This window comes from Hordeum vulgare, chromosome 3H (genome assembly GCF_904849725.1).
Source record: "Hordeum vulgare subsp. vulgare chromosome 3H, MorexV3_pseudomolecules_assembly, whole genome shotgun sequence".
In the NCBI taxonomy this organism is placed as follows: domain Eukaryota; kingdom Viridiplantae; phylum Streptophyta; class Magnoliopsida; order Poales; family Poaceae; genus Hordeum; species Hordeum vulgare.
Genome location: NC_058520.1, coordinates 55,542,097 through 55,614,185, shown reverse-complemented (window position 1 = coordinate 55,614,185; position 72,089 = coordinate 55,542,097). Strand labels below are relative to the sequence as shown.

At 42.8% G+C, this 72,089-nt stretch overlaps 1 non-coding gene across 1 annotated transcript; it reads right to left on the bottom strand.

The window, feature by feature from the left end:
• Nucleotides 1-47,308: 47,308 nt before the first annotated feature.
• TRNAG-GCC lies at nucleotides 47,309-47,379 on the bottom strand. Its single transcript has one exon. It is a non-coding gene; the product is annotated as a tRNA-Gly (tRNA).
• Between the last annotated feature and the right edge of the window lie 24,710 nt (nucleotides 47,380-72,089).

The following is a 72,089-nucleotide window of genomic DNA, read 5'->3' as shown; positions in this document are numbered from 1 at the left end:
GAATTTCTTCTTTTGCTGGTATGTGAAACTAGCTGGTATATATGTGGCAACAATATAGTTTGCATAATCAACATACCATGGTGCACTACGTGAAGCATTGATGACATTCAGTTTCTCATCAGGAAAGCTATCATCAATAGGTTGTGGGTCATCAAGAACGTTCTCCAACCTAGACAAGTTATCTGCTACGGGGTTATCAGCACCCTTCCTGTCGACAACGTGCAAATCAAATTCTTGTAGCAAGAGAACCCATCTGATAAGTCTAGGTTTAGCGTCTTTCTTCTCCATGAGGTACTTAATAGAAGCATGATCAGTGTGAATAGTGACTTTGGAATCAACTATGTAAGACTTGAACTTTTCACATGCAAACACGACTGCTAAAAATTCTTTTTCCGTAGTAGCATAGTTTCTTTGGGCACTGTCTAGAATTTTACTAGCATAGTGAATAACATTCAACTTCTTATAAACTCTTTTCCCTAGGACAGCACCAACAGCATAATCACTAGCATCACACATGATTTCAAAAGGTAAATTCCAATCAGGTGGTTGAACAATAGGTGAAGTTATCTAAGCCTTCTTAAGTATTTCAAAGGCTTCCTCACAATCATCATCAAAAACAAAAGGAATATCCTTTTGCAAGAGATTGGTAAGGGGCTAGAAATCTTAGAGAAGTCTTTAATAAACCTTCTATGGAAACCAGCATGACCAAGGAAACTTCTTATACCTTTGATATCTGTGGGGTATGGCATTTTCTCGATTGCATCAACCTTAGCCTTATCGACTTCAATACCTCTTTCAGAAATTTTATGTCCTAAGACGATGCCTTCATTAACCATAAAGTGGCACTTTTCCCAATTCAAGACAAGATTGGTGTCTTTACATCTCTACAAGACCTGATCAAGGTTGCTGAGGCAATCATCACAAGAAGACCCATAAACGGAAAAGTCATCCATGAAAACCTCGACAATCTTTTCACAAAAGTCAGAGAATATAGCCATCATACATCTTTGAAAGGTGGCAGGTGCATTACATAAGCCAAAAGGCATACTTCTATAAGCAAAGGTACCGAAAGGGCATGTGAAAGTGGTTTTCACATGATCAGATTGTGCGACTGGTATTTGGGAGAAACCAGAATAACCGTCTAGAAAGCAGAAGTGTGTGTGTTTAGACAGTTTTTCTAGCATTTGGTCGATAAAAGGCAGCGGGTAATGATCTTTCCTAGTGGCTTTATTCAATTTCCTAAAATCGATCACCATCCTATAGCCAGTAATAATCCTCTATGGGATCAATTCATCCTTATCATTAGGGACAACGGTAATACCTCCCTTCTTAGGGAAGCAATGCACTGGACTCACCCAATCACTATGAGAAACAGGATAGATAATACCTGCTTCCAGGAGCTTTATTATTTCTTTTATTACTACCTCTTTCATCTTAGGATTTAATCTCCTTTGATGATCAGCAACTGGTTTGGAATCATGATCAGTTTTAATCTTGTGCTGGCATAGAGTGGGACTAATGCCCTTAAGATCATAAAGAGTATATCCAATAGCAGCACGGTCCTTCCTCAGAGTTTTTAGTAATTTCTTTTCTTCATGATCTGAGAGGCTAGCACTAATTATGACAGGGTATATCTCTTTTTCATCAAGATAAGCATACTTAAGAGTATGAGGCAACTGTTTAAGCTCGAACACAGGATCACCCTTTGGTGGGGGTGGATCCCCAAGCAGTTCAACACGCGGATTATTCTTAAGGATAGGATATTGTTCTAAGACAACTCTATCTATCTCATCCCTTTCATCCATATGCATATCATTTTCATGCTCAAGCAAGTATTTCTCTAACGTATCAGTGGGAGGCACGGCAATAGAAGCTAACACAATAGTGTCATCCTTACTAGGCAACTCCTTTTCATCAGGTTGTCTACCAAACTTGGAGAAATTTAACTGATGTGATTGCTGCGGTAGCAGACAACAGTGCCAGAGATTGACACGTTGACGGAGACTGGGCTTGCGTTGGTTTTTCCCTTGAAGAGGAAAGGGTGATGCAGCACAGGAGCAGTAAGTATTTCCCTCAGCTTGAGAACCAAGGTATCAATCTAGTAGGAGAATCTCGTCAAGTCCAGAGTACCTGCGCAAACACAAAAGAGCTTGCACCCAACGCTTTAAAGGGGTTGTCAATCCCTTCAAGATTGTTTGCAAAGTGAGATCTGAAGGCAGAAAGTGCAACGAAGAAAAAGAGCGAGGCTGAAAATATGGTGTGGAGTAGACCCGGGGGCCATAGTGTTCACTATAGGCTTCTCTCCAAATAGCAAGTAATACGGTGGGTGAACAAATTACTGTCGAGCAATTGATAGAACCACGCAAAGTCATGACGATATCTAAGGCAACGATCATACATATAGGCATCACGTCCAAGACAAGTAGACCGATACTTTCTGCATCTACTACTATTACTCCACACATCGACCGCTATCCAACATGCATCTAGTGTATTGAGTTCATGACGAACAGAGTAACGCCTTATGCAAGATGACATGATGTAGAGGGATAATCTCAAACCAATGATGAAAACCCCATCTTTTTACCCTTGATGGCAACTAGCTACTAGCTATGGACCCGTAGGTCTATGGTGAACTACTCATGCATCATCGGAGAGATCATGGTGTTGATGAAGAAGCCCTCCGTATCCGAATCCCCCTCCGGTAGGGCACCAGAATGTGCGCCAGATGGGATCTTGCGGAGAGAGAAGCCTATGGCGGTGGAAAAGTACTTTCGTTGATCTCCTGATTTTTTCTGGGATTTTAGGGAATATATAGGCGCAAAACCTAGGGTAGAGGTGGCCTAGGGAGCCCACAAGACAGCGAGGCGCGGGCCCCCCTGGCCGCGCCATGAGGGCTTGTGGGGTCCCTGCACGCCCCCTCCCTGATTCTCTGGCTTCCCGATCTTTTTCTGTTTCGGAAAAAAATCTTTTTAGTAGTTTCATTCCGTTTGGACTCTGTTCAAAATCCTCCTCTGAAAGGGGTCAAAAACATGGAAAAAACAGGAACTCGCGCTTGGCACTGAATTAATAAGTTAGTCCCAAAAAATATATAAAAGACATACAAAACATCCAAAGTTTGACAAGATAATAGCATGAAACCATCAAAAATTATAGATACGTTGGAGACGTATCAAGCATCCCCAAGCTAACTCCTGCTCGTCCTCGAGTAGGGAAGTGATAAAGACTGAACTTTTGATGTGGAATTCTACCTAGCATAGTTGTCCTTTGCAACTTATTTCACGTGACATGAATGTTCAGATCCGTAAGATTCAAAACAATAGTTTGTTATTGACATGAAAACAATAATAATTCAAACAAACTAGCAAGGTAATCATGACCTTTCAAAATAACAAGGCCAAGGAAAGTTATCCCTACAAAATCATATAGTCTGGCTATGCTCCATCATACTCACACAACTAATGTAAATCATGCACAACCCTGGTATTGGCCAAGTAATTGTTTTCACACTCTTACTTTCTCAAACCTTTTATAAATATCACACAATACATGAGCGTGAGCCATGGATATAGCACTATAGGTGGAACAGAGTGTGGTGGTGGTTGTGAGACAAAAAGGAGGAGATGGTCACATTGACTCGGCGTATCAAAGGGCTATGGATATGCCCATTAATATATATCAATGTGAATGAGTAGGGATTGCCATACAAGGGATGCACTAGAGATATAAGTATGTGAAAGCTCAAAAGGAGGACTAGTGGGTGTGCATCCAACTTGCTTGCTCACGAAGACCTAGGGCATTTTGAGAAAGCCCATCATTGGAATATACAAGCCAAGTTATATAATGAAGATTCCCACTAGCATATGGTAGTGACAAAGCAAGAAGCTCTCAATCATGAAGAACATGGTGCTATTATGACGCACAAGTGTGGAAGTAGCATTGTCCCTTCTCTCTTTTTCTCTCCTTTTTTTATGTGGCCTCTTGGGCCTCTTTTCTTTCTCTCCCTTTTTTTGTTTGGGGTATTTGTCCTCTTTTTTTATTTCCTCACATGGGACAATGCTCTAATGATGATCATCACACTTTTATTTACTCACAGCTCAAAGCTATGACTCTAAAGGAAATGCCTCCGGCACTGTACCGGGATGTGCAACGATCTAGCTTGGCGTATGACGTTGAAACATCTCGCTAGCTATCTTACAATCATGCAATGGCAATATGAGAGTGACGGCACAAGTCATGAGACGGAACGGTGGGAGTTGCATGGCAATATATCTCGGAATGGCTATGAAAATGCCATAGTAGGTAGGTACGGTGGCTGTTTTGAGGAAGGCATATGGTGGGTTTGTGTACCGGCGAGAATTGCGCGACACTAGAGAGCCTAGCAATGGTGGAAGCTGAAAGTGCATCTATACCATGGACTCACATTAGTCATGAAGAACTCACATCTCCTAGGGGAAGGGTTGGTAGGTGTTAACCATCGCGTGATCCCGACCTCAACACAAAGGATGACAATCAATAGATCAATTATTCTCTGGCTTCCTAACATAGAGGTTCACCATACGTGCATGCTACGGGAATCACTAACTTCAACACAAGTATTTCTAGATTCACAACACCCTACTAACATAGCTCTTAATATTACCAAATCCACGCCTCAAAACTAATTGAGAGGAATCAAGACTTCTCTTTCTACTCAATGCACATGAAGATGGAGGTTTTTGTATCCTCTTTGGGTACCTATCACCCTTGGGACTACTTTAATAGCATAAGCCAACTACCAAGTCACGCATCACCATGCTCTAAAAGATATAAGTGAAGCACATAGAGCAAAATTATCTAGCTCAAAAGATATAAGTGAAGCACTATGAGCATTCTAGCAGAATCACGATGAGTGCATGTCTCTCTCTCTCAAAAAGGTGTGCAGCAAGGATGATTGTGACACAACAAAAATAAAAGACTCCTATGATACAAGACGCTCCAAGCAAAACACATATCATGTGGTGAATAAAAATATAGCTCCAAGTAATGTTACCGATGGATTGAAGACGAAAGAGGGGATGCATTCCCGGGGCATCCCTAAGCTTAGGATTTTTGGTGTCCTTGAATTTGGCTTGGGATGCCTTGGGCATCCCCAAGCTTGAGCTCTTTCCACTCCTTATCTCTTTGTCCATGAGAACATCACCCAAAACTTGGAAACTTCACAACACAAAACTTAAACAGAAACTCGTGATAACATTAGCACAAGAAAACAAACTACCACCTCTTTTGGTACTGTAGCAAACTTGAATTCTATCTATATTGGTGTTGGGCTAATGTATTATCACTTTTACATGGCTAGTACCCCCCGATACTAACCATAATTTCATCAAAACAAGCAACCAACTCAACAAAACCAGAATATGTCAAAAACAGACCAGTCTGTAGCAGTCTGTATACTTCGTATACTTCTGGTACCTCAAAAATTCTGAAAAATTACGACTGCGTGGGAAAAAGGCATATCAACCAGAAGCAAAAAGAATCAACTCAAAATCTCTATCTGAATAAAAATGAAAAATCATCTCGTGAGCGAAAAGTTTCTTTCTTTTTCCAGCAGGATCAAACAACCATTACCAAGACTAGTCATAAAGGTTTTGCTTGGCTCAAACACAAAAAACACAATCACAATAGAATTATGATGGCGTGGACGCAAAAAAACAGAAAGAAAAAAGATAAATTCATTGGGCTGCCTCCCTCAAGCGCTATTGTTTAACGCCCTTAGCTAGGCATAAAAGCGATAGAATCACGTATTGTCGTCTTTGGTGCTCAAACCATAAGTGGCCCTCATCATGGATTCATAAGGCAATCTTATTTTCTTTCTAGGAAAGTGTTCCATGTCCTTCTTTAAAGGAAATTGAAATCTAATATTCCCTTCCTTCATATCGATGATAGCACCGATAGTCCTTAGGAAAGGTGTACCAAGAATAATAGGGCATGTAGGATTGCAATAAATGTCAAGCACAATGAAATCCACGGGTACATAGTTCCTATTTGCAATAATAAGAACAACATTGATCCTTCCCATGGGTTTCTTGACAATAGAATCCGCAAGATGCAAATTAAGAGAACACTCTTCGATCTCATTAAAACCCAGAACATCACATAAAGACTTTGGAATCGCGGAAACACTAGCACCCAAATCACACAAAGCTATGCATTCATAGTTTTTGATTTTGATTTTGATGGTAGGTTCCCACTCATCATGAAGCTTTCTAGGGATAGAGACTTCCAATTCAAGTTTCTCTTCAAGAGATTTTATCATAGCTTCGACGATATGATCGGTAAAGGCCTTGTTTTGGCTATAGGCGTGTGGAGAGTTTAACATGGATTGCATCAAGGAAATGCATTCAATCAAGGAGCAACTATCATAATTGAATTCCTCGAAATACATAGTAGTAATTTCATTACTACTCAAAGCTTTAATATCTTCTACTCCACTTTCAAGGCTTTTAGCATCAAGATAGATGGACAACGAATCATTGGGGCGCTTTTCAACCAAATTGGATTCATATCCAGCCCATAATCATTAGGTTTGACACAAGAAAACAAAGATTCAATGGTAGTCACACCAAGCACTTTAAGATCTTCGTGATTCTTATCACGAGAACACGCCTTTTTAAGCCATTCATGTCTAGCATGAATTTGGGCGGTTCTTTCTTGGCTCTCAATCATGGAAACACGCATAGCTTTCAAAGTTTCATCCATATTTATCTTGGGAGGAGCACATCTAACTTTCAAAGCATCAACATCACTAGACATTCTATCAACGCTCTTAGCCAAATCGTCAATTTTGAGTAGTAATCTTTTGTGAGTTGGTAAACTCTTTGATGTTACTCTCTAGATCAGAGGGTAATATATTGTAATTTCCATGAGTATTGTTGTAGGAGTTGCCAAAGTTATTAGAGGAGTTACTAGGAAAAGGCCTAGGACCATAGTTTCCTCTAAAAGCATTGTTGTTGCCAAAATTATTCCTACCAACGAAATTAATGTCCAAGCTAGCGTTGCTACTCTCAATCAAAGAAGAAAAGGGCATATCATTAGGATCTAAAGGAGCACTTATACTAGCAACCAAATTCACTAACTCATCCATCTTTGCACTCAATGAGTTAATTTCTTCTATAGCATGTACCTTCTTACTAGTAGGTGACCTTTCAGTGTGCCACTGAGAGTAGTTCGTCATGATATTGTCTAGGAGTTTTGTGGCTTCTCCTAACATGATTTCCATGAACGTTCCACCTGAGGCGGAGTCCAAGAAATTGCTAGAAGAAAAATTCAAGCCAGCGTAGAAGATTTGTATAATCATCCAAAGACTCAAGCCATGAGCGGGACAATTTCTAATCATCAATTTCATTCTCTCCCAAGATTGTGCAACATGTTCATGATCAAGTTGCTTGAAATTCATGATATCATTACGGAGAGAGATAATCTTAGCCGGCGGAAAATACTTGGATATATAAGCATCTTTCCACTTATCCCAAGAATCGATACTATTTTTGGGCAAAGACGAAAACCAAGTTTTTGCGCGATCTCGCAACGAGAAAGGAAAAAAGCTTCAATTTAATCACATCCTTATCCACATCTTTATTCTATTTCATATCGCAAAGCTCAATGAAGGTATTGAGATGGGATGCGGCATCTTCAGTAGGAAGGCCGGAGAATTGCTCTTTCATAACAAGATTCAGCAATGCGGCATTGATTTCGTATGACTCCGCACTAGTGGCGGGAGCAATCAGAGTACTAATAAAATCATTATTATTAGTATTAGAGAAGTCACAATGTTTGGTGTTTTCATTCATGGTGACTTCAGCAAGCAAGCAAGCACACAAGCGAACAAAGAGCAAGTGAGAAAAAGGGCGAACGAAAAGGCAAACGGAAAAGGCAAACGAAAAAGGCAAATTGTGAAGTGGGGGAGAGGAAAACGAGAGGCAAGTGGCAAACAAAGTAAATGCAAGAGATGAGTCTGCGACACTTACTTGGATGAGTTCTTGACTTGATCCTCCCCGACAACGGAGCCAGAAATTCTTCTGCTGCGGCAACACACAATAGTGCCAGAGATTGACACGTTGACGGAGACTGGGCTTGCGTTGGTTTTTCCCTTGAAGAGGAAAGGTTGATGCAGCACAGGAGCAGTAAGTATTTCCCTCGGTTTGAGAACCAAGGTATCAATCCAGTAGGAGAATCTCGTCAAGTCCAGAGTACCTGCGCAAACACAAAAGAGCTTGCACCCAACGCTTTAAAGGAGTTGTCAATCCCTTCAAGATTGATTGCAAAGTGAGACCTGAAGGCGGAAAGTGCAACGAAGAAAAAGAGTAAGGCTGAAAATATGGTGTGGAGTAGACCCGGGGGCCATAGTGTTCACTAGAGGCTTCTCTCAAAATAGCAAGTAATACAGTGGGTGATCAAATTACTGTCGAGCAATTGATAGAACCGCGCAAAGTCATGACGATATCTAAGGCAATGATCATACATATAGTCATCACGTCCGAGACAAGTAGACCGATACTTTCTGCATCTACTACTATTACTCCACACATCGACCGCTATCCAACATGCATCTAGTGTATTGAGTTCATGACGAACAGAGTAACGCCTTAACCAAGATGACATGATGTAGAGGGATAATCTCAAACCAATGATGAAAACCCCATCTTTTTACCCTTGATGGCAACAACATGATGCGTGCCCCGCTACCCCTTCTGTCACTGGGTGAGGTCACCGCACGGTATGAACCCAAAACCAAGCACTTCTCCCATTGCAAGAATCATAGATCTAGTTGTCCAAACAAAACCCACAACTCAAAGAGAATCACAAGGATATGAAATAATGCATAAGAGAGATCAGAAGAAACTCAAATAAGATTCATAGATAATTTGATCATAAATCCACAATTCATCGAATCTCGACAAACACACCGCAAAAGAAGATTACATCGGATAGATCTCCATGAAGATCATGGAGAACTTTGTATTGAAGATCCAAGAGAGAGAAGAAGTCATCTAGCTACTAGCTATGGACCCGTAGGTCTATGGTGAACTACTCACGCATCATCGGAGAGGTCATGGTGTTGATGAAGAAGCCCTCCATATCTGAATCCCCCCTCCCGCAGGGCACCAGAACGTGCCCCAGATGGGATCTTGCGGAGACAGAAGCTTACGGCAGTGGAATAGTACTTTCGATGATCTCCTGATTTTTTCTGGGATTTTAAGGAATATATAGGCGCAAAACCTAGGGCAGAGGTGGCCTAGGGAGCCCACAAGCCTGGGAGGCGTGGCCCCCCTGGCCGCGCCATGAGGGCTTGTGGGGTCCCTCCAGCCCCTCTGCCGTGATTCTCCGGCTTCCCGATCTTTTTCTGTTTCGGAAAAAATCTTTTTGGCAGGTTCATTCCGTTTGGACTCCGTTCAAAATCCTCCTCTGAAAGGGGTCAAAACATGAAAAAAAACAGGAACTCGCGCTTGGCACTGAGTTAACAAGTTAGTCCCAAAAAATATATAAAAGGCATACAAAACATCCAAAGTTTGACAAGATAATAGCATGAAACCATCAAAAATTATAGATACGTTGGAGACGTATCAGTGACACACCTTCAAAACTAACAGTGACAGTTTGCTTCTCACAGTCAATGTGAGCATTGACGGTATTGAGGAAGGGTCTGCCAAATATGATGGGACAAAAGCTATCTTGGGTGGTAGCAAGAACGAGGAAATCAGCAGGATACTTCGTTTTACCACACAAGACTTCAACATCCCTAACAATTCCCACAGGGCAGATAGTATCTCTATTGGCAAGCTCAATAGTGACATCAATAGGCTCTATCTCAATAGGTGCAATCTCATCTTTGATTTCATCATATAAGGATTGAGGTATTGCACTAACACTAGCACCCACGTCACATAAACCATGATAGCAATGATCTCCTATCTTAACAGAAACAACAGGCGTGCCAACAACAGGCCTATGTTTGTCTCTAGCGTGAGGTTTAGCAATTCTAGCAGCATCTTCACAGAAGTGAATATTATGTCCCTCAACATCGTCGGACAGAAGATCTTTGATAATAGCAATGCTAGGTTCAACTCTAATTTTCTCAGGGGGTGTAGGTGTTCTAATGTAGCCTCTACGTATCACAGTTGAAGCTTTAGAATGATCCTTTATCCTAATAGGGAAAGGTGGTTTCTCAATGTAAGCACTGGGAACAACAGGATCATTATAGCAATGACTCTCTCTTCAACTGGATTGGGTTTAACTACATTGACTTCTAAAGGAGGAGGATATTTAAACCACTTCTCTTTGAGGAGATCAATATGAGCAGCAAATGATTCACACAATGAAGCTACTATCTCAGAGTCAAGTCCATACTTAGCGCTAAAGTCACAAAAAGTATTTGTTGTAACAAAGGATTTAACGCAATCAAACTCGAAATTCATACCTGACTCCTTACCTTCTTCAAGCTCCCAATCTTCAAAGTTGCGTTTAATTCTCTCCAATAAATTCCATTTGAAGTCAATATCTCTCTTCATAAAAGAACTGGTACAAGAAGTGTCAAGCATGGTGCGATCATCATGAGAAAGCCGAGCATAGAAGTTCTGAATGATAATTTCTCTCGAGAGCTCATGGTTGGGGCATGAATATAACATTGATTTAAGCCTCCCCCAAGCTTGAGCGATGCTTTCTCTTTCACGAGGCCAAAAATTATAAATATAATTCCAATCATGATGTACTAAATGCATAGGATAAAACTTTTGATGAAATTCCAATTTCAACCGATTGTAGTTCCATGATCCAGTATCATCACATAGCCTATACCATGTCAACGCCTTATCCATCAAAGATAAAGGAAAGACCTTCTTCTTGACCTCATCCTCGGGCAAACCTGCAATCTTAAATAAACCACAAACTTCATCTACATAGATTAGATGCAAGTCTGGATGTGATGTTCCATCTCCTGTAAAAGGATTAGCGAGTAGTTTCTCAAGCATACCCGAAGGAAATTCGAAGCAAATATTTTCAGTAGGTGCAGCAGGTTGAGGTGCAACTCTTTGTGCTTCCGTTCGAGGTGAAGATACCCCAAACAAGCCCCTCAAATGATTAGTTTCCATAGTGACAAGTGACAATAAATTTGAGCACACTATATGAATGTTTCCTTACCAAGTCCCACTTACCAAAGGCGCTTCACTCCCCGACAACGGCGCTAGAAAAGATTCTTGATGACCCACAAGTATAGGGGGTCTATCGTAGTCCTTTCGATAAGTAAGAGTGTCGAACCCAACGAGGAGCTGAAGGATCTGACAAGTGGTTTTCAGCAAGGTAATATCTGCAAGCATTCAAATTATCGGTAACAAGTGGATTTGTGGTGAGATGATTCGTAGCAAGTAGCAAGTAAAAAAAGTAAACACGGTGCAGCAAAGTGGCCCAATCTCTTTTGTAGCAAGGGACAAACCTGGACAAAGTCTTATAGGAGGAAAAACGCTCCCGAGGACACACGGGAATTTCTGTCATGCTAGTTTTCATCATGTTCGTATGATTCACGTTCGTTACTTTGATAGTTTGATATGTGAGTGGACCGGTGCTTGGGTACTGCCCTTACTTGGACAAGCATCCCACTTATGATTAACCCCTCTCGCAAGCATCCGCAACTACGAAAGAAGAATTAAGACAAAGTCTAACCATAGCATTAAACTAGTAGATCCAAATCAGCCCCTTACGAAGCAACGCATAAACTAGGGTTTAAGCTTTTGTCACTCTAGCAACCCATCATCTACTTACTACTTCCCAATGCCTTCCTCTAGGCCCAAATACTGGTGAAGTGTTCTGTAGTCGACGTTCACATAATACCACTAGAGGAAAAACAACATACAACACATCAAAATATCAAACGAATACCAAATTCACATGACTACTTATAGCAAGACTTATCCCATGTCCTCAGGAACTAAAGTAACTACTCACAAAGCATAATCATATTCATGACCAGAGAGGTAATGAGTAGCATCAAGGATCTGAACATATAATCTTCCCCCGAGTAATCTAACTAGCATCAACTACAAAGAGTAATTAACACTACTAGCAACCTTACAGGTACCAATCGGAGTCGCGAGACGGAGATTGGTTACAAGAGATGAACTAGGGTTTGGAGATGAGATGGTGCTGATAAAGATGTTGATGGTGATGAGTCCCCTTCGATGAGAGGAGTGTTGGTGATGACGATGGCGACGATTTCCCCCTCTGGGAGGGAAGTTTCCCCGACAGGATCGTTGTGCCGGAGCTCTAGATTGTTTCTGCTCAAGTTCCGCCTCGTGGCGGCGGCGGCTCCTCCCGAAAGCCTCCCCTTGATTTTTTCTGGAACGAAACCCTTCATATAGCAAAAGATGAGCGCCGAAGGGGCAACATGGGGCCCACAAGCCACCCAGGCCCGGCCAGGGGGTAGGCCGGGCCTGGCAGGCTTGTGGCCTCCTGGTGGTGCCTCTCTGGTACTTCTTCCGCCCAGTATTTTTCATAAAATCCAAAATAATTCCCCGTTGATTTTAGCGGCTTTTGGAGTTGCGCAGAATAGGTATCTCAAACTTGCTCCTTTTTCAGGCCAGAATTCCAGCTGCTGGCATTCTCCCTCTTCATGTAAACCTTGCAAAATAAGAGAGGAAAGGCACAAGTATTGTACCGTGAAGTGAAATAACAGCCCAAAAAGCAATAAATGTCAACATGAAAACATGATGCTAAATGGACGTATCAATGTGCTTTGTGAAAGACCTATGAGGCGTCTTGATCTATCTCTATAGATCTTGATGCCTAATATGTAAGCATCTTCTCCAAGGTCCTTCATTCAAAACCTCTTATTCAAATAGGCCTTTATGCTTTCCAAACGTTCTATACCATTTCCCATCAGCAACATGTCATCCACATATAATATGAGAAATGCTACTGAGCTCCCACTCACTTTATTGTAAATATAAGTTTCTCCATAAGTCTGTACAAACCCAAACGCTTTGATCACCTCATCAAAGTGAATGTTCTAACTCTGAGATGCTTGCACCAGCCCATAGATGGAGCGCTGGAGCTTGCATACCATGTTAGCATTGCTAGGATCGACAAAACCTTCCCACTGTATCATATACAATTCTTCTTTAAGAAGTCGTTCAAGAATGCCGTTTTGACGTCCATTTGCCAGATTTCATAATCATAAAATGCGGCAATTGCTAACATGATTTGGACCGACTTCAGCATCGCTACGGGTGAGAAGGTCTCATCATAGTCAATCCCTTGAACATGTCGATAACCCTTAGCGACAAGTCGAGCCTTATAGATGGTCACATTACCATCCGCGTCAGTCTTCTTCTTAAAGATCCATTTATTTTCTATGGCTCGCCGATCATCGGGCAAGTCCACCAAAGTCCATACTTTGTTCTCATACATGGATCCTATCTCGGATTTCATGGCCTCAAGCCATTTGTTGGAATCCGGGCCCGCCATAGCTTCTTCATAGTTCGAAGGTTCATTGTTGTCTAACAACATGATTTCCATGACAGGGTTGCCAAACCACTCTGGTGCGGAACGTGTCCTTGTGGACCTTGGAGGTCCAAAAGCAACTTGATCTCAAGTTTCATGATCATCATCATTAACTTCTTCTCTAGTCGGTGCAGGTGTTGGGGAACGTCGCATGGGAAGCAAAAAAATTCCTACGCACACGCAATACCTATCATGGTGATGTTCATCTACCACAGGAGATTTCTGATCTACGTACCCTTGTAGATCGCACAGCAGAAGCGTTAAGAAACGCGGTTGATGTAGTGGAACGTCCTAACGTCCCTCGATCCGCCCTGCGAACCGTCCCAAGAACCATCTCGTGATCCGTCCCACGATCCACTCCGATCTAGTGCCGAACGGACGGCACCTCCGTGTTCAGCACACGCACAGCTCGACGATAATCTCGGCCTTCTTGATCCAACAAGAGATACGGAGAGGTAGATGAGTTCTCTGGCAGCATGATGGCGCTCCGGAGGTTGGTGGTGATCTTATATCAGTAGGGCTCCGCCCGAGCTCCGCAGAAACGCGATCTAGAGGAAAAACCGTGGAGGTATGTGGTCGGGCTGCCGTGGCAAAGTTGTCTCAAATCAGCCCTAATACCTCTGTATATATATGTGGGAGGGGAGGGGCCTTTCCTTGAGGCTCAAGGAGCCCCAAGGGGGTCGGCCGAAGGGGGGGAGGAGGATTCCTCCTCCAATCCTAGTCCAACTAGGATTGGAGGTGGAGTCCTTCCCTTCCTTCCCACTTCCCCTCTTTTTCTATTTGATTTTCTTTTATTCCTGCGCAGGGGCCTTCTTGGGCTTGCCCACTAGCCCACTAAGGGCTGGTGCGGCACACCTAAGGCCTATGGCCTTCCCCGGGGTGGGCTGCCCCCCCCCCCCCCCCCGGTGAACATCTGAAACCCATTCGTCACTCCCGGTACGTTCCCGGTAATGCCAAAAACTTTCCGATAATCAAATGAGGTCATCCTATATATAAATCTTTGTTTACGGACCATTCCGGAAACCCTCGTGATGTCCGTGATCTCCTCCGGGACTCCGAAAAACATTCGGTAACCAACCATATAACTCAAATACGCATAAAACAACGTCGAACCTTAAGTGTGCACACCCTGGGGGTTCGAGAACTATGTAGACATGACCCGAGAGACTCCTCGGTCAATATCCAATAGCGGGACCTAGATGCCCATATTGGATCCTACATATTCTCTGAAGATCTTATCGGTTGAACCTCAGCGCCAAGGATTCATATAATCCCGTATGTCATTCCCTTTGTCCTTCGGTATGTTACTTGCCCGAGATTCGATCATTGGTATCCGCATACCTATTTCAATCTCGTTTACCGGCATGTCTCTTTACTCGTTCCGTAATACAAGATCCTGTGACATACACTAAGTTACATTGCTTGCAAGGCTTGTGTGTGATGTTGTATTACCGAGTGGGCCCCGAGATACCTCTCCGTCACACGGAGTGACAAATCCCAGTCTTGATCCATACTAACTCAACGGACACCTTTGGAGATACCTGTAGAGCATCTTTATAGTCACCTAGTTATGTTGCGACGTTTGATACACACAAGGTATTCCTCCGGTGCCAGTGAGTTATATGATCTCATGGTCATAGGAATAAATATTTGACACGCAGAAAAATAGTAGCAACAAAATGACACGATCAACATGCTACGTTCATTAGTTTGGGTCTAGTACATCAGATGATTCTCCTAATGATGTGATCCTGTTATCAAGTGACAACACTTGTCTATGGTCAGGAAACCTTGACCATCTTTGATCAACGAGCTAGTCAACTAGAGGCTTACTAGGGACAGTGTTTTGTCTATGTACCCACACAAGTATTGTGTTTCCAATCAATACAATTATAGCATGGATAATAAACGATTATCATGAACAAAAAATATAATAATAACTAATTTATTATTGCCTCTAGGGCATATTTCCAACAGTCTCCCACTTGCACTAGAGTCAATAATCTAGTTCACATCACCATGTGATTCCGACGAATCCAACACCCATATAGTTCTGGGGTGTGATCACGTCTTGCTTGTAAGAGAGGTTTTAGTCAACGGTTCTGAAACTTTCAGATCCATGTGTTCTTTACAAATCTTTATGTCATCTTATATATGCTGCTACTACATGCTATTCGGAAATACTCCACATATCTACTCTACTATATGAATCCGTTTCACTACTCATAGTTATTCGGATTAGTGTCAAAGCTTGTATCGACGTAACCCTTTACAACGAACTCTTTAAGCACCTCCATGATCGAGAAAACTTCCTTAGTCCATTAGTTACTAAGGATAACTTTGACCGCTGCCAGTGATTCAATCATGGATCACTTTCTGTACCTCTCAAGAGACTTGAGGCAAGGCACACATCAGGTGCGGTACTCACCATGGCATACTTAAGATTCTACGGCTAAGGCATAGAAGACGACCTTCGTCTATTCTCTTTATTCTGCCGGGGTCGGGTTTCGAGTCTTACTCAAATTCACACCTTACAACACAACCAAGAACTCCTTCTTTGCTGATCCGTTTTGAACTCCTTCAAAAACTTGTCAAGGCATGCATCTTCTTGAAACTTCTATTAAGCGTTTCGATCTATCTCCATAGATCTTGATGCTCAACGTTCAAGTAGCGTAATACATGTATTCCTTTGAAAAACTCCTTTCAAACAACCTTTCATGCTTTACAAAAATTCTACATTACTTCTGATCCACAATATGTCAACCACATATACTTATCAGAAGTTCTATAGTGCTCCCACTCACTTCTTTGGAAATACAAGTTTCTCACAAACCTTGTACAAACCCAAAATCTTTGATCATCTCATCAAAGTGTATATTCCAACTCCGAGATGCTTGCACCAGTCCATTGAAGGATCGATGGAGCTTGCATACTTGTTAGTATCTTTAGGATCGACAAAACCTTCTGGTTGTATCACATACAATTTTTCCTCAAGGAAAACCGCGAGGAAAAAATGTTTTGACATCCTATGTGCAATTTTTTGTAAACAACACAGCAACTACTAACATAATTCTAACAGACTTTTAGCATCGCTACGAGTGAGAAAGTCTCATCATAGTCAACTATTCGATCTTGTCGGAAACATATTTGCGACAAGTCGAGCTTTTCTTAATAGTGACTTATCACCATCATCGTGTGTCTTTCTTTTAAAGATCCATATTTACTCAATAGTCCTACGAACATTAAGTAGTTCTTCCAAAGTCTACACTTTGTTTTCATACATGGATCTCTCTCGGATTTCATGACCTCCAGCCATTTGTCGGAATCTGGGCCCACCATTGCTTCTCCATAACTCGTAGGTTCATTGTTGCTCAACAACATGACCTCCAAGACAGGATTACCATACCACTCTGTAGTAGTACGCGACCTTTGTCAACCTACGAGGTTTGTAGTAACTTGATCCGAAGCTCTAATGATCACTATCATCAGCTTCCACTTCAATTGGTGTAGGCGCCACAGGAACAACTTCCTGCGCCGTGCTACACTCTGGTTGAAGTGATGGTTTAATAACCTCATCAAGTTCCACCACCCTCCCACTCAATTCTTTCGAGACAAACCTTTCCTCGAGAAAGGATCCGTTTCTATAAACAAACACTTTTGCTTCCGGATCTGAGATAGGAGATGTATCCAACTGGTTTGGACATCCTATGAAGATGCTTTTATCTGCTTTGGGTTCGAGCTTTATCAGACAGAAACTTTTCCACATAAGCATCGCAGCCCCAAACTTTCAAGAAACGACAGCTTAGATTTCTCTAAACCTCATTCTATACTGTGTCATCTCAACGGAAATACATGGTGCCCTATTTAAGGTGAATACGGTTGTCTCTAATGCATAAGCCATAAACGATAGTGGTAATTCGATAAGAGACATCATAGTATGCACCATACCAAATATGGCGTGGCTATGACGTTCACACACATCATCACACTATGGTGTCCCAGGTGGCATGAACTGCGAAACAATTTCCACATTGTCTTAATTGCGTACTAAATTTTCTCTAGGAACATATAAAAACAGTAAAGCTATAGCGCAAGCTACATCGTAATTCGCAAAGATCATTAGACTATGTTCATGACAATTAGTTCAATTAATCATATTACTTAAGAACTCCCACTCAAAAAGTACATCTCTCTAGTCATTTGAGTGGTACATGATCCAAATCCACTATCTCAAGTCCGATCATCACGTGAGTCGAGAATAGTTTCAGTGGTAAGCATCTCTATGCTAATCATATCAACTATACGATTCATGCTCGACCTTTCGGTCTCATGTGTTCCGAGGCCATGTCTGCACATGCTAGGCTCGTCAAGTTTAACCCAAGTGTTCCGCGCGTGCAACTGTTTTGCACCCATTGTTTGTTAACGTTGAGTCTATCACACCCGATCATCACCTGGTGTCTCGAAACGAAGAACTGTCGCAACGATGCACAGTCGGGGAGAACACAATTTGAGCTTGAAATTTTAGTGAGAGATCACCTCATAATGCTACCGTCGTTCTAAGCATAATAAGGTGCATAAAGGATTAACATCACATGCAATTCATAAGTGACATGATATGGCCATCATCATGTGCTTCTTGATCTCCATCACCAAAGCACCGGCACGATCTTCTTGTCACCGGCGTCACACCATGATCTCCATCAACGTGTCGCCATCGCGGTTGTCGTGCTACTCATGCTATTACTACTAAAACTACATCCTAGCAATATAGTAAACGCATCTGCAAGCACAAACGTTAGTTTAAAGACAACCCTATGGCTCCTACCAGTTGCCGTACCATCGACGTGCAAGTAGATATTAACTATTACAACATGATCATCTAATGCATCCAATATATCACACCACATTGTTGGCATATCACATAACAAGCATACCCTGCAAAAACAAGTTAGACGTCCTCTAATTGTTGTTGCATGTTTTACGTGGTGACCATGGGTATCTAGTAGGATCGCATCTTACTTACGCAAACACCACAACGAAGATATATGAATTGCTATTTAACCTCATCCAAGGACCTCCTCGGTCAAATCCGATTCAACTAAAGTTGGAGAAACCGACACTCGCCAGTCATCATTGAGCAACAGAGTTGCTCATAGCGATGAAACCAGTCTCTCGTAAGCGTATGAGTAATGTCGGTCCGAGCCGCTTCGATTCAACAATACCGCGGAATCAAGAAAAGACTAAGGAGGGCAGAAAATCGCACATCACCGCCCACAAAAACTTTTGTGTTCTACTCGAGATGACATCTACGCATGAACCTAGCTCATGATGCCACGGTTGGGGAACGTCGCATGGGAAACAAAAATTTTCCTACGCACACGTGATACGTCTCAAACTTATCTATAATTTGTGATGGTTTCATGTTGATATCTTGTCATCTTTGGATGTTTTATGTACCTTTTATATCTTTTTTGGGACTAACTTATTAATTCAGTCCCAAGTGCCAGTTCCTGTTTTTCTGTGTTTTTGGCTCTTTTCAGATCTGATTTTGGAACGGAGTCCAAACGGAATAAAATCCCCGAAATGATTTGTTCCCGAACGGAAGAAGATCAGGGGGCTTGATGGCCAAGCCAGGAGGGCTACAGGGGGCCCACAAGCACCCTATCTGCCACCTGGGGGTGGTGGCCAGTAGGCTTGTGGCCTCCCTAGCGCCCCCCTGACCTAGCTCCTTCGCCTATATATTCCCTAAAATATAGAAAAAAATCAAGGGATCCACGAAAATACTTTTTCGTCGCCGCAAGCTTCCGTTTCCGCGAGATCTCATCTGGAGACCCTTCCCGGTGCCCTGCCGGAGGGGACTTTGGAGTTGTAGGGCTTCTACATCATCATCATCGCCCCTCCAATGACTCGTGAGTAGTTCACTTCAGACCTACGGGTCCGTAGTTAGTAGCTAGATGGCTTCTTCTCTCTCTTGGATCTTTAATACAAAGTTCTGCATGATCTTCATGGAGATCTATCCGATGTAATCTTCTTTGGCGGTGTGTTTGTAGAGATCCGACGAATTGTGGATTTGTGATCAGATTATCTATGATATATATTTGAGTCTTTGCGGATTTCTTATTTGCATGATTTTATATCCTTGTAAGTCTCTCCGAGTGTTGGGTTTTGTTTGGCCAACTAGATCTATGATTCTTTCAATGGGAGAAGTGCTTGGTTTTGGGTTCTTACCGTCTGGTGACCTTTCCCAGTGACAGTAGGGGCAGCAAGTCACACATTGTGTAGTTGCCATCAGTGGTAACAAGATGGGCTTTGTCGTTGATATGAGATTGTCCATCTACATCATGTCATCTTGCTTAAGGCGTTACTCTGTTCTTTTGGACTTCATACACTAGATGCATGCTGGATAGCGGTCGACGTGTGGAGTAATAGTAGTAGATGCAGAAAGTATCGGTCTACTTGTTTTGGACGTGATGCCTATAGATATAAACATTGCCATAGATGACGTCACGACTTTGCGCGGTTCTATCAATTGCTCGACAGTAATTTGTTCACCCACCGTCTACTTGCTTTCATGAGAGAAGCCACTAGTAAACACTACGGCCCCCGGGTCTATTCACATCTATCGTTTCCACCTCTGCTTTTACTTTGCTTTGTTACCTTGTTGCTTTCAGTTCTCACTTGGCAAACAATCTATAAGGGATTGACAACCACTTCATAGCGTTGGGAGCAGGTTCTTTGTGTTTGTGCAGGCACTTGTGATACTCCTTCACTGGATCGATACCTTGGTTCTCAAAACTCACAGAAATACTTACCACCGCTACGCTACATCACCCTTTCCGCTTCGAGGGAACACCAACGCAAGGTTCCAAGGCCACAGGGGAAATCCTTTGCATATTTTCCTAGGAAGTCCCTTAAGGCGTAGCCGTAGCAGAAGGATTCCTGGTGCCGTAGCACGTTTCTGGCGTCGTTGGAAGGTCTTTTGTTGCAGTAGCAGAAGTATTTCTGGCGCCATTGCCGGGGAAGGAGAGATCTATCCAAGTAGGTCTCATAAACTCATCTCCTGCATTTACTTTTTTGCGAGTTGCCTCTCGTTTTCCTCTCCCCCACTTCACATTTGTCGTTTTCATTTGCTTTACTCCTTTGCCGTTTTCTTTTGCGTGTTTCACTCTCTCTTCCTGCTCGTTTGTGTGTGAGATAGTCCATCAATGGCTAGACCCACCACTCCAAACGATACCCCTGAGAATGAAGTTCTCAATTTCAGGCAGAATGAGGAAGAAAATTTGAAGGACGCTTGGTACACGATTTGCAATGCTCAAAGTAGATCTACTCGTAAGCAATCCACTACCGTCCTTCTTCAAAGTTTCTATGTTGGAATTTCTCCTTGGAATAGGTATATCCTTGATACCATTGTAGGCGGGAACTTTTTGGGGAGCCATACTATTGATTCCTATAGAGCTATCATGAATTTGGTAGGCTCACCCCCGCTCATGGTTAATGGAACTACCTTAACCTTGGAACACGTGATGCAAAGGCTTGACGATATTGAAAACAAAATTGCCACAGTTGAACTTATTGAGGGTTTGGATAGAAAGATCCACAATCAAATTACTCAGTACGGATCCAAAGTGGGAAATTTTTTGAAAATTTTAAGGGAGAAGGAACTTATAGTTAATGATTCTTCTAGAATTGGCAAACTGGAAGATGTCATAACCAACTTGGGTTCCGCTTTTGCCGCTGTGCAAAATACTCCAAATCTCACTCTCAAAAAGACCATCAAGCATTTTTTTGTTCCTAAAGCTAGTGGTGAGTCATCCAATAAAGATGAAGATCTTAAGATGATAAATGATCACACTACTTATGGTTTGAGCACCAAAGATGACTATACGTAATTCCATCACTTTTGCCTAGCTAAGGCGTTAAACAAAAGCGCTTGTTGGGAGGCAACCCAACGAATTTATCCTTTTTCTTTCTGTTTTGTGTTTTCCACACTTCCATAATTCTGTTATGATTGTGTTTTTTGTGTTTCTTTTTGCGTTTGTGCCAAGCAAAACCGTTATGATTAGTCTTGGGGATGATCGTTTGGTCATGCTGGAAAAGACAGAAACTTTCTGCTCACGTAAAGAATTTTCAATTTTTTTCTGTAAGAGATTTTGAGTTGATTCTTTTTTCTACTGGTTTCTACGCAAATTCTTCAGACTGTCGTAATTTTTAAGAATTTTTGAAGTACCAGAAGTATACGAAATATACATATTGCTACAAACTGGTCTGCTGTTAACAGATTCTGTTTTTGTTGTGTTGGTTGCTTATTTTGATGAAACTATGGATAGTATCGGGGGGTATTAGCCATGGAAGATTGAAAATACAGTAAACCAACATCAGCATAAGTAGAATTTAAGTTTGCTACAGTACCTAAGGAAGTGGTGGTTTGCTTTCTTATACTAATGTTATCATGAGTTTCCGTTTAAGTTTCGTGTTGTGAAGTTTTCAAGTTTTGGGTGAAGTTCTTATGGACAAAGAGATAAAGAGTGGCAAGAGCTCAAGCTTGGGGATGCCCAAGGCACCCCAAGTGATTAAAGGATGCCGTAAAAGCCTAACCTTGGGGATGCCCCGGGAAGGCATCCCCTCTCTCATCTTCAATCCATCGGTAACGTTACTTGGGGCTATATTTTTATTCACCACATGTTATGTGTTTTTGCTTGGAGCGTCTTGTATCGTAGGAGTCTTTTTTTTTGTGTCACAATCATCCTTGCTGCACACCTAGAGAGATACATGCACTCACCGTGATTTTGTCGAGCTTCACTTATATCCTTTGGTAGACAATTCATCTCACATGTGCTTCACTTAGATCTTTTGAGCTAGATACTTTTGCTCTATGTGCTTCACTTATATCTTTTAGAGCACAGCGGTGCGTGGCTTGGTAGTTGATCTATGCTTTGAAAGTAGTCTCAAAAGGGGTAGTTATCCAAAGGGATACGAAAACTTCCACCTTCATGTGCATTGAATAGTTAGAGAAGTTTGATTCATCTCAATTAGTTTTGAGTTGTGGTTTTGATAATATTGAAGTTATGCTAGTAAGGTGTTGTGGATCTAGAAATACTTGTGTTGAAGTTAGTGATTCACGTAGCATGAACGTATGGTGAACCGCTATGTGATGAAATCTGAGCATTATTAGTCTATTGGTTTTCATCCTTTGCGTGGCGGTCGGGATCGCGCGATGGTTTATACCTACCAACCCTTCCCCTAGGAGTATGTGTTGAATGCTTTGTTTCGATTACTAATAGAACTTTTGCAACAAGTATATGAGTTCTTCATGACTAATGTTGAGTCCATGGTTTAGATGCACTTTCACCTTCCACCATCACTATCTTCTTAGTGTCATGCAACTTTCGCGGGTGCACAAAACCCACCATTAGCCTCCCTCAAAACAGCCACCATACCCACCTACTATGGCTTTTTTCAAAGTCATTCCGAGATATATTGCCATGCAACTACCACCATGACATGTGCCACCACGTCTACATTGCCATTGCATGATCGTAAGATAGCTAGCATGATGTTTCCATTAATGTCTATGCCATGCTAGATCATTGTCATGGTACACTACCGAAGGCATTCCATATGGAGTCATCATTGCTCTAAGTTTTGAGTTGAAAGTGTGATGATCATCATTGATGGAGCATTGTCCCAAGTGAGGAAATAAAAGAGGCCAAAGATGCCCACCAATATATATATATGTATATATATATATATATGTATATATATATATGTATATATATATATGTATATATATATATGTATATATATATAAAGAGGCCAAAGATCCCATTAAAAAAATGAGAGAAAAAGAGAGAAGGGACAAAGCTACCACCTTTCCACACTTGTGCATATTAAGCACCATGATTTTCATGATTTGTTTTTGACCGGCATGATTTTCATGATTGAGAGTCTCTCGTTTTGTCACCACCATATAGCTAGTGGGAAATTTTCATTATATAACTTCGCTTGTATATTCCAATGATAGGCTTCCTCAAAATTGCCTTAGGTCTTCGTGAGCAAGGAAGTTGGATGCACACCCACTAGTTTTCTTTAAGAGCTTTCACATACTCTTAGCTCTAGTGCATCATTTGTATGGCAATCCCTACTCATTCACATTGATATCTATTGATGAGCATCTCCACAGCTCATTGATATGCCTAATTAATGTGATCATCTTCTCCTTATTTTGTCTTGCAACCTCCACCACACTCCACACCACTTATAGTGCTAAAACCATGGCTCACGCTCATGTATTGCGTGAGAGTTGAAAAGGTTTGAGAAAGTAAAGGTGTGAAACAATTACTTGGCCAATACCGGGGTTGTGCATGATTTAAATTCGTTGTGCAATGATGATAGAGCATAGCCAGACTATATGCTTTTGTAGGGATAACTTTCTTTTGGCCTTGTTATTTTGAAAGTTCATGATTACCTTGCTAGTTTGCTCGAATTATTATTGTTTCCACGTCAATACCAAACTATTGTTTTGAATCTAATGGATCTGAACATTCACGTCACATAAGAGGAGCTAGAAAGGACATCTATGCTAGGTAGCATGAAAGCATCAAAAATTCATTCTTCATCACTTCCCTACTCGAGGACAAGCAGGAGTTAAGCTTGGGGATGCTTGATACGTCTCAAACGTATCTATAATTTTTGATGGTTTCATGCTGATATCTTGTCATCTTTGGATGTTTTATGTACCTTTTATATCTTTTTTGGGACTAACTTATTAATTCAGTGCCAAGTGCCAGTTCCTGTTTTTTCTGTGTTTTTGGCTCTTTTCAGATCTGATTTTGGAATGGAGTCCAAACGGAATAAAATCCCTGAAATGATTTTTCCCGAACGGAAGAAGATCAGGGGGCTTGAGGGCCAAGCCAGGAGGGCTACAGGGGGCCCACAAGCCCCCTATCCGCCACCAGGGGGCGGCTGCCAACAGGCTTGTGGCCTCCCCGGTGCCCCCTAACCTAGCTCCTTCGCCTATATATTCCCTAAAATATATTGAAAAAATCAAGGGATCCACGAAATACTTTTCCGCCGCCGCAAGCTTCCGTTTCCACAAGATCTCATCTGGAGACCCTTCCCGGTGCCTTGACGGAGGGGACTTTGGAGTTGGAGGGCTTCTACATCATCATCATCGCCCCTCCAATGACTCGTGAGTAGTTCACTTCAGACCTACGGGTCCGTAGTTAGTAGCTAGATGGCTTCTTCTCTCTCTTGGAACTTCAATACAAAGTTCTCCATGATCTTCATGGAGAGCTATTCGATGTAATCTTCTTTGGCGGTGTGTTTGTCGAGATCCGATGAATTGTGGATTTGTGATCAGATTATCTATGATATATATTTGAGTCTTTGCTGATTTCTTATTTTCATGATTTTATATCCTTGTAATGTTGGAATTATGCCCTAGAGGCAATAATAAATGTATGGTTATTATTATAATTCCTGTATCAAGATAATAGTTTATTATCCATGCTATAATTGTATTGAATGAAGACTCATTTACATGTGTGGATACATAGACAAAACACCGTCCCTAGCATGCCTCTAGTTGGCTAGCCAGTTGATCGATGATAGTCAGTGTCTTCTGATTATGAACAAGGTGTTGTTGCTTGATAACTGGATCACGTCATTGGGAGAATCACGTGATGGACTAGACCCAAACTAATAGACGTAGCATGTTGATCGTGTCATTTTGTTGCTACTGTTTTCTGCGTGTCAAGTATTTATTCCTATGACCATGAGATCATATAACTCACTGACACCGGAGGAATGCTTTGTGTGTATCAAACGTCGCAACGTAACTGGGTGACTATAAAGATGCTCTACAGGTATCTCCGAAGGTGTTAGTTGAGTTAGTATGGATCAAGACTGGGATTTGTCACTCCGTGTGACGGAGAGGTATCTCGGGGCCCACTCGGTAATACAACATCACACACAAGCCTTGCAAGCAATGTAACTTAGTGTAAGTTGCGGGATCTTGTATTACGGAACGAGTAAAGAGACTTGCTGGTAAACGAGATTGAAATAGGTATGCGGATACTGACGATCGAATCTCGGGCAAGTAACATACCGAAGGACAAAGGGAATGACATACGGGATTATACGAATCCTTGGCACTGAGGTTCAAACGATAATATCTTCGTAGAATATGTAGGATCCAATATGGGCATCCAGGTCCCGCTATTGGATATTGACCGAGGAGTCTCTCGGGTCATGTCTACATAGTTCTCGAACCCGCAGGGTCTGCACACTTAAGGTTCGACGTTGTTTTATGCATATTTGAGTTATATGGTTGGTTACCGAATGTTGTTCGGAGTCCCGGATGAGATCACGGACGTCACGAGGGTTTCCGGAATGGTCCGGAAACGAAGATTGATATATAGGATGACATCATTTGATTACCAGAAGGTTTTCGGAGTTACCGGGAATGTACCGGGAATGACGAATGGGTTCCGGGGGTTCACCGGAGGGGGGCAACCCACTCCGGGGAAGCCCATAGGTATTTGGGGGGGTCACACCAGCCCTTAGTGGGCTGGTGGGACAGCCCACCAAATCCTATGCGCCAAGGAAGAGAAAATATCAAAGGAAAGAAAAAAAAAAGGGAAAGCTGGGAAGGGGGAAGGACTCCCTCCCACCAAACCAAGTAGGACTCGGTTTGGGGGGGAGAGTCCTCCCCCCTGGCTCGGCCGACCCCTTGGGGTTCCCTTGGACCCCAAGGCAAGGTCTCCCTCCCTCCTCCTATATATATGGGGCTTTTAGGGCAGATTTGAGACGACTTTCTCACGGCTGCCCGACCACATACCTCCATAGTTTTTCCTCTAGATCGTGTTTCTGCGGAGCTCGGGCGGAGCCCTGCTGAGACAAGATCATCACCAACCTCCGGAGCGCCGTCACGCTGCCGGAGAACTCTTCTACCTCTCCGTCTCTCTTGCTGGATCAAGAAGGCCGAGATCATCGTCGAGCTGTACGTGTGCTGAACGCGGAGGTGCCGTCCGTTCGGTACTAGATCGTGGGACTGATCGCGGGATTGTTCGCGGGGCGGATTGAGGGACGTGAGGACGTTCCACTACATCAACCGCGATCTCTAATCGCTTCTGCTATACGATCTACAAGGGTACGTAGATCACTCATCCCCTCTCGTAGATGGACATCACCATGATAGGTCTTCGTGCGCGTAGGAAAATTTTTGTTTCCCATGCGACGTTCCCCAACAGTGGCATCATGAGCTAGGTTCATGCGTAGATGTCTTCTCGAGTAGAACACAAAAGGTTTTGTGGGCGGTGATGTGCGTTTTGCTGCCCTCCTTAGTCTTTTCTTGATTCCGCGGTATTGTTGGATTGAAGCGGCTTGGACCGACATTACTCGTACGCTTACGAGAGACTGGTTTCATCGTTACGAGTAACCCCCTTTGCTCAAAGATGACTGGCAAGTGACGGTTTCTCCAACTTTAGTTGAATCGGATTTGACCGAGGAGGTCCTTGGATGAGGTTAAATAGCAACTCATATATCTCCGTTGTGGTGTTTGCGTAAGTAAGATGCGATCCTACTAGATACCCTTGGTCACCACGTAAAACATGCAACAACAAAATTAGAGGACGTCTAACTTGTTTTTGCAGGGTATGATTGTGATGTGATATGGCCAATGATGTGATGTGATATATTGGATGTATGAGATGATCATGTTGTGATAGAAATATCGACTTGCACGTCGATGGTACGGCAACCGGCAGGAGCCATAGGGCTGTCTTTATACTAACATATGTGCTTGCAGATGCGTTTACTATTTTGCTAGGATGTAGCTTTAGTAGTGATAGCATAAGTAGCACGACAACCCCGATGGCGACACGTTGATGGAGATCATGATGATGGAGATCATGGTGTGGCGCCGGTGACAAGAAGATCGTGCCGGTGCTTTGGTGATGGAGATCAAGAAGCACGTGATGATGGCCATATGATGTCACTTATGAATTGCATGTGATGTTAATCCTTTTATGCACCTTATTTTGCTTAGAATGACGGTAGCATTATGAGGTGATCTCTCACTAAAATTTCAAGACGAAATTGTGTTCTCCCCGACTGTGCACCGTTGCTACAGTTCGTCGTTTCGAGACACCACGTGATGATCGGGTGTGATAGACTCAACGTTCACATACAACGGGTGCAAAACAGTTGCGCACGCAGAACACTCGGGTTAAGCTTGACGAGCCTAGCATGTGCAGACATGGCCTCGGAACACATGAGACCGAAAGGTCGATCATGAATCATATAGATGATATGATTAGCATAGGGATGCTTACCACTGAAACTACTCCCGACTCACGTGATGATCGGACTTGGGATAGTGTAAGTGGATCATGAACCACTCAAATGACTAGAGAGATGTACCTTTTGAGTGGGAGTTTAGCATATAATTTGATTAAGTTGAACTCTAATTATCTTGAACATAGTCTAAGTCCACTTTGAATATATTTGTGTTGTAGATCATGGCTCACGCAAGTGTCATCCTCAATTTTAATACGTTCCTAGAGAAAGCTAAGTTGAAAGATGATGGAAGCAACTTTGTAGACTGGGCTCGTAATCTTAAGCTAATCTTACAAGCTGGAAAGAAGGATTATGTCCTTAATGCTGCGCTAGGAGATGAACCACCCGCTACGGCTGATCAGGATGTTAAGAACGCTTGGCTAGCACGTGAGGAGGACTACTCAATAGTTCAATGTGCAGTCTTGTATGGCTTAGAGCCGGGACTTCAACGTCGCTTTGAGCGTCATGGAGCATTTGAGATGTTCCAGGAGTTGAAGTTTATCTTTCAAAAGAACGCCCGGATCGAGAGGTATGAGACCTCCGATAAATTCTATGCTTGCAAGATGGAGGAAAACTCGTCTGTCAGTGAGCATGTGCTCAAGATGTCTGGGTACTCAAACCGTCTAGCTGAACTAGGGATTGAACTCCCACAAGAAGCTATCACTGACAGAATCCTCCAATCACTGCCGCCAAGCTATAAAGGCTTTGTGTTGAACTACAACATGCAAGGGATGAACAAGTCTCCCGGCGAGTTGTTTGCGATGCTGAAAGTCGCAGAGTCTGAACTCCGTAAAGAGCATCAAGTGTTGATGGTGAGCAAGACCACTAGTTTCAAGAGAAACGGCAAAGGCAAGAAGGGCAATTCGAAGAAGAGCGGCAAGCCTGTTGCCAATCCGCCGAAGAAACCCAAGGCTGGACCTAAGCCTGAAACAGAGTGCTTCTATTGCAAGGGTATGGGTCACTGGAAGCGCAATTGCCCCAAGTATCTGGCAGATAAGAAGGCGGGCAAAGAAAAATCAGGTATATTTGATATACATGTTATTGATGTGTACTTAACCGGCTCTCGTAGTAGTGCCTGGGTATTCGATACCGGTTCTGTTGCTCACATTTGCAACTCGAAACAGGAACTGCGGAATAGACGGAGGCTGGCGAAAGACGAAGTGACGATGCGCGTAGGAAACGGTTCCAAGGTTGATGCAATCGCCGTCGGCACCGTGTCACTTCAACTACCATCGGGATTAGTGATGAACTTAAATCATTGTTATTTAGTGCCTGCATTGAGCATGAACATTATATCTGGATCTTGTTTATTGCGAGACGGTTACTCTTTTAAGTCTGAGAATAATGGTTGTTCTATTTCTATGAGTAACATCTTTTATGGTCATGCACCGAATGTGAGAGGATTGTTCATATTGAATCTTGATAGAGATACGCATATACATAACATTGAGACCAAAAGAGTTAGAGTAAACAATGATAGCACCATATTTTTGTGGCACTGCCGCTTGGGTCATATTGGTGTAAAGCGCATGAAGAAACTCCATGCTGATGGACTTTTGGAGTCACTTGACTTTGATTCACTTGACACGTGCGAACCATGCCTCATGGGCAAGATGACTAAGACTCCGTTCTCCGGAACAATGGAGCGTGCAAGTGACTTGTTGGAAATCGTACATACCGATGTGTGTGGTCCAATGAGCGTGGAGGCACGCGGCGGATATCGTTATTTTCTCACCTTCACTGACGATCTAAGTAGATATGGTTATGTCTACTTGATGAAGCACAAGTCTGAAACATTTGAAAAGTTCAAGCAATTTCACAGTGAAGTGGAAAATCATCGTAACAAGAAGATCAAGTTCCTACGGTCTGATCGTGGGGGTGAGTATCTGAGTTTCGAGTTTGGTACTCACTTAAGACAATGTGGAATTGTTTCGCAGTTAACACCGCCTGGAACACCACAGCGTAATGGTGTGTCCGAACGTCGTAATCGTACTTTGTTAGAGATGGTGCGATCTATGATGTCTCTTACTGATTTGCCATTATCTTTCTGGGGTTATGCATTAGAAACAGCTGCATTCACTTTAAATAGGGCACCATCAAAATCCGTTGAGACGACACCATACGAACTGTGGTATGGCAAAAGACCAAAGTTGTCGTTTCTTAAAGTTTGGGGATGTGATGCTTATGTCAAAAAGCTTCAGCCTGAAAAGCTGGAACCCAAAGCGGAAAGGTGCGTCTTCATAGGTTACCCAAAAGAGACAGTTGGGTACACCTTCTATCTCAAGTCCGAGGGCAAAGTGTTTGTTGCTAAAAACGGAACTTTTCTCGAGAAGGAGTTTCTCTCGAGAGAATTGAGTGGGAGGAAGATAGAACTTGACGAGGTTGTCGAACCTCTCATCCCTCTGGATGGTGGCGCAGGGCAGGGGGAAACCTCTGTCATTGCGACGCCGGTTGAGGAGGAAGTTAATGATGATGATCATGAAACTCCAGTTCAAGTTTCTGTTGAACCACGTAGGTCGACGAGATCACGCGCTGCTCCAGAGTGGTACGGTAATCCCGTCTTGTCAATCATGTTGTTAGACAACAATGAACCTGCAAATTATGAAGAAGCAATGGTGGGGCTAGATTCCAACAAATGGCTAGAAGCCATGAAATCCGAGATAGGATCCATGTATGAGAACAAAGTGTGGACTTTGGAGATACTACCTGAGGGCCGCAAGGCTATTCGGAACAAATGGATCTTTAAGAAGAAGACGGACGCTGACGGTAATGTGACCGTTTATAAAGCTCGACTTGTGGCAAAGGGTTTTTCACAAGTTCCAGGAATTGACTACGATGAGACTTTCTCTCCCGTAGCGATGCTTAAGTCCGTCAGAATCATGTTAGCAATAGCTGCATTTTTCGATTATGAAATTTGGCAGATGGATGTCAAAACGGCGTTCCTTAACGGTTTTCTTAAGGAAGAGTTGTATATGATGCAACCCGAAGGTTTTGTCGATCCTGAAAATGCTGACAAGGTGTGCAAGCTCCAGCGATCCATTTATGGACTGGTGCAAGCATCTCGGAGTTGGAACAAACGCTTTGATGAGGTGATCAAAGCATTTGGGTTTATACAAGTGGTTGGAGAATCTTGTATTTACAAGAAAGTGAGTGGGAGCTCTGTGGCGTTTCTAATATTGTATGTGGATGACATATTACTGATTGGAAACAACGTAGAGCTTTTGGAGAGCATAAAAGGTTACTTGAATAAAAGTTTCTCTATGAAGGACCTAGGAGAAGCTGCTTACATTCTAGGCATTAAGATCTATAGGGATAGATCAAAACGCCTGATAGGGCTTTCACAAAGCACATACCTTGATAAAGTTTTGAAGAGGTTCAAAATGGAACAGTCCAAGAAAGGGTTCTTGCCAGTGTTACAAGGTACGAGATTGAGTAAGACTCAGTGCCCAGCAACTGATGAAGATAGAGAGCATATGCGCTCCGTCCCCTATGCTTCAGCCATAGGCTCTATCATGTATGCAATGTTGTGCACTAGACCGGATGTTAGCCTGGCCATAAGTATGGCAGGTAGGTTCCAGAGTAATCCAGGAGTGGATCACTGGACAGCGGTCAAGAATATCCTGAAGTACCTGAAAAGGACTAAGGAGATGTTTCTCGTGTATGGAGGTGACGAAGAGCTCGCCGTAAAAGGTTACGTCGATGCAAGCTTTGACACAGATCCGGACGACTCTAAGTCGCAAACCGGATACGTATTTATTCTTAATGGGGGTGCAGTAAGCTGGTGCAGTTCCTAGCAAAGCGTCGTAGCAGATTCTACATGTGAAGCGGAGTACATGGCTGCCTCGGAGGCGGCCAAGGAAGGTGTCTGGATGAAGCAGTTCATGACGGATCTTGGAGTGGTGCCAAGTGCACTGGATCCAATAACCTTGTTCTGTGACAACACTGGTGCCATTGCCTTAGCAAAGGAACCAAGGTTTCACAAGAAGACCAGACACATCAAACGACGCTTCAACCTCATCCGCGACTACGTCGAGGAGGAGGACGTAAATATATGCAAAGTGCACACGGATCTGAATGTAGCAGACCCGCTGACTAAGCCTCTTCCACGGCCAAAACATGATCGACACCAGAACTGTATGGGTGTTAGATTTATTACAATGTAGTTCACATGGTGATGTGAGGTCTAGATTATTGACTCTAGTGCAAGTGGGAGACTGTTGGAATTATGCCCTAGAGGCAATAATAAATGTATGGTTATTATTATAATTCCTGTATCAAGATAATAGTTTATTATCCATGCTATAATTGTATTGAATGAAGACTCATTTACATGTGTGGATACATAGACAAAACACCGTCCCTAGCATGCCTCTAGTTGGCTAGCCAGTTGATCGATGATAGTCAGTGTCTTCTGATTATGAACAAGGTGTTGTTGCTTGATAACTGGATCACGTCATTGGGAGAATCACGTGATGGACTAGACCCAAACTAATAGACGTAGCATGTTGATCGTGTCATTTTGTTGCTACTGTTTTCTGCGTGTCAAGTATTTATTCCTATGACCATGAGATCATATAACTCACTGACACCGGAGGAATGCTTTGTGTGTATCAAACGTTGCAACGTAACTGGGTGACTATAAAGATGCTCTACAGGTATCTCCGAAGGTGTTAGTTGAGTTAGTATGGATCAAGACTGGGATTTGTCACTCCGTGTGACGGAGAGGTATCTCGGGGCCCACTCGGTAATACAACATCACACACAAGCCTTGCAAGCAATGTAACTTAGTGTAAGTTGCGGGATCTTGTATTACGGAACGAGTAAAGAGACTTGCTGGTAAACGAGATTGAAATAGGTATGCGGATACTGACGATCGAATCTCGGGCAAGTAACATACCGAAGGACAAAGGGAATGACATACGGGATTATACGAATCCTTGGCACTGAGGTTCAAACGATAATATCTTCATAGAATATGTAGGATCCAATATGGGCATCCAGGTCCCGCTATTGGATATTGACCGAGGAGTCTCTCGGGTCATGTCTACATAGTTCTCGAACCCGCAGGGTCTGCACACTTAAGGTTCGACGTTGTTTTATGCATATTTGAGTTATATGGTTGGTTACCGAATGTTGTTCGGAGTCCCGGATGAGATCACGGACGTCACGAGGGTTTCCGGAATGGTCCGGAAACGAAGATTGATATATAGGATGACATCATTTGATTACCAGAAGGTTTTCGGAGTTACCGGGAATGTACCGGGAATGACGAATGGGTTCCGGGGGTTCACCGGAGGGGGGCAACCCACTCCGGGGAAGCCCATAGGTATTTGGGGGGGTCACACCAGCCCTTAGTGGGCTGGTGGGACAGCCCACCAAATCCTATGCGCCAAGGAAGAGAAAATATCAAAGGAAAGAAAAAAAAAAAAGGGAAAGCTGGGAAGGGGGAAGGACTCCCTCCCACCAAACCAAGTAGGACTCGGTTTGGGGGGGGAGAGTCCTCCCCCCTGGCTCGGCCGACCCCTTGGGGTTCCCTTGGACCCCAAGGCAAGGTCTCCCTCCCTCCTCCTATATATATGGGGCTTTTAGGGCAGATTTGAGACGACTTTCTCACGGCTGCCCGACCACATACCTCCATAGTTTTTCCTCTAGATCGTGTTTCTGCGGAGCTCGGGCGGAGCCCTGCTGAGACAAGATCATCACCAACCTCCGGAGCGCCGTCACGCTGCCGGAGAACTCTTCTACCTCTCCGTCTCTCTTGCTGGATCAAGAAGGCCGAGATCATCGTCGAGCTGTACGTGTGCTGAACGCGGAGGTGCCGTCCGTTCGGTACTAGATCGTGGGACTGATCGCGGGATTGTTCGCGGGGCGGATCGAGGGACGTGAGGACGTTCCACTACATCAACCGCGATCTCTAATCGCTTCTGCTGTACGATCTACAAGGGTACGTAGATCACTCATCCCCTCTCGTAGATGGACATCACCATGATAGGTCTTCGTGCGCGTAGGAAATTTTTTGTTTCCCATGCGACGTTCCCCAACATGTAAGTCTCTCTGAGTCTTGGGTTTTGTTTGGCCAACTAGATCTATGATTCTTGCAATGGGAGAAGTGCTTGGTTTTGGGTTCTTACCGTGTGGTGACCTTTCCCAGTGACAGTAGGGGCAGCAAGGCACACATTGTGTAGTTGCCATCAAGGGTAACAAGATGGGATTTGTCGTTGATATGAGATTGTCCATCTACATCATGTCATATTGCTTATGGCGTTACTCTGTTCTTTTCGACTTAATACACTAAATGCATGCTGGATAGCGGTCGACGTGTGGAGTAATAGTAGTAGATGCGGAAAGTATCGGTCTACTTGTTTTGGACGTGATGCCTATAGATATAATCATTGCCATAGATGACGTCACGACTTTGCGCGGTTCCATCAATTGCTCGACAGTAATTTGTTCACCCACCGTCTACTTGCTTTCATGAGAGAAGCCACTAGTAAACACTACGGCCCCCGGGTCTATTCATATCTATTGTTTACACCTCCGCTTTTACTTTGCTTTGTTACTTTGTTGCTTTCAGTTCTCACTTGGCAAACAATATATAAGGGGTTGACAACCCCTTCATAGCGTTGGGAGCAGGTTCTTTGTGTTTGTGCAGGCACTTGTGATACTCCTTCACTGGATCGATACCTTGGTTCTCAAAACTCAGGGAAATACTTACCACCGCTGCGCTACATCACCCTTTCCACTTCGAGGGAACACCAACGCAAGGCTCCAAGGCCACGGGGGAAATCCTTTGCATATTTGCCTAGGAAGTCCCTTAAGGCATAGCCGTAGCAGAAGGATTCCTGGTGCCGTAGCACGTTTCTGGCGCCGTTGGAAGGTCTTTTGTTGCAGTAGCAACACGCAATACCTATCATGGTGGTGTTCATCTACGAGAGGAGATTTCCGATCTACGTACCTTTGTAGATCGCACAGCAGAAGTGTTAAGAAACGCAGTTGATGTAGTGGAATGTCCTCACGTCCCTCGATTCGCCCCGCGAACCGTCCCATGAACCGTCCCGCGATCCGTCCCACGATCCGCTCCGATCTAGTGCCGAACGGACGGCACCTCCGCGTTCAGCACACGTACAGCTCGACGATGATCTCGGCATTCTTGATCCAGCAAGAGAGACGGAGAGGTAGATGAGTTCTCCGGCAGCGTGACGGCGCTCCAGAGGTTGGTGGTGATCTTATCTTAGTAGGGCTTCGCTCGAGCTCCGCAGAAACGCGATCTAGAGGAAAAACTGTGGGGGTATGTGGTCGGGCTGCCGTGGCAAAGTTGTCTCAAATCAGCCCTAATACCTCTGTATATATAGGTGGGAGGGGAGGGGACTTTCCTTGAGGCTGAAGGAGCCCCAAGGGGGTCGACCGAAGGGGGGAGGAGGATTCCTCCTCCAATCCTAGTCCAACTAGGATTGGAAGGTGGAGTCCTTCCCTTCCTTCCCACTTCCCCTTTTTTTCTCTTTGATTTTCGTTTATTCCTACGCAGGGGCCTTCTTGGGCTTGCCCACCAGCCCACGAAGGGCTGGTGCGTCACCCCTAAGGTCTATGGGCTTCCCCGAGGTGGGATGCCCCCCCCCCCGGTGAACATCCGGAACCCATTCGTCACTCCCGGTACATTCCCGGTAATGCCGAAAACTTTCCGGTAATCAAATGAGGTCATCCTATATATCAATCTTCGTTTCTGGACCATTCCGGAAACCCTCGTGACGTCCGTGATCTCATCCGGGACTACGAACAACATTCGGTAACCAACCATATAACTCAAATACACATAAAACAACGTCGAACCTTAAGTGTGTAGACCCTGCGGGTTCGAGAACTATGTAGACATGACCCGAGAGACTCCTCGGTCAATGTACAATAGCGGGACCTGGATGCCCATATTGGATCCTAGATATTCTTCGAAGATCTTATCGGTTGAACCTCAGTGCCAAGGATTCATATAATCCCGTATGTCATTCCCTTTGTCCTTTGGTATGTTACTTGCCCGATATTCGATCGTCGGTATCCGCATACCTATTTCAATCTCGTTTATCGGCAAGTCTCTTTACTCGTTCCATAATACAAGATCCCGTGACATACACTAAGTCACATTGCTTGCAAGGCTTGTGTGTGATGTTGTATTACCGAGTGGGCCCCGAGATACCTCTCCGTCACACGGAGTGACAAATCCCAGTCTTGAGCCATACTAACTCAACGCACACCTTTGGAGATACCTGTAGAGCATCTTTATAGTCACCCAGTTACGTTGCGACGTTTGATACACACAAGGTATTCCTCCGGTGCCAGTGAGTTATATCATCTCATGGTCATAGGAATAAATACTTGACACGCAGAAAAATAGTAGCAACAAAATGACACGATCAACATGCTACGTTTATTAGTTTGGGTCTAGTTTATCACATGATTCTCCTAATGATGTGATCCCGTTATCAAGTGACAACACTTGCCTATGGTCAGGAAACCTTGACCATCTTTGATCAACGAGCTAGTCAACTAGAGGCTTACTAGGGACAATGTTTTGTCTATGTATCCACACAAGTATTGTGTTCCCAATCAATACAATTATAGCATGGATAATAAACGATTATCATGAACAAAGAAATATAATAATAACTAATTTATTATTGCCTCTAGATCATATTTCCAACAGCAGGCACCTCAGAAATATTTTCTTGTGCTGCGCTACTCTCCGGTTCGAGAGGAGGTACAGTTACCTCATCAAGTTCTTTTTTCCTCCTTCTTACTTCTTCGAGAGAAACTCTTTCTCTAGAAAGGATCCATTCTTGGAAACAAAGAGTTTTCCCTCGGATCTAAGATAGAAGGTATACCCAATAGTTTCCTAAGGGTAACCTATGAAGACGCATTTTTTCGCTTTGGGTTCGAGCTTCTCTGGTTGAAGTTTCTTCACATAAGCATCGCAGACCCAAACTTTAAGAAACGACACCTTAGGTTTCTTGCCAAACCATAATTCCTACAGTGTCGTCTCAAAGGATTTAGACGGTGCCCTATTTAAAGTGAATGCGGCAGTTTTCAATGCATATCCCCAGAATGATAGCGGTAACTCAGTAAGAGACATCATAGATCGCAGCATATCCAATAAAGTGCGATTACGATGTTCATATACACCGTTACGCTGCGGTGTGCCATGCGGCGTGAGTTGTGAAACAATTCCACATTTCCTTAGGTGCGTGCCAAACTCGTGGCTCAAATATTCTCCTCCACGATCAGATCATAGAAACTTTATTTTCTTGTCACGTTGATTCTCCACCTCACTCTGAAATTCCTTGAACCTTTCAAAGGTTTCAGACTTGTGCTTCATCAACTAGACATACTCATATCTACTTAAGTCATTAGTGAGGGTGAGAACATAACGATAGCCACCGCGAGCCTCAACACTCATTGGACCGCATACATCGGTATGTATTATTTCCAATAAGTTGGTTGCTCGCTCCATTGTTCTGGAGAACAGAGTCTTGGTCATTTTGCCCATGAGGCACGGTTCGCATGTGTCAAATGATTCAAAATCAAGAGACTCCAAAAGTCCATCTGTATGGAGTTTCTTCATGCGCTTGACGCCGATATGACCAAGGCGGCAGTGCCACAAGTATGTGGGACTATCATTATGAACCTTACATCTTTTGGTACTCACACTGTGAATATGTGTAACATCACGTTCGAGATTCATCAGGAATAAACTATTGACCAGCGGGGCATGACCATAAAACATACCACTCCTATAAATAGAACAACCATTATTCTCACATTTAAATGAGTAGCCATCTTGCATCAAGCGAGATCTTGATACAATGTTCATGCTCAAAGCTGGTACTAAATAACAATTATTAAGGTTTAAAACTAATCCCGAAGGTAGATGTAGAGGTAGCGTGCCGACGACGATCATATCAACGTTGGAACCATTCCCTACGCGCATCGTCACCTCGTTCTTTGCCAGCCTACGCTTGTTCTACAGTTCCCGTTTTGAGTTGCAAATGTGAGCAATAGCACTGCTATCAAATACCCAAGAGCTACTACGAGCACTGGTAAGGTACACATCAATAACATGTATATCATATATACCTTTAACATCATCGGCCTTCTTGTTCGCTAAGTACTTAGGGCAATTCCGCTTCCATTGACCGGTTCCCTTGCACTAATAACACTCTGTCTCAGGCTTGGGTCATTTCTTTGGCTTCTTCCCGGTAACTGGTTTACCAGGCGCGGCAACTGCTTTGCCGTCTTTCTTGAAGTTCTTCTTACCCTTGACCTTCTTGAAACCGGTGGTCTTATTGACCATCAACACTTGATGTTCTTTCTTGATTTCTACCTCCGCAGACTTCAGCATTGAATACATCTCCGGAATGGTTTTCTCCATCCCTTGCATGTTGTAGTTCATCACAAAGCCTTTATAGCTAGGTGGAAGTGACTCGAAGATTTTGTCAATGACCGCATCATCCAGAAGTTCAACTCCCAGCTGAGTCAAGCGGTTGTGCAACCCAGACATTCTGAGTATGTGCTCACTGCCAGAACTATTCTCCTCCATCTTACAGCTAAAGAACTTGTCAGAGACTTCATATCTCTCAACCTGGGCATGAGCTTGAAAAACAAGTTTCAGCTCCTCGAACATCTCATATGCTACGTGTTGCTCAAAACGCCTTTGGAGCCCCGGTTCTAAACTGTAAAGCATGCCACACTGAACTAGAGAGTAGTTATCACTCCGCGACTGTGAGGCGTTCCTAATGTCCTGGGTTGCCGTGGGAACGGGAGGATCACCTAGCGGTGCATTTAGGACATATGCCTTCTTGGAAGCAGTGAGGATGAGCTTTAAGTTACGAGCCCAATCCGCATAGTTGCTCCCATCATCTTTCAGCTTGGTTTTCTCTTCGAACACGTTGAAGTTGAATGAGACATTTGCGTTGGCCATTGGATCTACAATATTTGTCAAGACACTTTTAGACTAATTTCATGATAATTACGTTCATCTAATCAAATTGCTAATGAACTCCCACTTAGATCGGCATCCCCCTAGTCATCCAAGTGTTACATCATCCACGTCGACTAGCCCATGTCCGATCATCACGTGAGACGAACTAGTCATCAATGGTGAGCATCTCCATGCTGATCATATCAACCATATGACTCATGTTCGACCTTTCGGTCTCCCATATTTGAGGCCATGTTTGTACATGCTAGGCTCGTCGAGTCAACCTAAGTGTTTTGCGTGTGTAAACTGACTTACACTCGTTGTATGCGAACGTTAGAATCTATCACACCTGATCATCACGTGGTGCTTCGAGACAACGATCCTTCGCAACGGTGCACACTTAGGGGAATACATATCTCAAAATTTTAATGAGGATCATCTTATCTTTGATACCGTCGTTCTAAGCAATAAGATGAAAAACATGATAAACATCACACGCAATCATATAGTGACATGATATGGCCAATATTATCTTGCTCCTTTGATCTCCATCTTCGGGGCACCATGATGATCATTGTCACCGGCATGACACCATGATCTCCATAATCATGATCTCCATCATTGTGTCTCTGTGAAGTCGTCACGCCAACTATTACTTCTACTACTATAGCTAACATTTAGCAATAAAGTAAAGTAATCACATGGTGTTGCATCTCATACAATAAATTAAGACAACTCATGTGGCTCCTGTCGGTTGTCATACTCATCGACATGCAAGTCGTGAATCCTATTACAAGAACATGATCAATCTCATACATCACATCCTTTTGTCCATATCACATCACATAGTATACCGTGCAAAAACAAGTTAGACGTCCTCTAATTGTTGTTGCAAGTTTTACGTGGCTGGTTAGGGTTTCTAACAAGAACGTTTCTTACCTACGTGACAGCCACAACGTTGATATGCCAATGCTATTGACCCTTCATAAGGACCCTCTTCATCGAATCCGATCTGACTAAAGTGGGCAAGACAGACACCCGCTAGCCACCTTATGCAACAAGTGCATGTCGGCCGGTGGAACCAGTCTCACGTAAGAGTATGTGTAAACTCGGTTTGGGCCGCTTCATCCCACAATGCCGCCGAATCAAGATAATACTAGTAACGGCAAGCAATTGAAAAATCAGTGCCCACAACTTTTGTGTTCTACTCGTGCATAGAATCTACGAATATAACGTTGGCTCGGATGCCACTGTTGGGGAATGTAGTAATTTCAAAAAAATTCCTACGTCACACAAGGATCTATCTATGGAGAAACCAGCAACGGGCAAAGGAGGAGAGCATCTTCATACCTTTGAAGATCGCTAAGAGGAAGCGTTGCTAGAATGCGGTTGATGGAGTCGTACTCGCAGCGATTCAGATCGCGGTGGATTCTGATTTATGCACCGAACAACGGTGCCCCCGCGTTCAACACACGTGCAGCTCGGTGACATCTCCAACGCCTTGATCCAGCAAGGAGGGAGGAGAGGTTGAGGGAGAGCTCCGCAGCACAATGGTGTGGTGACGGTGGAGCTGCATGGTATTCCAACAGGGCTTCGCCAAGCACTAAGGAGGACGAGGAGGAGGAGTAGGGCTGCGTCGAGAGAGAGAGAGAGAGAGAGAGAGAGAGAGAGAGAGAGAGAGAGATTGTGTCTCAAAACAGCCCCAAACCCTCCACTATATAGGAGGAGACGGAGGAGGCTTCCCACCCTATGGGTTTCCACCCTAAGGGGTGCGGCAGCCCTAGATGGGCAGGGGCCGGCGGCCAAGGGGTGGAGGAGGTGGCGCCCTAGGGTGGGCAAGCCCACCATGCCTAGGGTTAGCCCACCACCCCTCTCTTGCGCCTTGGGCTGATGGTGGTGGCGCACCAGCCCACTTATGGGCTAGTTCCCATCCACTTTTGGCCCATGTACCCCTTCAGGGCTGGTGGCCCTTCCCGGTGGACCCACGGAACCCTTCTGACGGTCCCGGTAAATTACCGGTGAGGCCCGAAACACATCCGGCGATCAAATCCTCATTTCCTATATATGAATCTTTACCTCCGGACCATTCTGGAGCTCCTCGTGACATTCGGGATCTCATCCAGGACTCCAAACAACCTTCGGTAACCACGTACACCAGTCCCTATAACCCTAGCATCATCGAACCTTAAGTGTGTAGACCCTATGGGTCCGGGAAGCATGCAGACATGACGAGACACCTCTCTAGTCAATAACCAACAGCGGGGTCTAGATATCCATGTTGGTTCCCGCATGTTCCACGATGATCTCATTGAATGAACCACGATGTCGGGGATTCAATCAATCCCGTATGCAATTCCCTTTGTCTACCGGTACGATACTTGCCTGAGATTCAATCGTCAGTATCCCTATACCTTGTTCAATCTCGTTGCCGGCAAGTCTCTTTACTTGTTCTGTAACACATCATCCCGTGGCTAACTCCTTAGTCACATTGAGCTCAGTACGATGATGCATTACCGAGTGCGCCCAGAGATACCTCTCCGTCACACGGAGTGACAAATCTCAGTCTCGATTCGTACAACCCAACAGATACTTTTGGAGATACCTGTAGTGCACCTTTATAATCACCCAGTTATGTTGTGACGTTTGATACACCCAAAGCACTTCTACGGTATCCGGGAGTTGCACAATCTCATGGTCTAAGGAAATGATACTTAACATTATAAAAACTTTAGGAGACGAACAACACGATCTAGTGCTACGCTTAGGATTGGGTCTTGTCCATCACATCATTCCCCAATGATGTGATCCCGTCATCAATGACATCCAATGTCCATGATCTGGAAACCATGATCATCTATTGATCAACGAGCTAGCCAACTAGAGGCTCACTAGGGACACATTGTGATCTATATATTCACACATGTATTACGGTTTCCGGTTAATACAATCATAGCATGAATAATAGACAATTATCATGAACCAGAAAATGTAATAATAACCACTTTATTATTGCCTCTAGGGCATATTTCCAATAAAGACATGATCGAACCCTAGAACTGTATGGGTGTTAGATTTATTACAATCACATAGTGATGTGAACTAGATTATTAACTCTAGGGCATGTGGGAGACTGTTGGAAATATGCCCTAGAGGAAATAATAATTTTTTTATTATTATATTTCCTTGTTCATGATAACCGTTTATTATCCATGCTAGAATCGTATTGATTGGAAACTCAAATACATGTGTGGATACATAGACAACACACTGTCCCTAGTGAGCCTCTGAAGGACTAGCTCGTTGATCAAAGATGGTTAAGGTTTCCTAACCATAGACATGAGATGTCATTTGATAACGGTATCACATCATTAGGAGAATGATGTGATGGACAAGACCCAAACTATGAACGTAGCATGTGATCATCTCAGTTTATTGCTAGTGCTTTCTGCATGTCAAGTATTTGTTCCTATGATCATGAGATCATGCAACTCCCTGACACCGTAGGAATGCCTTGTGTGTATCAAACATCACAATGTAACTAGGTGACTATAAAGGTGCTCTCTGGGTATCTCCGAGGGTGTCTGTTGGGTTGGCGTGAATCGAGACTGGGATTTGTCACTCTGTATGATGGAGAGGTATCTCTAGGGACCACTCGGTAATACAACATCACAAGAAGCTTGCAAGCAACGCGACTAAGGAGTTAGTCACGAGATCTTGTACTACGGAATGAGTAAAGAGGCTTGCCGGTAATGAGATTGAACTAGGTATAGTGATACCAACGATCGAATCTCGGGCAAGTAACACACCGATAGACAAAGGGAATAGTATACGGGACTGATTTAATCCTTGACATCGTGGTTCGACCGATAAATATCTTTGTAGAATATGTAGGAGCCAATATGGACATCCAGGTCCCGCTATTGGTTATTGGCCGGAGATTGTCTCGGTCATGTCTGCATTGTTCTCGAACCCGCAGGGTCTGCACACTTAAGGTTTGGTGACGATTTGGTATTAATGAGTTATGTGTGGTAGTAACCAAAAGTTGTTCAGAGTCCCGGATGAGATCCCAGACTCCACGAGGAGCTCCAAAATGGTCCGGAGGTAAAGATTTATTTATGGGAAGTCATTTTTGGCTACTAGAAAAGTTTCAGATTTTTCCGGTATTGTATCAGGAAGTTTCTAGAAGGTTATGGAAACTTCTAGAGGAGTTTGGAAGTCCACCAAGGGTTCCACCACGTCCCAAGGGTTTGCATGGGATCAGAGGAGACGTTGTGGCCTTATTGGGCCAAGCGCACAAGTCCCTCAAGGCCATGCAGTTGGGAAAGGTGGAAAGTCCACCTTTGTATGAAAGGGAAGGAAGAGCACTACGATTCCACCTTCTCCCCCTTGGCTGCACCCTAGGGTTTGGAGGGGCTGTTCCCCACGCCCCGCGAGCTATATATAGAGAGGAGGGGGCGCCCAAAGAGCACACACGAAGCCCTCGGCGCCTCTCTCTCTCTCTCCCTAGATCATTTTCTCCTCCGTTCGCGGTTTTGGTAGCGCTAGGCGTAGCCCTGCCGGGATAGCACCACCACCACCGCCACCACACCGTCGTGTTGCTGGAGAACTCTACTACCCAGCCCTTGCTCAAGGGATCGAGGAGGTGGAGACGTCATCGAGTTGTACGTGTGCCGTACTCGAAGGTGCCGTCCGTTCGGCGCTCGATCGGGAGTTCGTGGGACGGATAGTGATTGCATCGCGAAGAAGTACCACTACATCAATCACGTTCTTTAACGCTTCCTCTTAGCGATCTACAAGGGTATGTAGATACAATCTCTCCTTTCGTAGATGGTCATCATCATGGATAGATCTTGTGTGCGCATATGGATTTTTTTGTTTCTATTGCGACGTTCCCCAACAATATAAAGCTTGTAGTTCAATGCATAGTCCACTGTTCAAGTTGTGATCTAGTGTAGCATAAAATTCTAAATGGAAGTTCAACTTAACAGTCTCCATTAAGAACCAGTATATAAACAATGGTTTGGAACAAATGATGAGATGTGCCAATGAGACTTTATGGGGGATTGTTGGATTTTTGCTAGTCGGCTTTTGGCCCAAAGTCCAACTGAAATCGTAAATTCTCATGGCCCATGTGTGTTGCCTATTTGTGTGGTGTGAGTGGGGCTAAAGTTTAGTCCCATACCGCTAGGTGGGAGAGAGCTACATCTCCTTACAAGGTGAGGTCTTCTAGCACTTGTAAGAGAGTGAGAAGAGAAGACGCCCTCGCGCACTCCTCCTCCCCGCTCGCCTCGCCACGCCACGTCTCGTCACGATGCGCCACGGGTTGCAGTATTGAGCGGAGCCGAGCTCATACCTATGCATTTATTTTTGCCGGTCACGAACCGTGAACCCTAGCTGTGAACAAAACATATGGTTTCACACCGTTCTAGATCATTGCGCCGCCGTCCAAGTCTTCTCCATCCCTCCTCCCGGCGTGCACCGCGAGAAGGGACAACATGCCTCCGAAACCACGCCTCTCATGATCCTGTATGGGAGAGGGGCGATCAGGTTTTTGGGGAGCGCACTCGCGTGACTACTGGCACTGACAGCTTCCCGGACGACGACTTCTCCCCCGACCTAGGCAAACTCTTCATCAACGACATGGGCGACTACATCAACATCGACGGTTCAACTCCAGTTGCACCATATGCGATCTTGTCCTCTATGTTTGAGATCATGCTAGAATTCCTATGTCTAGTTTATGCCATAGATTCGATCTACTCGTTTACTACGCTAGTCTGCATTGTTGTTGTACTTTATGATATTGCTGTCATGATCTATTTACAGTTTATTTGGATTAAATCTTATAGTAATTTACTCATATATTTAATAATTGCATATTTAGAAGAGCACATAATATTTTTTTTGAATTATCAACTTCTAGTTACCACTACTTATTGATATGAGCACATAACTAGCAAAAGGGTCCGTGCGTTGCAACGGAAGAAATGAATACCATACGTTCTTAATTTACAAAAAGTTGGTCTATAATCTGAGTTAAATAACATTATATTTAGATTTTACATATTTTTCTAATCAAATTCCATATATAAAATGTTAAATTTCGAGTTACGGTTTAGAAGATATGGGTATTTAAAAAAAATATTGATATGTATTATGGGTTTAATGTCAGAAACATTAAGAGATTTTCTATAAAATAATATGACAGACTAAGAATACCTATTTTTTTTATTAGTAGGTATAGATACCACTTTAGTGGTTCTAGGAACAAGGACATTTTGTTTTCCTGTTTATTTTTCTCTATCTAATTGCACTCTTTTTTTTAAACGGAGGCAAAAACTTTATCTCATGTCATTAATTAAGAAAAAGAGAATCGTTTCGTTGATTAACGACAAACCGGACGAAAACCGTTACAATACGTCCACACAGGACACACATGACGACGTGGCAACCCAGTAAAAACGCACACACGCCGCTGAGGAGAGAACACCGTGGAGGCTGCAACCTGGTGTCATCGCCATCATGCCTACACAAGGACGACTCCGACTCCACCATCGACAACCATCAATATAGCCCTCACCGCAAGCAAACGCCGAGGCCCACGCCGGTGACTGCCAAACAGTCAACCGTACACGCCAACTACGAGGCAGTTCCGACTTTGTCGACGAGCACTAAACCTGAGCCGAGCCAGCGCCACAACCGACCACCCGCCTCGCGTCATCGTCGCCGCAAAGCCCCGCCACAGCAGCTCCAACTCTAAGAAGGCAAAGTGAGGCACGACAACCTCTCGAACACCTCGGATGAGATCGACTACCAAAACTCAACAGCAAACCAACTCTACTCGAAGCTGCCATCGTTACCCCACAAGAAGTCACGCAAACTATCCACATCGCCGGTCGGGCACCTGCCGACCACGATGTTGTGCGTGTCTAGCTACGGGAAAGCATGAGGGAGACCGGTGACCCTCAAGGTAACGCCCCCAAGGGGGTAGCGACGTGGGAGAACGACGCCGTCACCCGACTCACTATGAAGTCTTAGGCTTTCGCCCGATGGCCATGGTCCGAAGGTGCTGGGCGAGGAGAGGCTCCACAACGACCCCAATGAAGAAAACGACGTCCACGGGGCCACCTTGCTGAGCACCCCACGTAACCAGCGGTGCAGCACCACCGATCCGCAAGCCCGCTGTCCCACACACATCCTACGAGACGACAACGCCACCGCCATGCAGAGCCACCAACCTCACCGCCAGCAAACACCGACGAGTGAAGACGCGGCCGGACCTTCACCATGGCACACCCCACACCAGCCACTACAATCAGCACCACATCTGGGGCCACCGCCCGGGCAACCGCAGGCCTCCGCTCGCCAGATCCGCCTCACAGGAGCCAGCCACCAACAGGGCCCAGACGAGCCCCTCCCACCGCCCCGCCCTACCTGGGACGCCGCTACCTGCGGGCGTCCCGACAACAGATACGGCCGGATCTGGCCGGAGCCGAGCAGGCCCGCCGCCACCTGCTTTCCGCCTCCTCAGATCCGGACGCCACCACGAGGGCGCCCCGCGCGCAGCCCTCCACGCCTTGGTGAGCTCCGGCAGTGGCAGCACTCTGACGAGCCAACGCCACCAGCCAGCAACCACCGCGCCCCGTCGCCAACGCGTCACCGTCCCTCGACATAGCCGCCCCGTGCAGCTGCCAACTCGCGAGGGGAGATGGAGCCCCGCAGCCGCCGAAAGCCCGGTCGGCGCACCCGAGCGGCGTCGAGGAGGGGCCCGAGGCCGGCTTTGCTAGGGTTGGCCCTCCGGGTCGCCACACAGGAGCGGCGCGGGAGGGAGGGGCGGGTCGACCAGATTCATTTGATTCTAATTGCACTCTTATTGATCTCTTTTACCCTCTAGGACTATGAGTACGCAAGTTTTAACCCTGTTGCGTTCGACATTGCCAATCATTTCTGTGAGATGGCTGCTGATTATCATAGTGATACACCGCACGTGATGGATTTGACAAACACTACTTTAATATGTGATCCTAAATGCTTCCTTCCGATTGGTTTAATAGGTGAAGAACCATCCGATGCAGAAGTCGAAACATTACTTGGCCTGATTGCAAAATACAGTCTCGCAAGCCATCTCTTCTGGGGTCTCTGAGGAATAGTCTCGGTAAGCTCTATCAGAGCTGATTGGTTTCTTATTCCTCCTCTTGTGTCCGCAGGAGCATGTGAACAAGAACATCGACTTCGAGTACAAGGAGTACGCGAGGCACCGGTTCGACCAGTACTGGGACACGAAGCTTAGAATGCTGCAAGCCTGCAATCCAAATAGCTGGTCATGCGCATGGCATGTTCTTTTCTTCTAGCGTCGTAGCCTGTTAAGAGACCTGTGAATCTTGTTTATGACCAGGCTTCTTTCCGTGTCAACTGTTACATGGTTCATGTCTGTTGGATTGCTCATGAAGATATTCTGTTGTGGAGTAAAAAAAATGCACCAGCCGGGAATCGAACCCGGGTCTGTACCGTGGCAGGGTACTATTCTACCACTAGACCACTGGTGCTTAGGATGGAACGAAATTGTTAAGAAAACCCATATTGCGTACGCACAGGTCGTTCACGGACAGGATCGGCTTGCCTGGCCGGAGCAGCCGCTGGACCTGATGGCCACCGCGCCCATGTCATCGGCGTCGTTCAAGTCGCCGAGATCGTTCAGCGTGGACAGATCAGGTCGTTTATAAAGTCCAAGGTCGCCGCCGCCGACTGCCCGGGCATGGTCCCTGACCTAGACCTCGACCTCGACGACGAGGCCCCGCGTAGAGGCAAGAAGAAGGGCAGCGTCAGGTCACCCTTTGTGGGGATCGTGAGCAAGCAGATGGTGAGCATCTTCCTGACCATCTGGGTACAGCGCGGCCTGCGGAGGTGCGTCCAGAACATCAAAGTGTCCACCGTGGGCGTGGGCGGCATGGGCTACATCGGTAACAAGGGGATCCGTATCGGCGAGCATGTCCATCTACCACACCATGTTATGCTTCGTGTGCACCCACCTTTCCGCCGGCGAGCGGTCCGGCAACCTCCTCAAGCGGAATGCCAACGCACAGGAGATCCACCGGCGGACGCGCTTCGCCGGCCCCGGCGGCCTCGAGCTACCCAGAGACATCTACGACCACAAGGCAGTGATAAACTGATCATGCATGCACAGATCATACTACTGAATTGCATCCACACCAATGCCTCAGCCAGTGATGTGACTGATGAACATGTTCATTTGTAGGAGGATATTCTGGTTGGGCGATCTGAAGTACCAGATCGACGACAGAGCGCACGGCCTCGTCTCCGCTACTATGAACCATGTTGAAAGACAGAGCGCACGCGGTGGAGGTGGAGGTGGAGGTGTTGTGTCGACATGAAGCTGCAGAGGAGGTTGGAGATGATCTTGAGTGGGAAGTTGAGGGCGTCGGCGGCAGAGGAGGGAGAGAAGAGAAACAGAGGAGGTTGGACTCGAGCAGCAGCAAGTAAGAGAGAGGAACGACAGCGGCAGAGAAGGTTGGAGATGAGCAGCAGCAGAGAGGCGTCCAAAGGAAGAAGAGCAACAGCCTTGGCAAGGAATCAAACACAAGCCGCCGCAGCGTCTGCTGGGTCGCGCCACCAAGACCAGACCAAGAGGGAGGCTCGCGCGGGGGATCAGACAGACATCCTCCCTTGTGCGTTGCTGGGTCGCACCGCTGGTGGTGAAGCTTACGGTTTACACAAGCTTCTTACCGTGTGACCTGTTAGTTATTACATAGTTCATGTCTCCAAGAATCCCTTGGATTGCTCATGAAGATGAAGATGCTGTGTTGTGAATCCTGAAACCATGCAAGGACCAGACCAGATTGTCCAAAGGATGCATGTGTTTGCCGTGCTGCACACTGTCATTGGTGGTGCCGTGCGTGAAGCTGCTGCAGGCAGAAAACTTCCATGTCTTGCTTCACCGTTGGCCTTTTCTTTTCTCCTGACGTGTCGCACTTGCCGGCCGACCTAGGAAAACTCATTTAGGCTCAGTTCTTTTGTCAGAATTTGACCCCTTCCCAGCTTCCTTCAGAATCTTGAAGCCTCATTTAGTTTACAATCCTATCTAGTTAGGATCTAATTAGCTAGGAATGTAAAACAAATGAGGGTCAAAGATTCTGAAAAAAGCTGGGGAGGGGTCGGATTCTGGAGAATCCCAGATTCTGGTAAAAGAACTAAGCCTTAGAGTTCTCTCTGACTACTAGAGGTTGTAACAAAGATGATACAACTTCACCTAGAATTTTCTAATGTAAAAAAAAGAATGGTGTTAAAAATAATCAACTGCACCTAGCGCATACATAGGCTAAGGATCACATACTACGGTGACAAAATATACCTAGGGAAGTCTTTGTGTTTTTTACATACATATAGTAATATGCATCAGCAAGAGGCGATGTTTCTCTGATGATAGTTGCTACCCAGAGTGGTTGTTAGAATAAGTCTGAGACATACCGTTGATCATCTGAGGACCAAGCAATCACACGAGCAAGACATCAAAATATTTTAACGAGATTCATCGATGTGGCTACATCCCTGGGGCATGACTACGGGCATTCCTCCCCGTGATACCGTCACAATACCGCACCCTGGCCGTCCTGGGCGCCGACACACGCCGCTGGCTCCCCCCTACGCGTCTGTGCTATTATGTTGCCATAGGATACATCGTTGTCTACTCCGGTTATATATGAGAGACCTAGGATACAAGTGTCTTATTAGGACACGACTCCATACCTTATATAAACACAATATAACTCAAAGTCCAACTGTAACCTACCTTGTACACAATATTCGATACAACTCTAACAGTGATTGTTGGCTGGATTCCGTGGATCAACTAGTTTGAGTGTAGCAGCTTCTTGATCCTGAGATGCCATGGAATGTTTCCTAATTTAGGTGTACCAAACGGAGCATATATATGTGTATGTATGCTGTGTTTATAGAGGCTCTGAGCATTGTCAACAATTGTGATGTGTGCCCTCAATGGGCTGAATAAGCTGAAAATGCACTCGACTACTTCCGACATGTATAAATATGGGACATTTGGCCGCGACAGTAATATCACCATGTGAGAAAATTTGTGGATGACAACCAGATCCAAAATCATTCTGCTAGTGCTCCATGTTGTTGTTATCCGTATAGTTTTGTTGTTTAATTTGACTGTACAGCCACTTAAAAATGCAATATATTTAGTCAAATCCTACATCTTTACCCCCAATTACGTCAACATGGGGTTTATGCTTTGTTGGCCACATGCTATGCACGTACAAGTTGAGAGATCAACTATTGAATTCATGTCATTAGGGACATGATCAAGCACACAAACACAGTAGTGTTTCAACATTAGTTCCACCTGCTGCGCATACAAGTTGAGAGATCAAGCACCAGACATAGTTCAATACAAGCAAAGTCCAGAGAGAAATCTCTGCTGGACTTGCTGCACATCCACATGCACTCCTATAGCATGCAACGACTCATCATAAAATAAAATGCTACAAGGTCATGAGTCTATTCCAGGTCAAACTACCCTCTGAACCTAACCCATCTAAACACTACAACAACAACCATGCGCTTCGCATCCATCATCACCATCAGACTCCACTTCTCTCCGTCATCACTCATCATCCTTGTCTTTCAACAGATGGTAGTGTTTCATGATCGGACCAAGGCTCTCGGACAAAAAGAAAAACAAGAGTTAACAAGTGATGCAGCACACTAGTTATTTATAAATGTCAACTAATACTACTTTGCTCCCATGATACGAGGAACCAATGGCACAACACAGGCAGAATAGGTGCAAAACAAATATTATTTATACTAAACATTTATATTTATTTAAACTAATTGTACCATATTATTTTTAATTGGTATAAGTGTCTATTAATTAGTCATCATAATCTCTTTGTTATAAATTTGTAACCGCATAAAAATGTTTCGAAGAATGTTTACAGTACTATTTTGTTATGCCTTTGTAATGTATATAATTAAAAATAAATTCTTTGACATTTTAACTATATGATATAACAAAAAAAAAATTGTTGTTAAAATTTGTTGATTTTTAAAATATTGCATAGGCTATATAGTGTATATACATATGTGTGTGTTTCTTTTAATTCTATATTATTTAATATCATGGTAGATATTTTAAATCATACAGGTTAAAAATATCTTAATAGTGGTTTCTAGTGTATATTTATTATTAGGAAAACATATTAATAGAAACTTCTAAGGCATGACAATTGTATTTATATTATAATCCTCAAATAACATAAAAGGCCAACGAGCATACTGTAGCATATGGAATCTCTTTACCCATTTTTCAAATAAACTATTTTGCATTGGTTTAAACACAGGAATCTAGTTATCATAAGTTTAATGATGTTATAAGACGTTCATCGTCAAGAGAGAATAGCAATGTAAATTAACTCAATTTTGCGGGTTGGGTTGGTTTGTCCCATCTAATATGAACTATTAGTGTGTTTTGTGAACTTTTGCGCTCCTCCAAATTAAGGATCTTTTGTATGTGCTTGATAATCTTTAGTTGTAATGTATATTTTTTTAATGTTTACTAGTATAATTTTTATTTGTGGCCCTCCCCGTCGGGGGCCTAGGGCGAGGGCACCTTTTGCCTAGGCTATGTGTCGGCCCTGAGGAGAGGGCGTTCTTGAAGATGATGAGCAAGATGAATAGGACCGGGCTCGCCCCAGGATGGGAATGGACCGGGTCGGCTCGTCGGGTTGCTGACCCGATCCAAAAAATCAAGGCCAATGGGTCATGTGGGTCGGTCTCAAAAGAGATTTGAATCAACAAAGTTGGCACTGCGTGACCCGTTGGGTTAGTCGAGTCGATCCACCATATAGTATTATATCTAATAGTAGTTGCAATATATGTCCCGCCGGCGTTATCGTATGACCCGATCTTACGACGCAGTGTGTCGTATAATTTCGGACAAATGCTAATGGATATGAACAACAAAATAGTCTTAATATGTTTCAGCAAGATGTGCACTTATAATTAGTCACGTATTAGAAATCTTATTAATTCTTACACTAGTCAAATTCCATCCATGCATAATATAGTATCTCGTTTGTCCACAAAAAATGAAAGTAAGAATTTAGATCGACCCAAAATACCCATAAGGCCAACAAGACCATCCACTATTATTTATACTAGTGGCAGGGCGCGTCCTAGGTGCGCCTCCTGTGCGATCCTTTGCGTAGAAGTCTTGCTTGTGTTATTATGAACGTGATTTTGCAACCAAGATGATCACGTTAAAAAGAAAATTGTGGCCAACACACTTGTTAACATGTGCATGCAGTCCAAATGAGCGCTAATATTATTTTTTACAAAATAAGCAGACACAAAGGTGATAATTTGCCTACTCTGTTGCTCCAAAATACTTGAATCTGTTCAATTCAACCACTAACAGTCATACATACCATGGGAAACAAAAAAAAAACATAATAGCAGTACCAGTCCTAGAATAAATCCCGACCCTTAAGAATAAAGGTGTGTTGTTGCTTCTCTTCACATAACTCTCCTTACATTTTGAGTGCCTTTTGGCACTGTCAGTCACCAAAGTAAAGTCACATTACAATTCAAAAGAGACACCTAATGCTCTAGTGCAGAAACACCAACGACTACCTTTTCCATGGATCTTCTATTTGAGTAAGGTGACATCACATCGACAAACATCACCTGAATCCACAAACCATGACCATTGCCTATAATAATTTATGTGAAAATACGAGAAATCTTCCATGAAAATTGGAGCTATTTCATAACCTTAACAGAGTTAATACAAAAGAATCACCTGTGTTAAAATCAAACCTCTGGGTTAACAAAAACCGAGAACAAAAAATAATGCACCGTAATTGTTCGCCTATCAACATGAAAGAAATGATGTGCTTTATAGAGAAAGGAATGATGTGCTTTATAAAAGTGAGCACACTACAAGGATGCAATGTTCCTGCGGTGATAATCTATATCGAGATTGGTCATTCATATTTCATCTATGAACTGTAAAGAGACAAAAATAATTTCAACTTAAAGATGAAAACACAATATCATGGGTCTCGAATTGTACATGCCTTGTGTCAACACTATATCACATCCCAATGATTATGCTGCTTTCCTTCTATTGTGAAGGTCCTAAGAAATACCCTGGCCATGTTTACGACAATAGAGTCATCAAGAATATTTCATAGAATTCCATCGCAAGAAAACTGCAAAAATCTAAAACCTACAGAAAGACGAAAGAGAATTAGTTCGAAGAACACTGTCAAATTTGCACCACCTTAGATGCACACAATAGTCGTGATCTAGCTCTCATTTTTTGCGGTTGTATGATCTATTTACTTGAAAATTAAAATATATGCTTCATAATATTTATTTATGTTTAGTAGAGAACCTTGGACCATGAAACATGATCACAAATACATATTTTGTATACTGCAAGTTCATGGTAGAACCAGGTATTCACTTGTGATATATGGATCAAGCAATACAGAGAGAGAGAGAGAGAGAGAGAGAGGGGATTGGGAACTTACTGACTGAGAATGTGATTGGACGAAAGGGACATTGATTCATCGGTCATCCAGAGCCGCCACGAAAAAAGGGGTAGAGATGGTGGGGTTGACCTGCTACATAAGGCCAGAAGTGGTTGTGTTACCGAGTTATAAGCAAAGATGAGATGAACACTCAAATCTCCCTATCATCTAGGAGGCGCATTTTTATCACCGCCTACCATAGCAAGATAAGGAAAGATGAGATGAACATTCAAAGTCACCTATCATGTAGGAGGTGCATTAGTATTACAGCTTACCGTAACAACTGGCATGCACGACAAAACTTGCTAGTTCATAACAGAAAGTGATGTGTGAACTGGGACAATATGTAAATTAGAAACTCTAACTAATTTATTCTAAAGACTAGAAATTCAATGGTGAATGAGAGCTAATTTTCAACAGAGCATAGGTGCGTAAAATTTATGTTAATGAGATATGTGTATGCAAATTAGCTCAAAATTCTCTCAACATGGAGTTTCGATTTATGTTGAGAGAACATGAAGGCCCCTTATTCTCTCAACATGAATCTCAGCCACTCCCGAAATCTTGAGTCTAAAAAAGAGCGAGCAGACTAAAAGTAAGAATGGCATTGCAGTTACAATTTAAAATGACATCGTACATAGGAGCATAAGAATAGCACTGTAGTTACAATTTAAAGTAAACATCACTTTGCATAATGCATCTTAACCATGGAAAAAGCCTAGAATTCAAGCTTTGAAATAATCTAGCTTCAATACACTCTTGAGATGACACAGAACAAACCCTTGATTTTTACTATCGAAGATATACATAATAGTTTGGCTGGATAAAGGTGTAGACTGAATTGCATCCACCAATGCATCACCCAGTGATCTGACTGACGAACATGTTCTTTCGTAGGAGGATTTTCTGGTTGGGCTTTCTGAACTACTAGATCAACGTGTCGTACGACAGAGCGCACGACTTGGTCTCCGCCATGGACTGGCCTGAGCTAGCTGAGAAAGATCAGGTACGCAGTTTCTCTACACCAGTGCTTAGACTCCATAGATTCTTCAACCTTGGCGTCTCTCATATTGTAGTACAACTTCCATTTACACCGGTCCTGTTCAGGAAGAGGACTTTGTCGCCATCATCCAGAGGAAGTCCTGGAACACGAGCGGTCTAGAGGCTTACCAAGACAAGCAACCAAGGGCGCATCAGAGGTAGATCCAGTCCAACCCGTTTGCCGACGATGTAAAACAAATATTTTTTATACTAAACATCTATATTTATTTAAACTAATTGTATCATATTAGTTTTGTAATTGGTATACGTTTCTGTTAATTAGTCATCATAATCTCTTTGTTATCAATTTTTAATGCCATAAAAATGTTTTGAAAAAATAATTGCAATACTCTTTGTTATGAATTTTTAATGTATATGATTAAAAATATATTCTATGAAATTTTCATTGTATGATGTAACAAAAATTCTTTTATTATTAAATTTTGTTGATTCTTTTTGATATTGCATAGACTATGTTTTAATTTTATATTATTTAATATCGTTCTATTGAATTTTAAATCATGCAAACTAACAATATCTTTATAGTTGTTTCTAGTGTATATTTATTATTAAGAAAACATATTAATATAAACTTCTAAGGCATGACAATTGTACTTGTATTTAAATTTGCAATTATATTATAATCCTCAAACAACATAGAAGGTTGTCGATCATATTTTAGCGTATGATTCGATTACTACACATACTCATCTAAACTCACCTATTTTTGGTGCACATAAAATCTCCTTACCCTTTTTTCAATTGAACCTTTTTAAATTGGTTTAAACACATAAATCTAGTTATCATAAATTTCATTATGATACTTAGACGTTGATCGCCAAGAAAGACAAACAATTTAAATTAACTCAATTTTGCTAGTTGGATTAGTTTGTCCCATGTAATATGAACTATTAGTGTGTGATGTGAACTTTTGCGTTCCTCCAAATTGATAATCTCTTGTATATGTTCGATAGTCTTTCGACGTAATGCATACTCTTCTAACGTTTACTAGTAGAATTTTTATTTGGGGCCCGGGGCAATCACACCTTTTGCCTAGGCTGTTGGCCGGCCGTGATAAGAGAGCGCTCGAGAAGATGATGAGCAAGATGGACAAGATCAGGCTCGCCAGGCCGGAGCAGTCCCTGGACCTTATGGCCACCGCATTCTTGTTGTCTTCGTCTTTCAACTCGTCAAGATCATTCAGCACACAGAGGCGACCTTATGGACCTTATGGCAACCTTTTATTGAACTTTTTAAATATCTGCGACTTTTTTACAATTTGTTTACAAAATTTGTGATTTTTATAAATAGGTAGATTTTTTGTTCCAAAATGATTCACAAATTTGAGAAAAGTTGACCACTAGGTAGATTAGTTTGTAAACAAAATTTACTGAAAAAAGATGAACTTTTTCAAAATTTGCAAACGTTTGGGTCGGCCTAACAGGTACATGTTCAAAATTTCGAAATATTCATTTGAATACCATAAAATATTCTTGCCTTTAAATAATGTTTACTATTTTAAAATGTTTCTGTTATCGAATGAAAGAAATATTGTGTGTGTCTTTTGGAAATTTCAACCACTGTTCACCTTTTAATAAAATTGCTTATAATTTCACAAAATTATCAATTTTCATTTTTGTTCATACATTTGAAAAGTGTACAGGGTTTTAAAGAAATATTCTTGTATTTAAATTTTTTTCAGAATTTTAAAAATATTCACATTTACAAATATTTCTCAAAACAAAAAAATACAAATATTTGTTATAAAAACTAAAATTTCGAAATATTGTTTTCCTAGAAATTTTTCGCAATTTTATTAAAATGTTTAAGTTTAATGAAAAAATCGAAATTTTCTTGCTTTCATATTTGTTCATAAATTCCAAAACTTTACCTGATTTAAAGATAATATTCTTGTTTTCTAAAATTGAAAATGTTCCCGTTTTAATATTTCACAAAAAATAAAAATGTTTGGAAATTTTAAAATATGTTCGTGCTTTTACAAAACTGTTCAGAATTTGGAAAATAGTTCAATTAATAAGTTTTTTCTGCGAATTTAATTTTTTCCCGTTTTTAATAAAACGTTAAGGATTTAATAAAAAATCTGTGCAATTTTAAAAATATTTCAGATTATGCGTTGTACATACCCCAACGAGTTACTTCTCAGTTCAACTGGTTAGGAGTTGTTATTTGCTATCTACACATCCCAAGTTCGAATCCTTAGAAAGATAATCTTTTTAGTTCCACATCCAGTTACATAGGTCGGCCTGAGACAGGTATACATATGTCATATGCTATAAATATGGAATAACTAATGAAAAGTTCATATTACCCTTGGACTGAGACACGGGCTAAGCAAGGGCTAGACCTCTGCCAATCGCTCGCCCCCAACGATTTCTAGCAGGTAGTAGTATAGGTATTCAGGTATTACTGCATATATGCTAACTGGCTAGAGATAATCAAATCATTAGCCCATATAAATCAGTATAACAATACTAAACCTAGCATTTGGTTTTTCTTGTTTTTTTGGCTTTTTTTAACTGTCCTGACAGAACTTACGTAACTGGCCTTGGGGAAGAAATATCTAGATCGGGATTACGTGGGATGATTTGCATGAGCGTATTCGAGTAAACTGCAGAGGGTGGTTCTCACCGCTAAAGGCGATGGTTCGAGAAACCGGCCGACCTCCTTATCTCTAAAAATTCGTTTTCTTTCTTCCCTCCCATACTCTCCCTCGCTCTCAGCTCAGGGCATGGCAGAGCACCAAGGCCTCATCTCCCTCCTGCTTCCCCTTTAGTAGTGCTATGTCCTTTCCCTCACCCGCCACTAGAGCTAGCGTCTTCCCGGCTTACGGATTGAGAGTCATCCCACTCCTCCCCACCATCACGCCACCACTAGCCGCCATGGAAGGGCCGTCGCCATGAGCTCACGCCAGCCCTGATGTAGGTTGGAGGTGGCCTAGCCCGACCTGCGCGGCATGAAGACGACATGGGGATAGAACAACGGGCGTGCATGAGGGGATGAGGTGATGCGGGCAAGAGGTTGTGACGGATAAGGGATCGGAAGTAAGCCGCCGCCGGATCCCTCGGGAAGGTGGTACATCAATCCATTCTCCTTCAGGTACACCGCTCCAAGCCTCCAACACCCTTCTCTCCTTCCTTCCCACGACCTCTTGTCCTTCTGTATGAGCTTGGAGGTGGACTGTGTGAGGAAGCGAGCAGCGACACTATCAGGTGGTAGCATGTCCACTATCCCGCCTGTGCTCATCGGTGAGCATGACACTTGAGCGAGCTCGAACATGGGGTTTTGATGGGTTGGCATGTTGACGTCGATGACAAACTGGTGGGCAGGTGGTTCCCCGAATGATGTTCTCCTCCAAGCTTGCAGCCACTGCATGAAGTTACACTCCGCTAGCCTGCTGCAACAAGGTGAGCCCCCTACTCTTTATTTATTTTAAGATACTGCTGCATCACAATGAGTGTTCCAAAAATCTGTACACCATTAGCTGAACGTATTCACCCAGGATAATTTATTCAACACCAGTAAATCGAAGCAAAGGAAGATCAACCTGAATTGGATGAACAACTTCCTATTAATCTCCTCTTGGTGGAAGATCTCTTACACTTCACTGAAGGTCTCCTACACTTCCTATAAATCTTTGATTTGTAAACCTTTCAGATTCAAGCTTTATTATTGGTCGCTCTTTGATTGCTGGTGCTGGATTATTTTCTTAAACTATTAGCATTTATTCTCATAATTTTCTATGTGATGTTTAAATGCTAGGTCATGGGAAGTATAAGAATCTGAATATCAGTTTACATGTACGAATATCCATGTTTTTCTAAGAATATCTTCTAAGTATCATGGCATTGCACAAGGAGTGAACATTTAATGTACATGGATCGAGGGTAAAAGCACTTAGACAGTTGGAATGAACATATACAATTAGTAACTACTTGTGTTCCTAAATATAAGTTAGCAGGTAAAGAGAACATTTTTTTTGTGACTTCTCAAATACTTATTTTTAGAATGAGTTCATTCATTTGGTATTTCTTTGTGTTATTGAATGGTCTGTGATGATATTGTCTGGCTGATTAGTATTTTTTTGTAAACCGTTAGTTAAGGAAGTTGGTGATTACATTTAGTTTGTATGCTAGTACATGTTATATGTTAAGAAGTAAAAAAGCAGTAACATTCTAATCAGATTCTTTTATATTTATATTTGCTTTGTCTTTGTCTTCCTACAATAGTCGGTTGTTTTAGGAAGTTTGTGTACCATGGATACGCATTGGATCAATGTTTTGCCTATTTGATCGGTTTTGTTCCAGCTACCCAATTTATGTCTGCATGGTTATCCAAGATGAGTTTTACTTCTTTGTTCAAATCATCCCTGTAGTACAAGCCATGCAAACGCCATGTAAAATGGGTTTTAATTGAACCCAAGCTAATAATAGTATAAAGTAAAGGCAATAACAACATTGTGTGTTGTTCGCTTATAATGGGAAGCTACTACTCCTTGGATTTTCATGTTTATCGCTCGCAGACCTTGACTAAGATTCATTGTATATGATGTGATGTTGTTTCTTAAAATTAGCTGCAAGTTAGAATCATTTAATTATTTGTACATTACTTTTCATTACTTGGACATTGTTTATTACTGATATGCACATCAAATGTTCAAATATTATTATATTGGTTGTACCTTTAGGTTTTTGTGAAATAGATATGCATTGTATACAATGCATGTCGTAATCAGCGGATCATTACTATAGTTTGTAGTGTCCAAAGCTTAAGCTCTATGCATTCTTTTAAGTTTTCACACAGAGCTAGGGCGTTCCTCTGTTCATACCCACTTTCATTAATATAATCATCATAAATAGGAGGCATACTCTCATCATAATAAATTTTGTCATCAAAACTTGGGGGATAAAAGTATCATCTTCATCAAACATAGCATCCCCAAGCTTGTGGCTTTGCATATCATTAGCATCATGGAAATTCAGAGAATTCATACTATCAATATTACTATCATGATCATCATTGAAGGATTTCACATTAATAATTTTTATAAATTCTTCCTCTAACAATTGAGCACAATTTTTCAAACCATCATTTTCACAAAAGACATTAAAAAGGCGAAGCAATTGATGCAACCTAAATTACATTTTTTTGTAGTTTTCTTTCCTAAAACCAAACTAGTTAAAACAAGAAACTAAATGATTTAATTGCATGATCTAAAGATATACCATCAAACACTCAACTCCCCTGCAACGGCACCAGAAAAGAGATTGATGTCTACTACACAACTTTATTCTTGTAGACGTTGTTGGCCCTCCAAGTGCAGAGTTTTGTAGGACAACAACAAATTTCCCTCAAGTGAATGACCTAAGCTTTATCAATATGTGGGAGGTGTAGGATGAAGATGGTCTCTCTCAACCAACCCTGCAATCAAATACAAGAAATCTCTTGTGTCCCCAACACATCCAATACAATGGTAAATTGTATAGGTCCATTATTTCGGTGAAGAGACGGTGATACAGGTGTGGTATGGATAGTATAAATGTATTTTTATAATCTGAATAAATAAAAACAGCAAGGTGACAAGTAGTAAACAACGGGAAATTTTTTGTATAAATGCTTGGAAATAGGGCCTAGGGTTCATACTTTCACTAGTGTAATCTCTCAACAATGCTAACATAGTAGAATCATATGGTCATCCCTCAACATGCAAGAAAGAATCACTCCAAAGTTCCTATTAGCACAGAACATAATAAGAAGTTGTTGTAGGCAGCAAACCACCTCAAAGTTATTCTTTTCGATCAATCTTTTGGGCTATTCCTATAGGTGTCACAAACAATCCTAGAGTTCATACTAGAATAACACCAATGATACATATCAATCAACCCTAATGTCACCTAGATACTCCAATGTCACATCAAGTATACGTGGGTTAATTATTGAAGATGCATCAAACAATTTCAGATTCATCCCATTCGATCCAACAGAAAGAACTTTAAAGAGCACCCCAGGATTTCTATCTGAGAAAGTAGGATGAAAATGTGCAATCAACCCCTATGCATAGATCCCCAAGGTAACCGGAATCCGCAAGTTGACGCCGTAACATATATCAAGTTCATCAATAGAATACCCCATTTTCACCACGGGTATCCACATGCACATCAAGTGTTCTCAAACCCAAAATGTTCAATCCAACATAACGAGATATCAAATGGAAAGATTCAATTCATCAAAACAAGATAGCAAGGGACAAACACCATATGATTCAACTATATTAACAAAGTGCGTGATACATTAAGATCGTAACATCTCACGAATACGAGAGAGGGAGAGATTAAACACATAGCTACTGGTACATACCCTCAGCCCCAAGGGTGAACTACTCCCTCCTCTTCATGTCATCTGTCGGGATGACGAAGATGGCCACCGGAGATGATTTCCCCCTTCGACAGGGTACTGGAGAGTCTCCAGATGTGTTTTCTTTCATACTGAGAGTTGCGTTGGCGGAGCGGAAGTTCTCTCATAATTTTTGAGGGTTTTGGGATTTATAGGATTTTTTAGTGTTGGAATCACGCGTAACGAAGCCAAGTGGGCCCCACAAGATATCAGGGCGTGCTCTGTTGGCTTGTGGCCCATAGGTGGCCCCCCTATGGTAATTATTCGCTCCAGTATTTCTTATTTTCCCTAGAAAAATCATAAAAAAGTTTTGGGCGATTCCAAGAACTTTTATTTTGTGCATGAGAACGACACCACAGTAATTCTACTGAAAATAGCATCAGTCCAGGTTAGTTCTAATATATTATATAAAGTGCATCAAAGCCATATAAAAGTATTGTAAACATAGGAAAATATGGCATGATAGTTCATAAATAATCGATCGTTGGAGACGTATCAGTAACTTGGTGTTATATGAAAGTTCTTTGGTTTCATGTCAATTGAAAAAAGTTGTTAATAAGACTTGATCAACCTTATTAATGGATCCTTTTTGAGAGACATGCGGTGGATGAATTTAGTAAGTACAACTTTTTGTACCTATAATTTACTCTCTATTATTTTTAGTTGAATAAAATAAAATGCCATGATTTTCCTGTTTTCTCAATTATCCATGCAATGGAAATGGACCAAATATATAAGTACTCATAATGTCACAGAAATTTGACATGACTTTTTCTGAAATATTTAAAAAATTTTGGTGCCGAAAACGCCCGTGGGGGTGCATCTGTTGGTGCCAAGCTAAGAGGGCACGCCCCCCCCTTGGGCGTGCTATGATGGCTTGGGGGCCCATAGGTACTCCCATAGGTACTTCCTCATTTATCTATTCAGCCTACTCTTTCTCCCACCTCCAGAAAAAATATTGGTTGCTCTCTCTCTCTCTCTCTCTCTTATTCTTGCTCACATAGTAGTTGTGGCTCATTTTTTATAGCTGACATAGTAGTTGTGGCTCAGCCACTATGCATTATTTTTTATACATGTTACGCTAGATCATTGCACATCCTGGTACACTGCCAGAGACATTCATGTAGAGTCATATTTTGTTCTAGGTATCGAGTTGTAATTTTTATTTCTTTTAAGTTATAAGTAAATATAAGTGTGATGATCATCATTATTCATTATTAGAGCATGTCCCAGTGAGGAAAGGATGATGAAGACTATGATTCCCCCACAAGTCGGGATGAGACTCCGGACAATGAGAGAAAAAATATAAAAAAAAGAAAAAAAAAGAAAAGAAAGAAACAAAGGAAAAAAATAGAAAAAGAGAGAAGGGGCATGCTAGTTCCACACTTGTGCTTCAAAGTAGCATTATGTTTTTCATATGGAGAGTATCCTATGTTGTCACTTTCATATACCAGCGGGAATTTTTCATTATAGGATTAGATGCACACCCACTTAGTTTTCATATGGAGCTTTCATATACTTATAGCTCTTAGTGCATTCGTTGCATGGCAATCCCTACTCCTCACATTGATATCAATTGATAGGCATCTTCATAGCCCGTTGGTTAGCCGCGTCGATGTGAGACTTTCTTACTTTTTTGTCTTCTCTATATTTACCCCTATCATCATACTCTATTCCACCCGTAGTGCTATATCCATGGTTTGCGCTCATGTATTGCATGAGGGTTGAAAAGGTTGAAGCGCGTTAAAAAGTATGAACCAATTCCTTGGGTGACACCGGGATATTACATGATTTATACTTTGTGTTAAGAAGACATGATTGTTTATTGGGATGCCTGAGTATTGATGTCTTTATGTCAAATTATAGACTATTGCTTTGAATTACTTATGTCTTAATATTCATGCCATGATTAGATATATGATCAAGGTTATGCTAGGTAGCATTCCACATCAATTTGTTTTACCATTTACCTACTCGAGGACGAGCATGAATTAAGCTTAGGGATGCTGATACGTCTCCGTCATATCTATAATTTTTTATTCTTTCATGCCAGTATTATACAACTTTCACATACCGTTGGCAATTTTTTATATGATTTATGCGACTAACCTATTGATCTAGTGCCTAGTGTCAGTTCCTCTTTTTGCATATTTTTTGTATCATAGAAAATCCATATCAAACGAAGTCCAAACGTGATAAAAATTTACGGATAATTATTTTGGAATTTAAGTGATTTTCGGGAGGTAGAATCAACGCAAAAGGGGGCCCACACAGCCCACAACCCACTAGGGCGCGCCAGAGGCCCCAGGTCTTGTGCCCACCTCGAACATCGGTTGGAGCCCACCTCGAACATCGGTTGGAGCCCTTCTTCTCGCGGAAGAAAGATAATTTATGGAAAACAATCGTGTAAAAATTTCAGCACAATCGGAGTTACGCATCTCCGGGAATTTAAGAAACCATGAAGGGCCAGATCTGGGAAGCGCGAAATAGAAGAGAACATGGAGGGAACTCTCCCGCCCCTCCTCCGCCATGGAGGCCATGGACCAGAGGGGGAACTCTCCTCCCATCGAGGGGGAGTCCAAGGAAGGAGAATAAGGAGGGGGGGCTCTCTGGCTAGGATCGTGACGGCTATCTAGGTCAACAACCTTGCTACCGTCAACACCAACTTTCTCCCCCTCTATGCAGCGGTGTAACATTGCTTCTCTCCTTTGTAATATCTACTTAAAAATGGTGCTCAACACCATATATTATTTCCCAATGATATTTGGCTATCCTACGATGTTTGAGTAGATCCGTTTTGTCCTATGGGTTAATCGTGATCTTGGTTGGTAAGATTGTATATTTTATTTATGGTTCTGTCCTACGGTGCCCTTCTTGTCGCACAAATGTGAGGGGCCCCCACTGTAGGGTGTTCCAATATGTTCATGGTTTGCTTATTGTCGGTGTTGCCGGGGTGACAGCAGCCTAAATGCGGATAAGTGGGTCATGGCGTATGGTAGTAAAGAGGACTTCATACTTAATGCTATGGTTGGGTTTCACGACCTTAATGATCTTTAGTAGTTGTGGATGCTTGCTAGAGTTCCAATCATAAGTGCATATGATCCAAGAAGATAAAGTATGTTAGCTCATTCCTCTCCCTCATATAAAATTGCAAGAATGATTACCGGTACTTGTTATCGATTGCCTAGGGATAAATGACTTTCTTATTGACAAAAGCTATCCACTTTTATTACCTTGCAGTTTATTCGTAGTTTTATTCTCGCAAAGTACTCGTAATTTTATTCTTGCAAAACAGTCTCATACTTGTTTTAGGTAAAACAAACTTCAAGCGTGTGTAGAGTTATACCGGCGGTCGATAGAACTTGAGGGAATATTTGCTCTTCCTTTAGCTCCTCGTTGGGTTCGACACTCTTATTTATCGAAGAAGGCTAACAATGATCCCCTATACTTGTGGGTTATCATCTCTTTACTCGTTCCGTAATACATGACCCCGTGAATAACTCCTTAGTCACATTGCTTGCAAGCTCATTGTGATGTTGTATTACTGAGTGGGCCCTAGAGATACCTCTTCGTCATACGGAGTGATAAATACCAGCATCGATTCATGCCAACCCAACAGACACCTTCGGAGATACCTGTAGTGCACCTTTATAGTCACCCAGTTACGTTGTGACGTTAGATACACACAAGGCACTCCTCCGGTGCCCGGAAGTTGCATGATATCATGGTCATAGAAACAGATACTTGACATGCAGAAAACAATAGCAATAAACTGATACGATCACATGCTACGTTCATAGTTTGGGTCTTGTCCATCAAATCATTCTCCTAATGATGTGATCCCGTTGTCAAATGACAACTCATGTCTATGGTCAGGAATCCTTGACCATCTTTGATCAACGAGCTAGTTCTATAGAGGCTCACTAGGGATAGTGTGTTGTCTATGTACCCACACATGTATTTGAGTTTCCAATCAATACAATTATACCATGGATAATAAACGATTATCATGAACAAGGAAACATAATAATAACTAATTTCTTATTGCCTCTAGGGCATATTTCCAACATTCTCTCACTTGCACTAGAGTCAATAATCTAGTTCACATCACTATTTGATTCACACCCAATAACTTCTGGGGTTTATCATGTTTTTGCTTGTGAGAGAGGTTTTAGTCAACAGGTCTGAACCTTTCAGATCCGTATGTGCTTTACAAATCTCTATGTCATAGTGTAGATGCTGCTATCACGGTCCACTTGGAACTATTCTAAATGACTGCTCCACTATACGAATCCAGTTTGATACTTAGAGACATCCGGATTGGTGTAAAAGCTTGCATCGACGTAACCCTTTACGATCAACTCTTTTATCGCCTCCATAATTGAGAAATATTTCCTCAGTCCTCAAGTTACTAAGGATAATTTTGTCACTGTCCAGTAACCTATTCCTGGATCACTCTTGTACCCCTTGACAAATTTATGGCAAGGCACACGTCACGTGTGGTACACAACACAACATACTATAGAGCCTATGGCTAAGTCATAGGGGACGACCATCGTCCTTTCTCTTTCTTCTGTCGTGGTCAATCTTTGAGTCTTTACTCAAATTCACACCTTACAATACAGTCAAGAACTCCTTGTTTGACCGATCTATTTTGAACTCCTTCAAAATCTTGTTACGGTATGTATTCATTGAAAGTTTTTATCAAGCGTTTTGATCTATCTCTATAGATCTTGATGCTTAGTGTTCAAGTAGCTTAATTCAGGTTTTCCTTTGAAGAACTCCTTTCAAACAACCCTATATGCTTTCTAAAAATCTACATTATTTCCGATCAACAGTATGTCAACCACATATACATATCAAAAATTCTATAGTGCTCCCACTCACTTTCTTGGAAATACAAGTTTCTCATAAATTTTGTATAAACCAAAAATCTTTGATCATCTCATCAAAGCGTATATTCCAACTCCGAGATGCTTGCTCTAGTCCATAGAAGGATCACTAGTGCTTGCATACTTGTTAGCATCCTTAGGATCGATAAAACCTTTTGGTTGTATCCTATACAACCTTTACTCAAGGAAACCATCGAGGAAACACTGTTTTGACATTCATCTGCAAGATTTCATAATTGAAAAATGCAGCAATTGCTAATCTAATTCCAACAGACTTTAGCATCGCTACGGGTGAGAAAGTCTCATCGTAGTCAACTCCTTGAACTTGTCAGAAACCTCTTTGCGACAAGCCGAGCTTTTCTAAATGGTGACATTTACCATCATCGTATGTCTTCCTTTATCGCTAGTGAGTAGTGATAACCCACAAGTGTAGGGGATCGCAACAATTTTCGAGGGTAGAGTATTCAACCCAAATTTATTGATTCGACTCAAGGGGAAGCGAAAGAATATTCTCAAGTATTAGCAGCTGAGTTGTCAATTCAACCACACCTGAAAGATTAGTATCTGCAAGCAAATTATCAGTAGCAAAGTGGTATGATAGCAACGGTGCCAGAAAAAGGTCTGTTGACGGCAGACTATTCCTAACTTATTGTATCAATGGCGCCAGAAAATAGTCTTGCAGCAGGTAACAACAAAGTAACAGCAGTATTGACACCAGTAGCAAGGAATAGCAGTAGTGACATCAGTAGCAAGTAACAGCAGTAGCGACAGCAGTAGCAGCAAAGTAACGTAGCAAGGACCAGTACTAAAAGACTCGTAGGCATTGGATCGGTGATGGATGATTATGCCGGATGTGATTCATCATGTAACAGCTATAACACGGAGAGATAAGTAACTAGCTCCCGTTCGTCAATCTAATGTAGGCATGTATTTCGTATGTAGTCATACGTGCTTAGGGAAAAGAACTTGCATGACATCTATTGTCCATCCCTCCTGTGGCAGCGGGGTCCTAATGGAAACTACGGGATATTAAGGTTCTCCTTTTAATAAAGAACCGGACCAACACATTAACACTTGGTGAATACATGAACTCCTCATACTATGGTCATCTCCGGGAGTGGTTCTGGCTATTGTCACTCCGGGGTTGCCGGGTCATAACACATAGTAGGTGACTCAACTTGCAAGATAGGATCTAAAACACACATATATTGGCGACAACATAATAGATTCAGATCTGAAATCATGGCACTCGGGCCCTAGTGACAAGCATTAAGCATGGCAAAGTAGTAGCAACATCAATCTCAGAACATAGTGGATACTAGGGATCAATCCCCGTCAAAACTAACTCGATTACATGATAGATCTCATCCAACTCGTCACCGTCCAGCAAGCCTACGATGAGATTACTGACGAACGTTGAAGAGCATCATGGAATTGTCGATGGAGGAAGGTTGATGATGACGATGGCGACGATTTCCCCTCTCCGGAGCCTAGGACGGACTCCAGATCTGCCCTCGAGATGAACAACAGGAGGTGGCGGCACCTCCGTATCGTAAAACGCGATGAATCCTTCTGTGTGATTTTTTCATGGCGAAATGGAATATATAGAGCTAAGTTTGGAGGCGGTGGAGCCTCGTGGGCCCCACAAGCCTGGTTGGTGCGGCCTGGGGAGGTGGCCGCGCCCCCTGGGCTTGTGGCCCACTGGCTCACCCCCTCCGGTAGATCTTTGCGCAGGTATTTTTCATTAATTCCAGAAAAATTCTCCGTAAATTTTCAGGTCATTCCGAGAAATTTTATTTCTGCACAAAAATAACACCATGGCAATTCTGCTGAAAACAGCGTTAGTCCGGGTTAGTTCCATTCAAATCATGCAAATTAGAGTCCAAAACAAGGGCAAAAGAGTTCGGAAGAGTAGATACGACGGAGACGTATCAACTCCCCCAAGCTTAAAGCCTTGCTTGTCCTCAAGCAATTCAGTTGACAAACTGAAAGAGACAAAAGAAAAACTTTGACAAACTCTGTTTGATCTTGTTGTTGCAACTATGTCTAACTATCCAGAGTTTCAGCAAGATCACAAGCAAACCACATAAGCAAATGACATTTACGTCTCACGGTAAACTCATATCAATGGCATAATCAACTAGCAAGCAAATAATAATAAGCCTCAAATGTCAACATTTCAATCAAAACAACATGAAGCAGTACGAACAAATGGTATCTCGCTAGCTCTTTCTGAGACCGCAAAACATAAATGCAGAGCACCTTCAAAGACCAAGGGCTGACTAAACATTGTAATTCATGGCAAAGAAGATCCAGTCAGAGTCATACTCAACATAGTTAAAAGCAAAGCATAAAAATGACAGAGGTGCTCTCTAATTTTTGCTTTTATAAGAGGAGGATGACTCAACAGGAACATAAATAGACACGCCCTTCGTAGAGGGAAGCATTGGTTTGCAGAGGTGCCAGAGCTCAAGCTTTGAAAACAGAGAGAATAATTTTGGGTGGCATGCTTTCATTGTCAACGCAATGACTAAGAGTTCTCAACATCTTCCACGCTACACATGCTATAGGTGGTTCCCAATCAGAAAAGTAAAGTTTTGACTCCCCCACCACCAATCAATCACACTCCATGGCTAGCCGAATCCTCGGGTACCGTCCATACCAACATCAATCCTGGGGGAGTTTTGTTTGCAATTATCTTTTCGATTTGAGCATGGAACTGGGAATTCCAATTACCGACCCCTTTCTCGTGAATGATAGTGAATAAACACATATCGAGGATAACACGCCTAGCATGGAAGATACTAATAGCCCCCTGTCACCACATGAGCGGTTCGGGCATGCAAAACAGATTATTTCTTGAAGGTTTAGAGAGTGGCACATGCAAATTTACTTGGAACAACTTTGGGTTTATGGAAGTGGATGCACAAGCAGTATTCCCACTTAGTACAAGTGAAGGCTAGCAAAAGACTGGGAAGCGACCAACTAGAGAGCGACAACAATCATCAAAATGCATTGAGATTAACCAACATTGAGTGCAAGCATGAGTAGGACATAAATCACCATGAACATGAATATCATAGAGGCTATGTTGATTTTGTTTCAACTACATGCGTGAACATGCGCCAAGTCAAGCCACTTGAATCATTCAAAGGAGGATACCATCCTATCATACTACATCATAGTTATCTCAACATTCATGTTGGCAACCAAGACAGACCACTATAAGCTCCTAGCTAAGTAAGCATGGCATCAAAAACTATGACCTCTAAGCTGTCATTGCAAACATGTTTCTCTCGCAAAAAAGCTGAATCAGGCATGATGAGCTAGTCATATTTACAAAAACAAAATAGATCGAGTTCATACCAGCTTTTCCAGGCTCCGTCACTTCATCATATATCGTCATTATTGCTTTTCACTTGCACGACCGAATGATGTGAACAATAATAAGCGTGCTCGTGCATTGGACTAAAGCTGGAATCTGCAAGCAAACACAAAGGAGAAGACAAAGTAATATGGCTCTTTGAAAGCTAAATAGGTATGCATGCAAGAGCCACTAAACATTGTAACCATGGTCTTCTACCTTGACCCAAAGAAAAAGAAAACTATTTACAGAGGAAAGCTCCCAACAAGCAAAAGAAGAAAAGAAAATATTTTTGGTTTTTTCTCAAACTAGACAAACACACGAAAACAAAACGAGAAAAAGAAAATAAACTAGCATGGATGATACAGTGGCAAAGTGTGAACACCGACAAATAAAGTGAAAGCGTAAGCAAGAATGTAAAGTCGGTGAGAACATGTACTTCCCCAAGCTTAGGGTTTTGGCCTAAGTTGGTCTACTCCCAAGGAGGGAAATAACCAGCTCCGGGGTACTCTAGAGTGGACTGAGGATGCCACTGCTGTGTGAGCTCCTCTGGCTCCCACTGTTAACTGGCGTCTGGTACTCGACTGGTGGCTCGGGCACGGGCACCTGTGGTTCGGCTAAGCCCCAATATGCGTAGATGTCCGAGGGCATAATAATGTACCTGCTTGCATGAAGATTGAACAAAGAAGGAGCAGGCAAAGTAATAGTCTCACGAGTACCCTGACCAAATACCAGGTTATAAATCATCCTTCTATTTATATATCTATCAAGAAAGTCATGGCGAACCATGCTATCGTAATCTATATATCTCTCGGCAAGAAGAATCTCTTCTTCCTCGTCTAGTCTAATAGGTATCTTAAAGTGTCTAGCATGACGAGTAGCATAGATACCTCCATAGGCAACACCTTTAGAACGGTTCAGGTTCAACCGTTGGGCTACTATAGCGCCCAAGCTATAAGTTTTATCGTTATAAAGGGCTTCGCGCAGGACCGCAAGATCTGGGGAACTAAGTGACCCAGCTTTCCCACGGCCAATCATACATTTTCCCACAAATAATGAGAAGTACCGAAGCACGGGAAAATGTATGCTAGCAGCTCTAGCGCAAGACACTCCTCTCTCCTCTCCAACGGCAATTGTATAGATGAAAGCTTCCAAGTCCCGTGGACGAGGTTCATGAATATCCCCAACGTAAGGTAATTTGCAAACATTGCAAAAATCCTGGAGTGACATGCACTGGGGGATATCATAAAGTTTTAACTCAACCATAGGAGGATTCTTCCTCGGATAGAAGTTAAAGCTTTGTACGAAGATATTAGTGAGGAGGAGGTATTGCGGACACTTATCTTCAACGAAGGCGGTAAGGCATGCGTTCTCCACCAAGTGATAAAAGTCCTCATAAATTCCAACGGCGCGTAAGAACACATCGCTTGGCCACTCGCACGCTCGAACTTCTGCGACTCGAGGGACCAGATACTTGGGCTTCTTCTTACTCCCATCATCCTTGGGGTCACGGCTTGACGAGCCTCTTAAGAACCTCCACATCTTTTCCCTTTTCTATCTCTGAAAATTTCTGAAATTTTTAGTGACTCTAAGGAAAAGTGAACAAGGCTCAACAAAACTCATAGCTACTACTCCCATAAGTTCCTAGAGGCCATATTACGCATCAAAACTACTTAGGACCAGCTAAAATTAGCATGCAAAGCTCAAGAACAGGGTCACCAAGGTAGCAAAAATACGCGAAGTATAAGGCACTAAAGCAAAAACTAATTGGACCAATGGAGGAGTCACTTACTGTAGCGACCCGACTCAACGAGTCAAGCCTCCGGTGTTTCTGTACCATCCCAAGATCATGCTGGTACACACACAGTACATAATGTATATATTCAAGAGTGCAATCACATAGCTTTATTAATCGAAATCTCATAAAGAGTACTTTATTACAATAAAGGAGTACAATAAAGTGGCTGAAGGCCAACTCATGAGATTATCTAACGAAGACTAAGCGGAAGCATCAGGTAGACGAGTCCATCCGACTCCAAGGGCATGTCGCTGAGCGTAGAACCGTAGCCTCACTCCTGGTCGGAAAAGTACTCTGCAACATGATACGTTGCAGCCGTGTAGGTCAGCATATTGAATATGCTGGCAAATCATCAAGAGAGGGAGTAAAATAATCACTATCTCTACATGCATATTTGGTCGGTGGAGCTAAGTTTTTGCATAAAGCCAGTTTTATCCTACAACAAAAGGGTTTGAAAGCAAAATATTACTACATAGTTTGTTGTTAACGAGATGGTTCTGCCAACCAGTTCTCGTACCCGAATAGTTGTTAACACCCACATCATTATTAAGTTGTGTCGAGAGTTCAGGGGAAATTCAATGCCTTCGGCTCAAGTTGTCCATGACCGTGGACACGGCTAATCGATTAGGTTGAGTACTCTGCAGAGTTTTGCACATGTTCCCCACAAGATTTGATTGCCTCCGGGTTTGTCCTCGCACTTCAGGGTGTTTGAAGACCGGATGATCAAAACATGGTCTTTCAACGGGTCCCTCTGAATCCCTATCGGTGCCCATCCATTCCTACCGTTCGTCTACATCTGCTAGCACCGCTTGTCCAGAGTCGCCGCGTTGTCCAACCAAGCCAGAGCCCATAATGACTTGTGGCTGTGCAGGTAAGCCTTGAGTCTTGAAGTCTCCGTCCGTCCCTTTGAGCCTGGGTGAAGCTTTCCGCAGGATGACATGGCCTCTCCAGCATCCCGGGCATCCACTGGGTTTTCCAGGGAGCCGATCAACCGTCCTTCACCCAGTGTTGCATTGCGTCCGAGGTCTTGAAAATCTTGTCTTAGTCCGGTCTTGGTTATTATATCAATCTCGCATCTCTCGTGGCATACACTCAACCGATAACCCGTCTACTTAAGCATAGCATATATATAACTTTGTCGTCCCGGGGCCAAGTATCGGGGTGTTGGTGT